This window comes from Mustela lutreola, chromosome 7, assembly GCF_030435805.1.
Source record: "Mustela lutreola isolate mMusLut2 chromosome 7, mMusLut2.pri, whole genome shotgun sequence".
NCBI classification, from domain to species: domain Eukaryota; kingdom Metazoa; phylum Chordata; class Mammalia; order Carnivora; family Mustelidae; genus Mustela; species Mustela lutreola.
In genome coordinates this window covers 17,077,633-17,149,721 of record NC_081296.1, presented here as the reverse complement: position 1 = coordinate 17,149,721, position 72,089 = coordinate 17,077,633, and the positions used below count along the sequence as shown (strand labels likewise).

The following is a 72,089-nucleotide window of genomic DNA, read 5'->3' as shown; positions in this document are numbered from 1 at the left end:
TGTGTATGGGTGGGAAGTGGCTGGTATTACAGTGAGTTCCATATCTGTGTTACACTGAGGTCCATGTCTGTAGTCAGTCTTTTTTTTTCTCTTAATTTATTTTCAGTGATCCAAAACTCATTGTTTATGCACCACACCCAGTGCTTCATGCAATAAATTCCATCCTTAATACCCACCACTGGGCTCACCCAATCACCTGCCACCCTCCTCTTCAAAACCCTCAGTTTGTTTCTCAGAGTCCACAGTCTCTCATGGTTTGCCTCTCACTCCGATTTCCCCCAGCACACTTCTCTCCATCTCCCAGTGTCCTCCACGTTATTCCTTATGTATTGAGTCTTATAAAAACTTTTATTTCTTTCCCTATTCTGCTTTGCATATGCTTACCTTAGATGTTAAAATGTTATAAACCTCTCCTGCTTGGTCCATTTTCTCTCTCTGCTCTCATGATTTCTCATGCTCTCCCTGCCAACCCCACATGCCTTATAATATCTGGTTATAACTAATTTCTTCCTGAGCTACTTTATTCTACTCTGCCATATGGTTGCCCTTCCCTCTTCTGTACTGTAACTTCTATCCCCTGCATTTGTGCTTTAACAATACCTAATTCTTCTCACTACATCTGTATCTTTGAGGTCAATACTCAGTAGTGCAATTGCTGGGTCATAGGCTAGCTCTATTTTACTGAAAAGAAGGGCCATATGCACCCCAGTGTTCATAACAGCAATGTCCACAATAGCCATTCTGTTGAAAGAGCCAAGATCCCCTTCAACAAACAAACGTATAAAGAAGATGTGATCTATGTATACAATGGAATATCACTCAGCCATCAGAAAGGATGAATACCCAACTTTTGCATCAACATGGATGGGACTGGAGGAGATTATGCTAAGTGAAATAAGTCAAGCAGAGAAAGTCAATCATCATATGGTTTCACTTATTTGTGGAACCTAAGGAATAGCATGGAGGACATTAGGAGAAGGAAAGGAAAAATGAAGTGGGAGAATTGGAGGCGGAAATGAAACGCGAAAAACTATGGACTCCAAGAAACAAACTGAGTGTTTTAAAGATGAGAAGGGTGTGGGTGAGCCTGGTGATGGGTATTAAGGAGGGCACATATTGCATGGGGCACCAGGTGTTTTACACAAACAATGAATCATGGAACACTACTTCAAAAACTAATGATGTATTGTATGGTAACTAACATAACATAATTTAAAAAAAAAAAAGGAGGGGGACAATACCTAACACTCAATCTTTGCTAGTTTCTTGTTTACCTCCTCTTAAGAGTAAGCTCATTAGTGGTTTTTTGTTTGCTTGTTTGTTTTGTCTCAACTAAAAGAAGAAAAATAATACACATTATTTTGAAAACTTTTTGAACAGTGTACAAACCTTAGTCAAGTCCACAATGTCTCATCTCTTTTTCCTCCTAACATGGCTAAGTTGAAAAACCCTTTATCTGGGAAGAGATCATTCTCCTGCTGCCTTGTGTAAGATTTTGGCTTTAGCTTAGATTGTCCTTTCTTTCCTTTTCTGAAAATAAGTTGAAAATATTAACAGCCTCAGTTTCTTCTTCCAAAATATGACTGCTTCTTTACCAAGTGCAAAAGCAACCCATTTTGACCATAGTAAACAGCTTGGACCTACTTTTTTGGCTCACTGTTTTAGTGAGACAAGTGGAGTAAAGATGACACACCATTTCCAAATGTATTAATAATTGGTAGACCATACTTCTAAATTGAAGTTTTGTTGCCATTAACTACCACCAGACTCGCTATAATTACAGAGGTAAATTCTTTATATTTACTATATTTGAAATTACCATATAATACCAAAATAAAATAATGATTATGTGAAGAGTCTGTAATATTAAGAAGATGACTTTGAAATTATTGCTTATCTAAATGAAATTTCCCATTTTATAATCTTGTATAAGCTTCCGTTGTCATTTCCTATTTAAAATCTATTAGAAGGCACTCTTATTTTCCCTTAAGTGGGAAGTCAAATGTGGAACAAATTCATCCCAAAGGAACTGATTTTATATTCCACTGAAGACCAGGTGGCTTCCATGTGGCATTTTGCCTCTTGCATATTGTTCATCTCCTACAACAAATGGGGGTATGCTCTTTAGTAAACTAATTCAACTCAATTAGAGACATTGTCTTCAAGGGATAACATCATAGAGACTAGAATCAGAATCATACTTTTGGGAAAATTGGGCCCAGGTTTTTTTTTTTTTTGTTTTGTTTTGTTTTAAGATTTTATTTATTTATTTGACAGACAGAGACCACAAGTAGGCAGAGAGGCAGAGAGAGAGGGGGAAGCAGGCTCCCTGCTGAACAGAGAGCCTGATGCGGAGCTCGATCCCAGGATCCTGAGATCATGGCCTGAGCCGAAGGCAGAGGCTTAACCCACTGAGCCACCCAGGCACCCCTGGGCCCAGGTTTTGATGGCTTCTTTCCTCAATCTTATAAAACCTATTTGAACTCTACTGGATGCCAGAACTGCTTAAAAATAATTGGTCCCTTGTAATTTTAACCTTCCAGTATTCAATGCATGTAATATCCTATAGTATTTTTGTCAAATGAAGACTCTCAAAGTGTGTTTCTTGGGAGACACTTTTCAATTGGTTGCTTACATTTCTGCATTTATTATTTGTTCTGGACCATCCTTTGAAGATGGTTGTATTGAATAGACTTTGGAGACAGAAATAGTATCTTTTTTTTTAACTTAACTTGTTGTGTTTGCAAATATTATCTGCCTCTGTTTTGATTCTTCTTGAGGGAACTGAGGCTCAGAACTGATATATAACTCCCACCCCTACACACACACTCACACACACACACACACACACACAAATACTGTTAATATTCTGGCTATCTCCATTGCTGTGAATAATAAACTATATTATTTCTGAACCATGAGTCTGTGTCTTCTATCAACACCCAAGAAACCATGGCAGACTCATATACCAGCTTTCAAATAAGGGAAAATAATCTCAGATGCTTTATATTTTTTTATAGTGTTACCTACTTCTGAACATATGACTGAACACATAAAAGCTGGAGCCATGACCATTTAGAGCTTCTTCTGTGGAAGAACTATGCATTCACTAGTAAACAAAAGTAGTTTCATCTTTTTTTTTTCCTCCTGGACACCATTTCCTCTCTCACACTGTTGCTCAAATTGGATGGAGTCTAAGGTCCTTTGAGGAAATTTTTTTTTAATGACTCAAAATAAAATAGGAAGAGTCTAAAGTGCTAAAAATAATTCTAGATAAAAGGTATAAGATCATGCCAGAAAGGATAGTAATTTTATCTAACAACTGCCTGTTCACCCCTTTATTTGTTCATTAATTAATCTCCAAATTCCTGACTAAATCCCTTTTGTAAGCCAGAATGTGAGCTAAAAACTGGGTATTTTTAAAAAGTTTTTATTTGAAATCCAGTTAGTTAACATATACGGTTGTATTAGTTTCATGTGTACAATATAACATATAACACTCAGTGCTCATCATGACAAGTGCCCTAATTAACCCCCATCACTTATTTAATCCATCACTCCTTTCAGATCCCCTCAAGTAACCATCAGTTTGTTCTTCGTAATGAAATGTCTGTTTCTTGCTTTGTTTCTCTTTCTATGTCTTATTATTTTCCCCTTTGCTTGTTTGTTTTGTTTCTTTTATTCCATATATGAGTAAAGGTATTTGTCTTTCTCTGACTGACTTACTTCACTTTTAGCATTATACTGTCTAGTTCCATCCATGTTATTGCAAATGGCAAGATTTCAGTCTTTTTTTATGGCTGAATAATATTCCATTGTATATACATACTACTTATTCTTTATTCATTCATCAATTGATGGATACTTGGGCTCTTTCCATATTTTCGCTTTATAAATAATGCTGCTATAAACATAGGGGTGCTGGTATCCCTCTGAATAAGTTTTCTTATATTCATTGGGTAAATACACACCAACAGGATTGTTGGATCACAAAGGACTTTTATTTTTAAATTTTATGGAAATTCCATACTGTTTTCCAGTATGGCTGTATCAGTTTGCATTACCACCAACAGTTCATAATTGTTACTTTTACTTTTTTTTTTTTTAAGATTTTATTCATTTGCCAGAGAGAGATCACAAGTAGAGAGAGGAGGGAGCAGGCTCCCCACCTGGCAGAGAGCCCGATGTGGGACTTGATCCCAGGACCCTGAGATCATGACCTGAGCTGAAGGCAGAGGCTTAACCCACTGAGCCACCCAGGCAGCCCCCACAAGTGTTACTTTTTCACATCCTCTCCAACACCTTTTGTTTCTTGTAGTGTTGATTTTAGCCATTCTGACAGGTGTGAGGTGGTATCTCTTTCTAGTTTTGCTTTGCAATTTCCTGATGATACATGATGATGGACATCTTTTCATGTATCTACTGAACATTTGAATGTGTTCTTTGGGGAAACACTTGTTCATGTCTTCTATCCATGTTTTTTTTTTTAATTTTTTATTTTTTATAAACATATATTTTTATCCCCAGGAGTACAGGTCTGTGAATCACCAGGTTTACACACTTCACAACACTCACCAAAGCACATACCCTCCCCAATGTCCATAATTCCACCCCCTTCTCCCTAACCCCCTCCCCCCAGCAACCCTCAGTTTGTTTTGTGAGATTAAGAGTCACTTATGGTTTGTCTCCCTCCCAATCCCATCTTGTTTCATTTATTCTTCTCCTACCCACTTAAGCCCCCATGTTGCATCACCACTTCCTCATAACAGGGAGATCATATGATAGTTGTCTTTCTCTGCTTGACTTATTTCGCTAAGCATGATACACTCTAGTTCCATCCATGTTGTCGCAAATGGCAAGATTTCATTTCTTTTGATGGCTGCATAGTATTCCATTGTGTATATATACCACATCTTCTTGATGCATTCATCTGTTGATGGACATCTAGGTTCTTTCCATAGTTTGGCTATTGTAGACATTGCTGCTATAAACATTCGGGTGCATGTGCCCCTTTTGATCACTACATTTGTATCTTTAGGGTAAATACCCAATAGTGCAATTGCTGGGTCATAGGGCAGTTCTATTTTCAACATTTTGAGGAACCTCCATGCTGTTTTCCAGAGAGGTTGCACCAGCTTGCATTCCCACCAACAGTGTAGGAGGGTTCCCCTTTCTCCGCATCCTCGCCAGCATCTGTCATTTCCTGACTTGTTGATTTTAGCCATTCTGACTGGTGTGAGGTGATATCTCATTGTGGTTTTGATTTGTATTTCCCTGATGCCGAGTGATATGGAGCACTTTTTCATGTGTCTGTTGGCTATCTGGATGTCTTCTTTGCAGAAATGTCTGTTCATGTCCTCTGTCCATTTCTTGATTGGATTATTTATTCTTTGGGTGTTGAGTTTGCTAAGTTCTTTATAGATTCTGGACACTAGTCCTTTATCTGATATGTCATTTGCAAATATCTTCTCCCATTCTGTCAGTTGTCTTTTGATTTTGTTAACTGTTTCCTTTGCTGTGCAAAAGCTTTTGATCTTGATGAAATCCCAATAGTTCATTTTTTCCTTTGCTTCCCTTGCCTTTTGCGTTGTTCCTAGGAAGATGTTGCTGCGGCAGAGGTCGAAGAGGTTGCTGGCCGTGTTCTCCTCAAGGATTTTGATGGATTCCTTTCGCACATTGAGGTCCTTCTTCCATTTTGAGTCTATTTTCGTGTGTGGTGTAAGGAAATGGTCCAATTTCATTTTTCTGCATGTGGCTGTCCAATTTTCCCAGCACCATTTATTGAAGAGGCTGTCTTTTTTCCATTGGACATTCTTTCCCGCTTTGTCGAAGATTAGTTGACCATAGAGTTGAGGGTCTATTTCTGGGCTCTCTATTCTGTTCCATTGATCTATGTATCTGTTTTTGTGCCAATACCATGCTGTCTTGATGATGACAGCTTTGTAATAGAGCTTGAAATCCGGAATTGTGATGCCACCAACGTTGGCTTTCTTTTTCAATATCCCTTTGGCTATTCGAGGTCTTTTCTGGTTCCATATAAATTTTAGCATTATTTGTTCCATTTCTTTGAAAAAGATGGATGGTACTTTGATAGGAATTGCATTAAATGTGTAAATTGCTTTAGGTAGCATAGACATTTTCACAATATTTATTCTTCCAATCCAGGAGCATGGAACATTTTTCCATTTCTTTGTGTCTTCCTCAATTTCTTTCATGAGTACTTTATAGTTTTCTGAGTATAGATTCTGTGTCTCTTTGGTTAGGTTTATTCCTAGGTATCTTATGGTTTTGGATGCAATTGTAAATGGGATTGACTCCTTAATATCTCTTTCTTCTGTCTTGCTGTTGGTGTAGAGAAATGAAACTGATTTCTGTGCATTGATTTTATATCCTGACACTTTACTGAATTCCTGCATAAGTTCTAGCAGTTTTGGAGGGGAGTCTTTTGGGTTTTCCAAATAGAGTATCATATCATCTGCGAAGAGTGATAATTTGAATTTTCTTTGCCGATTTGGATACCTTTAATTTCCTTTTGTTGTCTGATTGCTGAGGCTAGGACCTCTAGTACAATGTTGAATAGCAGTGGTGATAATGGACATCCCTGCCGTGTTCCTGACCTTAGCGGAAAAGCTTTCAGTTTTTCTCCATTGAGAATGATATTTGCGGTGGGTTTTTCATAGATGATATTGAGGTATGTGCCCTCTATCCCTACACTTTGAAGAGTTTTGATCAGGAAGGGATGCTGTACTTTGTCAAATGCTTTTTCAGCATCTATTGAGAGTATCATATGGTTCTTGTTCTTTCTTTTATTGATGTGTTGTATCACATTGACTGATTTGCGGATGTTGAACCAACCTTGCAGCCCTGGAATAAATCCCACTTGGTCGTGGTGAATGATCTTTTTAATGTACTGTTGAATCCTATTGGCTAGTATTTTGTTGAGTATTTTCGCATCTGTGTTCATCAAGGATATCGGTCTATAGCTCTCTTTTTTGGTGGGATCCTTGTCTGGTTTTGGGATCAAGGTGATGCTGGCCTCATAAAATGAGTTTGGAAGTTTTCCTTCCATTTCTATTTTTTGGAACAGTTTCAGGAGAATAGGAATTAGTTCTTCTTTAAATGTTTGGTAGAATTCCCCCGGGAAGCCGTCTGGCCCTGGGCTTTTGTTTGTTTGGACATTTTTAATGACGGTTTCAATCTCCTTACTGGTTATGGGTCTGTTCAGGCTTTCTATTTCTTCCTGGTTCAGTTGTGGTAGTTTATATGTTTCTAGGAATGCATCCATTTCTTCCAGATTGTCAAATTTATTGCCGTAGAGTTGCTCATAGTATGTTCTTATAATAGTTTGTATTTCTTTGGTGTTAGTTGTGATCTCTCCTCTTTCATTCATGATTTTATTTATTTGGGTCCTTTCTCTTTTCTTTTTGATAAGTCGGGCCAGGGGTTTATCAATTTTATTAATTCTTTCAAAGAACCAGCTCCTAGTTTCGTTGATTTGTTCTATTGTTTTTTTGGTTTCTATTTCATTGATTTCTGCTCTGATCTTTATGATTTCTCTTCTCCTGCTGGGCTTAGGGTTTCTTTCTTGTTCTTTCTCCAGCTCCTTTAGGTGTAGGGTTAGGTTGTGTACCTGAGACGTTTCTTGAGAAAGGCTTGTACCGCTATATATTTTCCTCTCAGGACTGCCTTTGTTGTATCCCACAGATTTTGAACCGTTGTATTTTCATTATCATTTGTTTCCATGATTTTTTTCAATTCTTCTTTAATTTCCCGGTTGACCCATTCATTCTTTAGAAGGATACTATTTAGTCTCCATGTATTTGGGTTCTTTCCAAACTTCCTTTTGTGGTTGAGTTCTAGCTTTAGAGCATTGTGGTCTGAAAATATGCAGGAAATGATCCCAATCTTTTGATACCGGTTGAGTCCTGATTTAGGACCCAGGATGTGATATACTCTGGAGAATGTTCCATGTGCACTAGAGAAGAATGTGTATTCTGTTGCTTTGGGATGAAATGTTCTGAATATATCTGTGATGTCCATCTGGTCCAGTGTGTCATTTAAGGCCTTTATTTCCTTGCTGATCTTTTGCTTGGATGATCTGTCCATTTCAGTGAGGGGAGTGTTAACGTCCCCTCCAATTATTGTATTATTTTTGATGTGTTTCTTTGATTTTGTTATTAATTGGTTTATATAGTTGGCTGCTCCCACGTTGGGGGCATAGATATTTAAAATTGTTAAATCTTCTTGTTGAACAGACCCTTTGAGTATGATATAGTGTCCTTCCTCATGTCTTATTATAGTCTTTGGCTTAAAATCTAATTGATCTGATATAAGGATTGCCACTCCTGCTTTCTTCTGATGTCCATTAGCATGGTAAATTCTTTTCCACCCCCTCACTTTAAATCTGGAGGTGTCTTCGGGCTTAAAATGAGTTTCTTGGAGGCAACATATAGATGGGTTTTGTTTTTTTATCCATTCTGATACTCTGTGTCTTTTGACAGGGGCATTTAGCCCATTCACATTCAGGGTAACTATTGAGAGATATGAATTTAGTGCCATTGTATTGCCTGTAAGGTGACTGTTACTGTATATGGTCTCTGTTCCTTTCTGATCTACCACTTGTAGGCTCTCTCTTTGCTTAGAGGACCCCTTTCAATATTTCCTGTAGAGCTGGTTTGGTGTTTGCAAATTCTTTCAGTTTTTGTTTGTCCTGGAAGCTTTTAATCTCTCCTTCTATTTTCAATGATAGCCTAGCTGGATATAGTATTCTTGGCTGCATGTTTTTCTCGTTTAGTGCTCTGAAAATATCATGCCAGCTCTTTCTGGCCTGCCAGGTCTCTGTGGATAAGTCAGCTGCCAATCTAATATTTTTACCATTGTATGTTACAGACCTCTTTTCCCGGGCTGCTTTCAGGATTTTCTCTTTGTCACTAAGACTTGTAAATTTTACTATTAGGTGACGGGGTGTGGGCCTATTCTTATTGATTTTGAGGGGCGTTCTCTGAACCTCCTGAATTTTGATGCTCGTTCCCTTTGCCATATTGGGGAAATTCTCCCCAATAATTCTCTCCAGTATACCTTCTGCTCCCCTCTCTCTTTCTTCTTCTTCTGAAATCCCAATTATTCTAATGTCGTTTTGTCTTATGGTGTCACTTATCTCTCGAATTCTCCCCTCGTGGTCCAGTAGCTGTTTGTCTCTCTTTTGCTCAGCTTCTTTATTCTCTGTCATTTGGTCTTCTATATCACTAATTCTTTCTTCTGCCTCATTTATCCTAGCAGTGAGAGCCTCCATTTTTGATTGCACCTCATTAATAGCTTTTTTGATTTCAACTTGGTTAGATTTTAGTTCTTTTATTTCTCCAGAAAGGGCTTTTATATCTCTCGAGAGGGTTTCTCTAATATCTTCCATGCCTTTTTCGAGCCCGGCCAAAACCTTGAGAATTGTCATTCTGAACTCTAGATCTGACATATTACCGATGTCTGTATTGATTAGGTCCCTAGCCTTTGGTACTGCCTCTTGTTCTTTTTTTTGTGTTGAATTTTTACGTCTTGTCATTTTGTCCAGATAAGAGTAAATGAAGGGGCAAGTAAAATACTAAAAGGGTGGCAACAACCCCAGGAAAATATGCTTTAACCAAATTAGAAGAGATCCAAAATCGTGAGTGGGGAGAAAGGGGATAAAAAGAGGTTCAAAAAGGAAGAAAGAAGAAAAAAAAAAGAAAAAAGAAAAAGAAAAAAAAGAAAAGAAAAGAAAAGAATTTTTTTAAAAAGAAAACACCTAAGAAAAATGTAAAAAAGAAAATATATATATATATTAGATAAACTAGTAAAAAATCGTTAAAAAAGAAAAAGGTAACAGTTAAAAAAAAATTTTACCCGAAGGCGAGAAGAAAAAGAAAAATGAAAAAGAAAAAATTAAATTAACTGCAAGACTAAAAAAAAAAAATCACAGGAAAAAAGCCATGAGTTCCGTGCTTGGCTTTCTCCTCCTCTGGAATTCTGCTGCTCTCCTTGGTATTGAAACCGCACTCCTTGGTAGGTGAACTTGGTCTCGGCTGGATTTCTTGTTGATCTTCTGGGGGAGGGGCCTGTTGTAGTGATTCTCAAGTGTTTTTGCCCCAGGCGGAATTACACCGCCTTTACCCGGGGCCGGGGTGAGTAATCCGCTCGGGTTTGCTTTCAGGAGCTTTCGTTCCCTGAGTGCTTTCCGTAGAGTTCCGGAGGACGGGAATACAAATGGCGGCCTCCTGGTCTCGGGCCGGAGGAGCCGAGAGCCCAGGGCCCCACTCCTCAGTGCGCCCTCAGAGAGCAGCGCCCAGTTACTCCCGTCTGCCTGACCTCCGGCCGCGCTCCGAGCTCACCGAGCCTATCACCGGTTCAAGGTAACACCGAGCTGTGAGCTTACTGTCGGCTCTGTCTCTGCAGCCGGCTTTCCCGTTCCAATACCCACAAGCTCTGCGACACTCAGACACCCCCGATCCTTCTGTGACCCTGCGGGACCTGAGGCCACGCTGACCCCGCGTGGGCTTCGCCCCGGTTTAGCCTCTGGAGCGATGTCCCTCAGCGGAACAGACTTTTAAAAGTCCTGATTTTGTGCGCGGTTGCTCCGCCACTTGCCGGGAGCCGGCCCCTCCCCCCGGGGTCTATCTTCCCGTCGCTTTGGATTCACTTCTCCGCCGGTCCTACCTTTCAGAAAGTGGTTGATTTTCTGTTTCCAGAATTGCTGTTCTTCTTCTCTTCGATCTGCCGATGGATTTTCAGGTGTTTGCAATCTTTAGATAAGCTATCTAGCTGATCTCTGGCTAGCTGAAGCAGTCTCAGCTTGCTACTTCTCCGCCATCTTGACTCCTCCCCGCTCTATCCATGTTTTTATTGGATTATTTGTTTTGGGGTGTTGACTAAAAACTGGATATTAAGTAACAAACAAGACAGGTTTCCTTGAGCTTAAATTTTATTTGCATGAGTATCATTAACAGGAAAAAATATGCATATGTGTATGTACAAGTGTGTTTATGTATACATCTATCTATCTATCCTCTATCCCCTAGCTTCTAATTGTGGTAAATCCTGTAAAGTGGGGAATGGGATAGTCTGAAGAAATATGCTGCTGGATATGTTGGGTAAGCAAATTTAATTGCACTCAGATGCATTGGATATAAGTGAATCACTCAAATGAGTTATTTAATATTATATAAAAACAAATTAAAATTTTATATAGTTGAAAATAATAGGTAGTTAAAATAATTTTTGTTGTTTGTTGTTTGTGTGTCTTTTTTTGTTTATATATACTATGGTGTGAATGTTTGTGTCTCCCGAAATCATATTATGAAATCTAACTCTGGAAGTGATAGTATTAAAACATAGGGGCCTTTGGGAGGTGATTAGGTCATAAGTGGGATTACAGTCCTTTTAAAGGAGACCCCAGAGAGTTCTCTTGCTTCATTCATCATGTAAGTTTACAGTGAGGAGATAGCCATCTATGAGGAAGTGGGCTCTCCCTGGATCTGCCCATTCCTTAATCTTGAACCTCTCAGTTCTAGAACTTTGAGAAATAAATTCCTGTTCTTTATAAGCTATTCAGTCTATATCATGTCTGTTATAGCAGCCTGCATGCAGAAGGACAATATGACCTAAAATGAGAGCAATAAATATAAATTTTCTGTAAAGTCAGTTGGTACAATGTTTTTTACTTAGAGAAGACCTACTGCTTCATGTTAAACCTTGATATTGTATATGTTTCTTGAAGGGCCACTTCTTACTCCTTTGTATGTTTTCCACAAAGTCCAGGATGATGCCTTACATAAAGGTAATAGTTTATAAATACTGTTGGAAATATATACTTCTCTAAAATCTTATTTTGCCTACAGATTACTTGGATCCACTTTGCCTTGTGTAGAATATTTGAAATATATTAAGAACAGAATGTCTCTCTAAATAACATTTAGAACCATCATTAGGTTATGACTCCTGACTCATTTGTTTATGAAGTGATACTTACTGCAAGAACACTGAAGTTTGTAATATAATTTTTTAATTCATCACCAAGCTAGTTTATTATAACTTATGAAAAAATAATTTCTCATACTGGCTTAATTCTGCTCTTATGTTATGGTCATGACATTTTCATTAAATAATGTAGAAAATAAAAGTAAATAATAAATAATAAATAAAAAAATAAAAGTAAAACTCTTGTGAAATGTTAGACTTTTTTTTTACTTATTTTGTTTTGCTTTCCCTCTGCCATGCTGGCAAAGCTGTATTTTGCAGATAGATACAATTTTCTAGTTGTTAGGTTTGTTACTTTTGCTAAAATTTTCAAAATATAAGAAGTTGAATAGTCATGGATTGTTTACTAAACTCCTTATCTACACATATAAAAATAAAACAATGATGGTGACCTGGCTATTTCTAAAATTGAATTGTTTTTCCATATTATGTTTTACAATGTTATTAATAAAGATTCTGCATATATTAACACCCATCCCCTTCTATCTCATCTGTATGTCCATTACAGAGCATGTATGATTTCTATTCATTGCTATGTTGTGGTGAAGAGATTGTCTGAAGTAGTCCTATATTTATGCAGGTAGATCTTAAGCTATAGTGCTCTTGTTTATTTGCTTGTTCGTGGTCAGTATGTCTGAAAGATGGTAACTATTGCATCAGGTATGACGATTAAAAAATATTATTGGTGCCTGATACACTGTGATGAAATAGGTAAGTCGATTCATAATTTGTTAATTAAATTAGAAAAGAAATTCCTTTGGATTTGTCCTTTATTAAGCGTTTTTTTTTTAAATGAATTCCTTGGGAAGGTTTTTGTGTAATATATATCACATGCCTCAACTTTAAATTTGAATATAGAAAAGAGTTATCAGAATGAGGCTAGAAAATATTGTTATGAAATATTTTTGTTCTATTATGTTAACTTAGGAAATAATGGTAGTTATTTTTATTAGCATTTCCTACTTTCCACATGCCCTTACAGATGAGATATTATGTGTTTCCTACTCTTTTTATCGTGGTTGTTATATTCTTCATGATCAATAACAATCAATGAAAATTCATAACATTAATTTTCTTTGGGAAAGTGATATTTTAGCAAGAATCCATGACCAAAAATTTTAGCTGTTGTTCATACCTACTGGTGAGACTATCAATGTTCTCGAAATTTTAAGAAATAGAACTTATTAATTGTGTTGGTTAATGTTTATTGACTCTGAAATTAGAGGTGCACAATTCAATTTAAAATTTATTTTGAATTGAAAACAAGAGCTTACTGAAGTTTAGTTATCCCATTTTATATCAGGCCTCCAGTACATTCTAATTTACTTATAGAAAATATCATAAACATGAATGTCACTTTTACTATTGCATTTGTACTGAAACTGCAGTGACTCAAAGATGTCAGATCTGGAAAGCACTACCTTTCTATAATTTCTGTTTCCTAGGAGGAATGGATATACCATTTTAGCACAATTATCCAACAGTATTCAAAACCACCATGAATTTTAATACATCGTTATTATACCCTAAAAATCAAGTATGAAAATGTATAAACAACCAAATCTCTATCTGTAAATGAAATACTCCCACACAGACTGGTTTTAAAACTTTCTAACTTAAGGAATTTGATAGCACAGACTCAGGGTAGTAGTTTCAGTGCCTACAGTATACTTTCAGGGAGAGAGTAATGTAGGCTCTGAGTCACTTTATGCCTAGAGATGACCTAATAGTGGTTCTGGCATTGTTTGTTTGTTTGTTTTTGAAAATACTTTCCTGGGCGTTATTCAGAAAATGCAGAGTTTGGCAATCTATATAAATTAATGATGATCTTTTTGAATGTTTGTCTTTCACTACATCAAATTAACATAATTGGACAGAAATTTCACTAAATTAAGCATTGTTAGGAAACATGTAAATTGGAGCTGCTCAAATTAGTTGCTTTTTGAACTATGTGCTGTTGGTTCAGGATTAGATAAGGAGTTTGAAGGAAAACCTAAATCATTGCTTCCTTTTTTTGAGAGAGTCTTAGCATATTTTCTTAAAATTAGCTGAAATAAACAATGTGTTTAGTCACAAAGTGATTTGCATTTTTGCACAAACTCCCTATCTCCTTGAGAATTATAACAAATATTTCATGAAACATCATTGATCTTTACTTTGTTATACTGCTGTCAAGTACATTCATAGTTGCCAGTTAAAAGTGTTAGTGTTGAGATGAAATGTCATGCATTTTACTTCACTTCCATGCAAATGAACACAGTAATTTATTAAGACACAATGAAGAAAAAAAAATTGACAATGAGTTCCAGATTTTAAAATTCACTTGCGATTCAGTCCAAATTGTGAGTTTGATCGGTTACCGAACACTTTATAATGCACCCCCGGTAATTTTACAGAGATTATTTTTTTCTTACCAATTCTTGATTATTCTGTCTAGCAATGCAGAGAAAGCTAACTAATTTAAAATAAACTTCCGTTAATTTTGATTGCTATAAACTTAAAATTGATTAATTTCCATATACAGAGTTTAAAATGCTCACAATTTACATTAAATATATATTCTGTGTATACCTTGGAAAAATTATACTGAAAATTGAAATTAAAATGATGTTGTATATAGCTGCAAGAAGCCGCCTGTCCCATTTCATCTTACTATATAAGTTGTGTCAGGTAATTTATAAAATCCCTACTGCATAACAAATATATTTTCTTGTTGGAATGGGTAGTAATGTTTCTTCTTATTTCTAAATAAGAGTTGGTCTATGAGTGCATCTGCAACTGTATTTTTCCTAAGTGGCTTCATGGTCTTGAACTGAAGAAGCTCAGAACATTAAACATCAAAATAATATATTTTGACATAATTAGACATAAAGGAAATGCAATTAAAATGACACTGAGATATCACTACACACTTATCAGAATGGCTAAAATAAAATATAATGACAATACCAAAAGAAAAAAATATACCATTTGATGATACACAATGGCAAGTTGTACCATAACTTAAGCATCTCAGACTAGTGTAGTGCTAAATTTGTTTTTCTAAGCAATGTATTGGATCACTTACCACTTTTCAAGGATAAAAAGTGCTATCATTTTACTTAAAATTGTGAAATTTGGTCAGATTTAAATTTAAATTTATGTTAAAACATTCTGTAAACTGTTAAACTTTGACATTTTCTTTTCCTCTTTTTTTTCCAAACACGACTTTTTATCCTATTTTTTTTATTTTGTCGACAACTGATAAAATGTTTCGCGAGACTATAAATGTTAGATCGAAAAAATGATTAATAGATGTAGGTTCAAATTATTATGTTCCATTAAAAATGATTTAGTCTTTGTTGAACATCTGTTTGGTAATATGTTGTATCCAGATATAGTAAATTAATGACATATATAAAATTATATGGAAATGACACCTTCCGTTCCATTATGAGTAGAGCTTTTAAAATACTATTTGTCACAACCTGTCATCTTGTCATTAGGTAGCATTATGTAGCATTTAAAAAATGTATACACTTCACTTCAAAGTCTTTTAGAAATCTAAAATATGACTTTCTATGGTTTGTGTTTCCATATTCCTTTATTGCCAGTTTGAACAAATCCACATGCTTTGATTCAAAGGTAATAAATTCCTCTTATTTGGAAAAATGATGTTTATTTTTATTCTCTCACCCTTAGCAGGTGGTTTCATTTTAGCACACTTCAGAGTTATAATTTCATGCTTATTAAAAACATTTATTATGATCTACATAGATGAATGAAACTTTTATTTTATTAAATTATTTGCCAAAAAATCTGTTATTTTTAAAAATGTATTTCCTTTGAAGGGTTATTTTAGAGCGTTCAGAGAGGATCTAGGAGTGTGGTATTATGCAATTTTTAAGTAGGTATGAAATGGTTATTTATATGATTTATATGATTGCTTCTTTAAGGCTTATGTATATTGTCCATTATATGCTATAAAATATTTTGAAAGTAAATTTAAGGTATGTTTTACATAGTTTATTTTTTGGAAAACATTATTGAAATGACTTATGAAATTCAGTATACTCTCAACATTAATTTATTCTGAAATTTACCAATTGTCTATTGAACCTATTATATGGCAGATATTACTTCAGACTACACTGGTAAATGAAATACTTGGCTTTGTAGAACTTTTATTTTAATGGGTGAGACAATTAAAAGCTATAAACCTTAATAAAAATTACATAGTGCATTCAAAAATGATGAGTACAATGGGGAAAAAGAAAAATTCGATCAGGGTGAGAAAAATCAAGGTTGCTAGGCAGGGGATGGGGAGTTAAAATTTTTAATAGGAATATCAGGGTAGTTACAATGAAGCTGACAATTGAACAAAGGTATGGAATGGTGATGAATTTGCCCAGAACTATCAGCAATAAGGTCACTCCAGACAAAGGAATTGGCTACCTTGAAGACCATAAGGTTGGATCATGCCTGGCATATCTGAGGAATAGCAAGGAGACCACAGTGAGTGACTGAAGAATAGCAGGGACAGAGGATAAATGAGTGGCTAGATCATGTAAAAGCTTAGAAGTCATTGTAAAACTCTGGCTTTTATATTTGGAAACTTACTGTGTGATAGGATTTCTGCTAATAACTGAGAGTTCAAATGTCCATAAAATTTCAAGGATTCTTATTCTAGTAAGACAGAATAAAGAAAAAGAGTTCATATTTTCACATGGTGTAACAAATGCTCGGAGATCCAAGTGTAGGAAGCTATGGGAGCATAGAAGAAGGCACTAAAATCTCACCAATATATTTGATGACTGTGACTATATATAAGTTTGTATTTTCTAGATTTTTTATAGTCATGGAATCACACAGTATATACTATTCATTGCCTGGCTTTTCTTTTCTCAGCATCATTGCTTTGAGAATCTCCAATTATAAATAGGTCATTTTGATGTGGAATAGTAATCTCTTTAATGAATAGATCATAATTTGTCTTTGCTCTATTGATGGACATTGATGAACATTTCCACTGTTTTCAATTCTTAAAAATAAAGCTGCTATGAAATTCATATACAAGTCCTTGTATGAACATAGGGTTTGTTTCTCTTGGTTAAATGCCTAGAAGTAAAATGGCTATTTGTGTAACTGCAACATATTTTGCATTTAAAAAATTTTTCAAACTATTTTCCAAAGTGGTTGTATCATGATATATGCCAACAACAGTTTATATTTTTTGTTGCTTCTCTCAATCTAGCTCAGACGAAGTACAATTAGCCTTTATAATTTTAGCCATTTTAATAGATATGTAAGCATGTCTCATTAAGATTTTAATTTGTATTACTTTAATGTCTAAAGGTTGAGAAATTTGTCATGTGCTTATAAGCCATCCATATACTTTTGGTGACATGTCTCTTCAATTATTTTCTTCACATGTAAAATTGGATACTCTGTTTGGTTATTAGTAAGGATTTTTATTTTTATTCATTTTTTAATAATCTGAGTAGATGTCAATTATCAGATATATAATTTGGAAATCCCTCCTCCATCTTTATGGTTTCCCAATGGAGCTTTGATAGCTGTGTCTTTCAAGAAATATGCTACTTCTTTCCTGGTACACAGAGGTATGACTAGAACATTATCAATGTTGACCTTTGCAAAGAAAATCATGGCTTAAGATATATGTAGGCTGCGGTTGTTGGAAGTGTTCTGTAATATAAAGCATATCTAGTTAGTTGATAATTTTGTTCAAGTCTTACATATCTTACCAATTTGATGACCATTTGTCTATATAATCTTAAAATAAAGGTGTTGAAATTTTTTTCCATTTCTCTTCTAAGGTAGAAGTTATCATTTTTGTTCTTAGTTTTTCCCTATATATCCCCAAACTTGTTATTAAGTATGAAAAGTCAAGAATTATTATACACCCTGATGAATTCATCCTTTTACTCTTATGTAATTTTGACTTGATCTTTATGTCTGATAATGAAATTTGCTTTAAAATCACTTTTCATTATCTTGATATAACCACAAAAGTTATAGTGTGATTACTGTTAATATAGCATATTTTTTTTTCTTTTACTTTTTAAAGCACTTCTATATTTAATCCTGACAAAGAAACAAAACAGCTTTTTAACTCTGGAAGCATCTTTCTAAATTATCTTTTTTTTTAAAATGAAGCAGTAGCAATTTTTGTTAAGGGACCTAAACTGAAAGTAGTTTTAGAACTTTATTTATTTATATATTTAGTAAAAGATTTTATTTTGTTTATTTGACAGCGAGAGAGAGAGAGAGAGAGAGAGAGAGAGAGAGAGAGCACAAGCAGGGGGAAGCACGTGCAAAGGGAGAGGTAGAAGCAAGCTCCTTGGGGTACAAGTAGTCCCATGCAGGGCTGGATCCCTGTACACTGGGATCATGACCTCAGCCAAAGGCAAACATCTGCTTAAACAACTGAGTCATCCAGGCACCCCTAGAAAATTAAAAAAAAAAGACCTTTTAAAACATTTTCTTTCTTTCTTATTTTTTTTTAATATTTTATTTATTTGACAGAGAGATAGGAAGAGGAACTAAAAGCAGGGCAGAGGGAAAGGGAGAAGCAGGTTTCCCACTGAGCAGAGAGCCTGATGTGGGGCTCCATCCCAGGACCCTGGGATCATGACCTGAAAAGAAGGGACACTTATGGAGGAAGCCACCCAGACACTTCTTTTCTTTGTTTTTAATATATGGCAACTGATGCTTCCCAGCCACGAGGAGAATATTACCCATTGATTAAATCTTTGATAACAACCTATTTAAAAAGGTGTGTAAATATATACTTACTCAGATTTATACACTTTGTGTTTTCTTCATAGTTTGGGGCTGGACCCCATGGTCACAATACTGCTTCCAGTCTTTGCCTTCCCATCTTTTGATACCAGGTATTTGGTCAGCAAAGCAAATTAGTATCAAAATTAATAAGCCCTTGGCACCATATCTCTGGAGCAGCGGTTGCTCTTAGCCAAGGCCCAGAGCAGTTGACCTCCCCTCGCTAGTGTTATAGCCCCAAGGACTAGGTCCCTGCCACCAGAACTCAGTCTTACATGTTATGCTAAGCAGACAAAACCAAAACAGGAAATCTCTGACAGCTTTCACTGGCATGCCTCATCTCCCACTCGCTCGACATCCAGGCAGTACCAGATGACAGGGAGGGGTCTCGGTCCAACATATGGGAGGGAAGGAAGTAGCCACGAGCAAGTACCTGCCTCTCTGTTCCTTTCTTTCATGAGCAGGTTGTGAGGAGGAGGAAGAGGAAGGGGAAGAGAGGTGAACTTCAAGGGGTGAAGGCCTCAGGTAGGCAGCTGGCTCCTGCCAGTAGGAAAGGGACAAAGGAGAAGGCAGTGAGTCTTGCAGGGAGGGTGGGGGCTAAGGGTTACAGCTTATGATGGAATCTGGACAGGAGTAATAGGGATACAAGTCATTTGAGTCCACCATTGGCAAGCTGGGCTGGGTGTCAGGGCAGATAGGCCTCCCTAGGCAACGGCTCATGAGAGAAGGTGTAATTCTTCTCTGAGGAGCAGGTGGAGCTTTGGGTGTTGGGAAAGCATAGACAGTATTGTTCCAGGGCCAAGGACAGGTCCTGGTACTCCTGGTTGGAGGTCATGGCCACAGGATGATCCAGGTCTTCTACCAGCAGCTTGAAGGTACCACATGCCAGCCACCCCTCATTATTGTGTATAACTCTCTGGTGCAGTTATTGTCTTATCCATCAAATGACTCCTTCAGCAGCTTTAAAACCACCTCCACAGGCACTCCAGGATATGGGAGGCTTCCATAGTGAAGATTTCACACAGGATCACCCCAAAAGACCAGAAGTCACTCTGGTGGATGTAGATCTGGTCAAACATGGCCTTAGGGACCATCCACTTCACAGTAAGTCCACTGTTGGTTGTCTTTTTATAGTAATTGATGTGGTGATATCTCTGGCAAGGCTGAAGTCTGAGCTCTTCATCGTGTTGTCCTTTGTCACCAGCACTTCCCTGGTGGCCAGGTCTTGGTGTATGCACTTCTTGGAGGCAAGGTACTCCATGCCTCAGGCTACCTGATAGGCACAGGATACCAGGTCCTTGGAGGAGAGTTGCTCTGCTGCATTGTGGCTGATATTGTAACAGTACTCCAGGTCAGGAGGCCTCTGGGCCTGCAGGTACTCCTGTATGTTGTCTTTGGAGGCATACTCCATGATAGTGTACAAAGGACCATCCTGTGTGCAGGACCCAGCAGGTTGATGGTGTCCTTATGCTTTCCAATCATCTTCATCATCTCCATTTCTGAGATTAGGTTTGACAGGTCTTTCTCTGTTGCATCTGACTTCAACATCTTCACAGACACTTTAGTCAAATGGTTGGATTTGTCTTTGTCCAGCCCAATGGCCTCCTCCAACACCACCTGCCCAAAGTAGGCCTGTCTTAGGGGTCTGCCTAAACTGCCTACAACCAGCCTGTCTCAAGAAAGTTATGAACTCTTGATTATCCTCAAAAACATTAAACCACAAGCTAAAAATTCTCTTCACTAGGTCTCTGTCACAGCTCTAATTTTCTTATCTCTCATCATTTATCCTTTTCCTAATTCTTATTTTCAGTATAGTTTATTTTGCTTCCAGGTGTTTCCCCTGTGTTCTGTATGCTGTTTCATAGGGAAGAATTATCCTGTCATAAAATTATTTCTTGAGTATTCATTACATCTCTCAGTTAAAATGGGTTCTTTTATGGTATTGATTCATTTGATTTTTCTCAAAATGGGAAGAATTTTCAAAATGGTGTTTTCCTCAAGGTTCAGAGTATGTCTTAGCCTCATCTTTCTCTTGTAAAGACAAATTCTTGTCCCTCTTTTTATCTTTTTAAATTAAAATGTTTTATTTTTATTATTTTTTTTATTTGAGTATAGTTGATATTCAGTGTTACATTGGTTTCAGGTTTTCAATATCTCCATACATTATTCTATGATCACTACAAATATAGCCACCATCTGTCACCATATAACACTATTATAATATCATTGACTATATTTTCTACACTATCCCATATCTCTTTTTAAAATCTCTGATTTTTATGTTTTCTGTTATTCCAATTTTCGACCATCACTTTACTTGGTTACTTTAATAAAATATGCCTGATTACACACTCTTCGCTGAAAACCATAGCATTGGATTTATAGTAGTCTTCTTCTTTTTTTTTAAATTAACATATAATGTATTATTAGCCTCAGGGGTACAGGTCTGTGAATTGCCAGGTTTACACACTTCACAGCACTCACCCCAGCACATACCCTCCCCAATGTTCATAACCCCACCATCCTCTCCCTACCCTCCCCACCCCCCCGGCAACTCTCAGTTTGTTTTGTGAGATTGTATCTTATAGTTTGTCTCCCTCCCAATCCCATCTTGTTTCATTTACTCTTTTCCTGTCCCCCAAGCCCCCCACATTGCACCTCCATTTCCTCATATCAGGGAGATCATATGATAGTGTCTTTCTCTGATTGACTTATTTTGCTAAGCATAATACCCTCTAGTTCCATCCATGTCATCGCAAATGGCAAGATTTCATTTCTTTTGATGGTTGCATAGTATTCCATTGTGTGTGTGTATATATATATATATATATATATATATATATATATATATATATACCATTCATTTGTTGATGGACATCTAGGTTCTTTCCATAGTTTGGCTATTGTGGACATTGCTGCTATAAACATTCGGTGCACATGCCCCTTTGGATCATATAGTAGTCTTCTTTATCTCTATCAGAACCCCAGGAAGCTTTCTTTATTTATTTACTCACATAAACAGATGATCCAACACAATGTTTTTTGATGTTCAAATGTATTAAAATGTCTTACCGCTTAACACTATGCTTACTGTTCTCTTTCACTGTCTGACTAAATCATCATCATCACTATGCCATTTAATCAGAAAGAACATTTGAAGTCAGAGTTCTCTCCATATCAGGGAATGAAGACTCCACCCTTCTGTTTGTGCAGGTAAAATAAATGTTGATATTGTCTGTCCTGCACATACCCCATCCTGTTCACCAGAATACTCACCATCAAAATATACACAAAATAAAAACCATACCTCAGCACTTCTATTACCACCCAGCATGCTAAAAACACCATCATATGTTCCTGAATTATTGACTTGATTGATAACCCTACTTTCACACATACTGCACTCCTTTCTCCCTGCAAATTTATTTTGGTACAGCAACTTAACCTAAAAATCAAGTCATATGATTTTATTCTGCTGTTGAAAATCATTTGGTATCTTCCCCTTTCATATTAAATAAAAACTGAAGGCATTTCAATGTACTAGAAGGTCATACATCAATACTTTCTTCCTCTCTCCACCACTATGAACTCCTCATTGGCCTCCTTGCTTTTCCTCAAAAGTAACAGACAAGCTGTTCACACAAAGTCTATATACTTACTTGCTCTGCCTAGAGCAATATTTTTCTTTAATATTTGTATAACACCCTCCTTCACTTCCTGGGTCTTTGTGCAAAGAACATCTCATAAATGAGATATAACCACCCAACACAAAATAAAATTAACTTTCATCCCAGCATTCTCCAATGGCTTTTACCTTTCCTGTATTTCTTTGTAACACTTATCACCATCAACCATCAATCATTATTCTATTACTGGTGTATTTTCTTATTTGAGACAGAGAGAGAGAGAATTGGGAGGGGGCACAGAGGAAGAAGAAAACACCCCACTGCCTAGAAAGCCTGCTGGGGAGTTAAATCCCAGGACCCTGAGATCATGACTCAAGCCAAAGGCAGTCACTCAATGGACTGAGCCACCGAGGTGCCCCTCTATTATTGGTTTATTTCAATATTCTATTTCAAAAGAATGTAAGCTCTTTGTGGTCAGGTATTTTATATGTTTTATTAGTTGAAGTATTCTCAGAAAGGTAGCTGGAAGATTGTAAGGGCTCACTAAACTGTATTTTGTTGTTATTATTGGGCTCCTTTATGGGCTTTACCTCTTACGCTAGAAGTCTATCCTTCAGATGTAAGCAATAAGAATAGAGCCCTGCTTCCTGTTCAAATGAGTAAAAAGCCTGTATTAAGTGGATATTTTAAAAGCTAAATGAATGGCTTAATAGTTGTATATTGGGGGAAAGGGAACATATTTTCCACACTTTAGAAGTGGAGTTCTTTTATAGAGTTCTTGTACAAGCCTACACTATTGTATGATAATGGGCAGTTGTACATTACAATTATATAAACACTTTGGTAATTTATATCCTTTTTTGTAATTCATGACTGGATCATTTAATTCCTTAGGAGCATTATAGCATTTCAACTTTTCATGTTCAATAAACTTATTGGGGTTGCTACCTTTTTTATTCAAATGTAAGTAATAGTCATGATTTAATCTAAATAAAGTGTTATTGATTGTGTTGTTTTCTAGGAATGAGTCACACACGCTAGTTTAAAAGTTTTGTTAAATTCCCAAGTCTGTCACCGATAAAAGCCTTTTGTAGATTAGTAACTTGATACAAAACAGAAAAGTTATATAACACTCAATTATTATACTATGTTTCCATCTTGCATTGTAATAACACCCATCTTAACTCTATTTAAGACAAATCATTGCCAGATGGCTTTCTGGCATTGATTGCATGATATGAAATCTAGTATAACTAAGTTTTCGGTTTTTGTAGCATATAAATCAATTTAGAAAAATATATGTATTTGAATATAAGATAAAGTTTTAAATTATTTGGCAATTGTAAACTAAATGTTTTTTTTTGTAAATTTTTATTTTCTAAAATTTCATTGAGCTCTTTTGCAATAAGAAACAAGTTACAAAAAAATTAAGATTTATTTACCCCAATTCAAAATTATTAGGAATATAATCATAGAGGTTGAAGTATTTAAAATATTGAACCCAAAATATTTTATTAGGTAAATTCATGAATGCTGAGCATTCACTGTTAAAATATACTAATACTATTGATAGATTGGTAGAAGCCTAAAATCAAATATTTATTAAATATTTATATCCATATCTTTTCATGGATTGGTAATTCATTTCTCTAGCATTAAATAATATTCAATTGTTTGCATGTACTACACTTTATTTGACCTTTCACCTATGGAAGGATATCTTGGTTGCTTCCAACCTTTTGTCAGTTATGAATAAAACTACTATAGACATCTTTGTGGGTATAGTTTTCATCTTCTTTGGATAAATACCAAGAACTGCTACTGCTGAATCATCTGGCAAGAATATTTTTAGTTTTGTAAGAAACTGCCAGGTTGTTTTCCATTCTTTATTCTCAATAGACATGGAAGAACATTCCTGTTGCTCCACATCCTCACCAACATTTAGTGTTGTGTTGTCAAAGTTCTGGATTCTGGTTATGTTCTGGTGTCTCTTTTTTCTTTTAATTTGCATTTTCCTGATGACACGTGATGTGAAGCATATTTTTATATGCTTATTTGCCATCTGTAATATTTTCTTTTGTGAGGTATCTGCTAAGGTCTTTGGCTCATTTTTAATCAGGTTTTTCCCCCATTGTTGAGTTTTAAGGGGTCTTTGTGTATTTTTGATTAACAGTCCTTTGCCAGATGTGTATTTTGCAATTTTTTTCTCATAGTCTGTGCTTTGCCTTTTCATTCTCTTGGTATTGTGTTTCACAGAGTAGACATTTTTAAATTCAGTGCTTGTGCTTTTGTAGCGAAAATTATTGCCAAAACCAGGGTCATTTAAATTTTCTTCTATATTACCTTCTACATGTTTCATGTTTAGGTTTATAATCCAATCTGAGTTTATTTTTGTGAAGAGTGTATGATATCTTCCTGGATTTATTTTATTTTATTGTTTTTTTATTTTTATTTTATATTTTTACATTTAGTGTCACCATTATTTCAGAACCATTTGTTTAAAAGATTGTATTTTGCTCTCTTGTATTGCTTTTGCTTTTATATTTAATATAAAATATAATTGATGATATATATTCTGTTCCTTTAATCTAGTCTTTTTATGGTATTACAATATCTTGCTTACAATTATCGTTATGGTAAACTTTTTTTTAAAGATTTTATTTATTTATTTGACAGAGAGAGAGATCACAAATAGGCAGAGAGACAGACAGAGGGAGAGATGAGGAGAAGGAGGCTCCCTGCTGAGCAGAGAGCCCAATGCAGGCTGGGATCATGACCTGAGCTGAAGTCAGAGGCTTAACACACTGAGCCACCCAGGTGCCCCTTCATTATGGTAAACTTTGAAGTCAGTCCTCAGACTTTGTTCTCCTTCAACACTATCTTGACTATTGTGAGTCTTTTCCTCTCCATATAAACTTTAAAATAAGTTTGTTAATATTAAAAAAAAGAACTTGCTGGAATGCATTAATTGTATAGATAAACTGGAAACCAGTGACCTCTTGAGCTTAGCAGGAGATACACCATGGACATCAGTTGTCACAGTGGTGCCTCTGGCAGAACCTATTGCAAATCCCTAGGCAAAATGAGACCTCAAGGATCTGAGAGGATGTCTAAAAAGTACTTGATACATTCCTCGGGTATGGTTTATTGAAGTGTCCACCTGTCTGAAAGCTGGGGAATCTAGCTAAGGGAGGGAAAATTAGTTATGATAAAACATATCAACAAACATCAATAAATTTTGTAAAACTAATTGTCATGGCTCATATACAATATGACCAACAGAGGGACCATCAGAAGGAAAGCATCAGTTATGTTTATTGTGAATTTTTTATTCAAAATAAAGCAATGTGAGGGGAATATACAATGAGAAAATTACCATTATTTAAGTGGTAAACTTCTTACAAAATGGAATAGGTTTTGTACTCTAAGAAGTATATTGAAAAGTAAAACATTAAAAAATAAAATTTTAATTTAAAAAAATTATGTAATTTTTAAAAAAGTTTAAAAATAGCAGAACCATTTTTCTTATAACTGGAAAATACATTGTATATATATCTATCAAAAATAACTTGTCATGGGGGCGCCTGGGTGGCTCAGTGGGTTAAAGCCTCTGCCTTCGGCTCAGGTCATGATCCCAGGATCCTGGGATCGAGTCCCACATCGGGCTCTCAGCTCAGCAGGGAGCCTGCTTCCTCTTCTCTCTCTGCCTGACTCTGCCTACTTGTGATCTCTGTCAAATAAATAAATAAAATCTTTCATAAAAAAAATTAAAAAAATAACTTGTCATGTCTGGAATCAGGAGCATATGGAAAAAAATAATATCTGAGGACAATACTTCTGCCATGTTTTGTGCCTCCATAATATTTTTAAACAGTCAGGCAACTTTTAGCTTTATTGAAATACCTGCTAAGATACCAGCAGTGCCTTTTGGAGCCCTATGACTATAAAAATTAATTGGAAATATTCAAAATGTTTACTATGGTGTCACTATTTAGGGCCACTACCAAGTATGTTTCAGAAGTAAGCATAACTGTTACTCTTCCATAAGGCATAAGGGCACGTTTTCAGGAGTTCCATCTGCTGTACCAGGAGGTGAATCAGGTAATGATTTGTCTATAAAATAATTCACTTTTCAATCTAACATTCCTCATTCCACATTATAATAATAAAAACTAGGAGGAGACTAAAACAAACAACATCAACTACAACAACCAGCTTTTCCTTCAGTCGAAAAGTAAATATAACCTTATGAGTAGCCTGAAATTTATTTTTAAATATTTTTAAGATAAACGTTTTTGTTAGAAAACCATATATTTTATATTACTGAGAAATAACAGGCGAAGTTTTATTAACTTCTAAAAAGTCTAGCTACTTTCATTTATCTATTAACTCATCTCTTTATGAAGTAGAACATGATCACACCTATTGTATCTACTCAAGTTTGTATGCTTTGGTTATTTTATGTTTGCTATTTCCTTGCTTAATTTTTACAATATTTGATACATAATAGTATCTTTAAGTCCATCTATGGTTTAACAGAATTTGTTTGAACTTCATAAAAATGTACCATACTTTTTGCACTGTCCTTGTTTTACTTTTCAATTAACTTTCCAGGATTTATTCACTTTAGAGTGTGTAGCTATCATTTATTTTTATTCCTCCATAATGCTATGTTTACAAATTTGTATTTTTCTGTACATTTAAGAATATCTTAATTATATACCATTTCTCATCTCACGTAACACTTATGTTACTTCTGCACTTATCAGATATTATGTAACTGAAAACCACAACTCAGCAACAATATAACACCATTTTTCAAAATTAAATGGCTTACCAGAATTCTTTAATTCTATCCTTTATTTGTATTAGATGACCCTTTATTCTGGTATTTGGCATTGTTCATATGGAGGAAAGCTTATAAGTTGATATTCCATAAATAGAAGGATTTATTATTATTGATTAATTATTTTCATTTAGAATGCATAGAATATGGTTAATTTAATATTTCTATCTTACTCTCTGCCTGGAATATAGTGCTATCTATGTAATAGCCACTAAAATATGAAGTTAACTACCTAGAATTTAAACTGCATATTAATAGGAATAACATACAGAACTCTTCTCGGATTGGGACACCTAGGTGGCTCAGTCAGTTAAACACCTGAGCCTTTAGCTCAGGTCATGATCTTAGGGTCATGGGACTGAGTTCTGCAACAGATTCCCTGCTTAGCCGGGAGTTTGCTTCTCCCTCACCCTGCTGCTCCCCCTGCTTGTGCTCTCTCTCACTCTCTCTCTTACAAATAAATAAAATTTAAAAAATAAATTCTTCTCAGATAGCTAATATAGAATATCGTCTTTGTATTCATCAAAGGGAAAGGGCCATATAATAATGACATTCAGACTGCTTCAAATTCATTTTTTAACCAGTAAGAAAGTACTGGAAACAAGCCAAAAATGTCTTCAATGAATTAAAGAAATAGATTGATTTTCAATATCTTAATGTTTCTAAAATAAATTGCAAGATTTTTATACTAGATCTCAGTGTAAATATTCATTATACAAGGATTTTCTAAAAATAAACCTGAGAAAACTACTTGACATATATGATGACATAAACGAGTTTGACAAAGTCAGTTTGGGTAAAACTTACAACAGCTACCACCTGAAACTCTTGTCCTATAATTTAATTATTTTAATTTACAAAAATACAAAAATAATATATCAGAGTAAGTATATTGATAGCTTTGAAGGTATGCTCTGGTTGTGCACTGTTTACTATTTAAAGGGGAATCAAATATGTGATGCTTATGGTGTGACTATATTAAAATTCAACAAGTTCAGAAGCATACGAGGAATAGAATAAAGACAAAAGATGACCATGACTTATCCTAAAGATAGACAATGGTATATATGTGCTAGTTGGGGAGAGAATCCAGTCAGTAGATGGAGGATGTGGTAGTGGAAAAGAAAAAGACACAACGTTTTGGTTGAAACTTTAGCACTATATTTAGCAAAGTGAAATTGTGTGTTAATAGCCTTGAATAAAATCCAAAAAATATTTTCAATTTATTGAAGATTATTTAGGAAAAACTTGAAAAATACAACTTGATAAGGATTCCAATAAAAGATTCATAAGCAATACAAGTTTCAGAATTTTCAGTATATTTTCCCTAAAAAGCCATTTGATTTAAATTAAAAAGAATTCTATTTTCCTGCCACTTAAATAAGAGGAAATTATTGGGTTTGTAATAAGTCAATAAAATAAAGTAACATATCTTTAGAAAACAGACATGCACACTGATTTAAAAATAATAGTGCTTAATCTGTTCAGCAAACATTTGTAAAATTCCTTGCCGACAGCTAGCTCTGGAGTTCTGCTAGGTGAGTAAGGCCATGTATGTTACTGCTCAGAGTACTGATGCAAAGCAATTGTCCCCTTCACATCCATTTTTTGCTGCTGATATGTCATGCTATGTTGTTTAGAGATCCATAGACGGCCCTACATGAACGCCTTTTTTTGTGTGTATATGGGTGACTGTGATTTAACTTTCAAATAAGATGGCGCCTGATTTACAATGATTCAACTTATGATATATTTTGCAATGATGTGAAAGTGAAAGTGATTCAGTAGAAACTGTACTTTGAATTTTGAATTTGGGTCTTTATATGGGCCAGTGACATGTGGTATTGTGCCGTCTTGTGATGCTGGGCAGGGGCAGTGAGCCACAGCTCCCAGTCAGCTAGAAGATGACAGGGGTGAACACCTGATATACTTACAACCATTCTCTATATAACCATTCTTCTTTTTTTTAGTGTAATATTTAATAAATTGCATGTGATATTTGATACTTTGTTATAAAATAGGCTTTGCTTAAGATGATTTTGCCCAAATGCAGGCAAATGTAAGTGTTCTGAGTATGTTTAAATAAGCTTAAGGTAAGCTATGATATTTGATAGTTTAGGGGTATTAAATGCATTTTCAATTTTTATGTGTTTCTCTGTACATAGCCCCCTTGTAAGCTGAGGAACATCTCTATATGAATATGTAGACTTGGTATGGCTTACATATTATTGGAATGAAACATCTAGAACAGTACGTGTGCCATATAATTGTCTACAACATCAAACAAGTTTCTTGAAAACTTGTGACAAAGGAGTTATAACTTTAAGGATTCTTATTTCAGAAGGGTTCTCTCTTTTCAGAAGTTAAGTGAAAATCTGACCAAACTAAACATTTTTCCATTTTCCTTAGTGAGCAAAGAGAGCTAAAATCTATCTGCCATTTTCAACACTGTACTCAACGATTGTAATTCTAATTTAAGAACAGATTATTTATATCAAAACCACATATTGGCCTATCTTATACAATATTCATAAATCTCACTCAGACTCTTGGATACTTTTATTTGTTGAGTCTATATGGTACTATGGACATTCATCTTTTTTGACCTCATAGCTTCATGTATGTCTATACTTTTGAAAATATATGCATCATAGTTCCATTGTAAAATGTCTGGGTTATAAAATGTGCTATGTTACCAAAATGGTAATAAGAACATACAAATGACCTGATGTAATGAACTGGACCAGATTGCCAGATATCACATTTCATACCAGAAAGATTCAGTAGAAAGTTTTAAAATGGCCAGCTATACTTTGACTGAATTATAACTCATTTAACTTCTTTCTTTGTGTACAGTATTATACATGAGTCAGTGTTATAGTAAATAAGTATTTTGGACAGATGTAAATATGCTGTAATAAAAAATGTTTCTGTTCTTTCTTTTAGTCCTCTTAACTTGTAAAACTAGCCACAAATACCATGCCTCCCCCCAAATAATTTGCAATACAAATTTATCTCTAAATGAATTTATTGCACAGAAAAAAAAAATATATATATACACTTACAGTATATATGTTCAAAAATAGTTACACAACAGCAGGGCCATTAATGTAAGCAGTATAGTTGTTTTGTTTTGTTTTGTTTTTTTCTTAAAAAAAAAAAGAGGTTATGTGAAATATTGGAATTTTATTTCCAGGCCTAGTATTTCAACACAGTTAACTACACTTACTGTGTCAACAGCCTCTTGTTGGCAGTATGATTTTATTGGCTCCATGGAATAATAGCAACAATTTACTATTGCTTCTTTCTTTTATGACACGCACAGAAAAAAAAATTGACGCATTTACTCAAGACCAACCAGAATCATTTTAACCTATCAAAATTTATGGGAGGCCTTCACTGTCAAAGTCACTGCTGGGTTTTCACAATTCATTGCAGACAATCTGCTACTCCCATTATGATAAAGGAGAGAAGAGTCATAATCAGGGAAAAAAGCTAGATTAATACTTGTAATTATCATTGAATTATTTAGCCTGCTATAGGATTATTATTATTAGTGTCATTTGATAATTTTCTCTCATTTTATTAAACACAACTGTGAGTAATTACTCTACCTAATATTTCTCTGTATTGGCTGACTAGCTAGCAAACATTCATGGAAATATCCATTAGCCACACATATAAAATGCTGCATTATGATGCTGTTGAATCAGAACATACCACTACCTGATCCTGTAGCTCTTTGATTATATGTTTATTGGGTTCTTCTCATACAATTAGAAAATTTATAATAGAGTCCATGAACATTATTGGTTTTACCATTTTAAACCAGCAATCACACTTTGATTTTTACAACAAACGCAGGAATATAAACACACACATTTGGATCAGTTTTCTGTTAGTCTGTCCGGACTTCAAAATCCTATTCCTCAAGATAATGCACACCAAAGTTCTGGATTAAACAAGAAATTAGATGGCACCTGAACACTTGGTTTAATATTCTCAAAAGGACTATGCAACTTATTTCTTACATTATGACATTGTTTTACGAAGATCCACACTTTTATAATGTTAATGTTTTTAATAATCAATAAAGTCAATTAATCATGATTAAAAATCAAACATAAAAATTTCTACTTTTTGCTTTTGCCCCCTCCATTTGGAACTTATTTATAGCCTGATAATTCAAAGGTCCCTATGTTTATGAAAATCTGGACAGAAATAGCTCTAAGATCCCATTCAGAACTTGATATTAATCTAAGTCTTTTGGCTCCATTTATCCTGAGAGCAAAGAGTAGGAAAAAGGATTTGAGTACTGTTAGTTTATCTGGGAGATTATCCAAAGGTAGAAAAGAATGGGAAAGTAAGACAGTGAAGAAGCAACTTTGTCAAAAAGGTACATTGCTGATGTAATTGTTGTGGATAGAAATGAAAGCTTGCTTTTACTGAAAGTTCCTGAGAAACTTCTTTAAGTTGTCCTCATGAAGACCTGGAAACTGACAATTTTATCTATGGTTCTTATTTCCACTTCACTGAGAGGTGTCCTCAGAGGACATTAACTCTCCTACACTTTTGGATTGTATTGGAGACATTCTAAAATGAGAGATAGAACATGAGATGCTATCAGTGTTAAGTAACTGTGATTTCCCATGGAACTATCCACCACAGGTGTGGCTATAATCAGGTTTTTGGCCTTGATATCAGAGGTATTTGAGGCAGTATCATTTTAGGTTAATCACTATATCTGAAATTTCCAAAAACTTCAACTGATGAAACTTTGATTATAAATCTATAAATATAACAATAAATCTACTGTATTCAAATTATTTTCATAGAAATTCACAGACTAAGCATCACTTGATTAATATTTAAATGTTACAAAATATTGAACTGAAAGAATTTGGTCATATAACAACGTGTAAGAAGTAGAACTTAGGTTTAGGTTAGAACTCAGGATGCATTTGAGACTCAGTTAAGAAATTGAATGGAGGGACGCCTGGGTGGCTCAGTGGGTTAAGCCGCTGTCTTCCGCTCAGGTCATGATCCCAGGGTCCTGGGATCGAGCCCCGAATTGGGCTCTCTGCTCATCAGGGAGCCTGCTTCCTCCTCCCTCTCTGCCTGCCTCTCTGCCTGCTTGTCATCTCTCTCTGTCAAATAAATAAAAAAAAATCTTTAAAAAAAAAGAAATTGAATGGATGTCTGACTATCTTATAGGTTTGCTAAAAATCAGTGACTTTGTGTTCACGTGTGGCTATGCAGGAATTTTTAACTTTCTCTAAAAAGTTATTAGATTTGATTATATAATAGCAGTAAAGGATGGGGAAAAGCAAAGTACAAACCCCATAAAGACAAAGACACAGAGTATGAGAAAAGAGTAATAGATGAGAAGAATCAATGCATTTGAGGAAAATGGGAATTGAAATACACAATGATTGTTGATTTTTTTAGATGGAGAAAACAAAACTAGCTTGCAAGAAGGAAATAACAGAAGACATGTTGTGATGTGATACAGAATCCTGGAAAAGGCAGTAACATGGAATAAAGGAGTAGGGAGAGCATCTCGGGTAATTTGGATAGTAAGGAGTTAGGAGATAATTGCTTGATAAATTTTATATGGCCCACTTAAATGAACAGATTTCTCTTCTTTAATTTATATGGAGAACAGGGTGTCCTTTCTCTTCCCTTTCAGAGCACCAGAGGTGTACTCTTTCAGACTGAAAACCTGAAAAGCTCAGGACTCAGTTGCTTAAGCACAGCTGAGAGAACATATTTCAATTAAGATTTACATTTTGCTGTATGTAGTAGACTGTCGAAAGTGGTTTAACCATATTTTTTCATTTAAGAAGACTACAGAGAGTGTTTTCTGGTGTTGGTTCAGAGTCTTAAGAAAGTCAAGTGAACTATCTTAGAGGTTTTCATGGCTTTTTATTCACGGTTGCAAAAATTGCTGTTGGAGTTCTCACTATTAAACCCACATTTCTGGCAGAAAGATAGAGGTAAAAGAGAATGATATCTTGTAAGACTGATATTTTGTCATATGGTTACAATGTAACTAGGAAAGAGACAATTAAATATTTGATGTTGTTTTAAATTTCCTTATTGTCAATCCCTCAATGCTTTCTGATTTTAAAGGAAAAAGTAGATGGATATTAACCTGGCAACTATCAACACCTGTCAGTCTCTCTTGGATAACCAATATCTCTATAATCTCTTCTTCCCAGTAAAAAAAATATATATATTCATAACCCACACTGTGCCATCTCAAGTTACTGCACCAAGATAAAATTACAATGATTTTCAGTCATTCCAAATGGACAGAATACCTTCCTTATAATATCATGTCTTATAAGATAGATAATTGCCTTGCTACCAATATACCCAGATGTGACTGTGGAAGAGACAGGAAAAAAATAATAATATTTATACATTCCTTGGGTTGACCCTGTTTACACAGATGCATTACTATTAGGAAAGGTTGGTTTGGGACATTGGAATGAATTTACTTAAACGGTCTGTATGTAATTGGGTTGGAGGAAATTTTTAATTTCTATAAAAATTATTAGAATTCTATCTTATTCTCTTTTGTTAATTTTCACATGTTAACAAAACCAACGTTTTTGTCTAGCAGCCACGATCTTAAACCCTAACAAAACTCAATTTTTTCCTTTTTTTTTTTAAGTTTCAGAGCCTCATGTTCTCTCATGCTGCTTTAAATACAACTCAAAAAAAGGGAGCTAAATGGGGCAGTAAGACCAGACTTCTTATTTTATTTATCTTATTTTTAATTAAAAAATTAAAGATTGTATTTATGTATTTGAGAGAGAGAGAGCATGAGTGGGGCAGGGGGAGGTAGCTGCAGAGAGAGACTGAGAAGTATACTCCCTAATGAGCAGGAAGCCCGATATGGGGCTCCATCCCAGGATCCTGACTGAGATCATGACCAGAGACAAAGGCAGGTACATGTGCAAAATCCCTTTTTTCTGGGAAACAATACTTTACAAGAGATGTTTGAAAAAGTACTGGGGAATCAACTTTAATTGGAGATACAAAAATTTAATTGACTTTTGTAAAGCTACAGGGATCCAAATGATGGGAATCCCAGCCCATTTAGGTTGTGGACCACAGAGTATTCTCTGTAATATTTTATTTTCTTCCATGTCTCCTAACTCCAGTCCAAGTTCACTGATCTCTTTTTAGATAGTGCAAAACATGGCAAAGAATTCCAAACAAGTGCCCAATATTCTACATTTATTATATCATTTCTAACATATAGAAGTGTGTTATCAAGGTTGGTTCTGTGAAGGAACATAGTTATGCTAAAGTGTGTTTTGTTCTCCAAGAAATTAAATGCATGATTAGCACACAATTATAAAATACTTGTGTCAAGAATTTTTATTCAAAAATTAATGAGAAGCAGATATCAAAACTAGTTCACATGGTAATTTGGGATATAAGCAGAGTTGAGCAGCAGAAGTGCTCTGGGCCCATAATTTGGGTTATAGATTTTATGTTTTCTAATGAAAAATCATTAACTTGCATTTTTGTTAACAAGAATCTTGTGCATTACCATCAGTTTTCTACATTATAACCTCTTGCTCTACAGTTTGTAAATAACTTTGTCAATAGCAAGATAATAAAAGGTGTGACTCCAGTGGGTTGAGATAATCTCCAGAGTTTCTGATACATAATGCCCAGGACTCCATTGAAAGGACACCTAAGAATTTATTTTGCCCAAAAATTTGATCATTTTTTTCACTGTCCTTACCTATTTTCCAAACCTAGTCCTTTTGCTTCACCTTTCAGTCTACGGACAACCCTGTATCTGACTGATTGTTAATTCTGGAAATGTTTTGCAGATTAATTTGCTTGCCAGAGGTGGTTCCTCTAATTGATGTCTAAGAACCCTAATTAGTTAAGAATACTTTTTTTTTAACATTTTCATTGCTATTTATTATTATTATTATTATTGCTAATATCACTATTATAAATAATTCACAAGGCCATCTATCTTACAAAAGACAAAGAGCTGGCTACTAGTAGAAAAAGTACATTTGACTCTGTCAGAGAATATGGTAAAGGGATTTGAGAAAATAAGGCAAAGCACTGGAATTATGTGTTAAAACTTTAAATATTACAGACACATTTACTTAATTTCTAATACTGTTGTTGCTTATAATTAAATAAGATGTTTTCCATGAACCACGCTTTACAGCAAATATATTGTTTATACAGATTAAATTTTCATCAAAAGGGACGCCTGGGTGGCACAGTTGGTTAAGCAGCTGCCTTTGGCTGAGGTCATGATCCCAGCGTCCTGGGATCGAGTCCCGCATCAGGCTGCTTGCTCGGACGGGAGCCTGCTTCTCCCTCTGCTTCTGCCTGCCATTCTGTCTGCCTGTGCTTGCTCTTTCACCCACTCTCTCTGATAAATAAATAAAATCTTAAAATAATTAAATAAATAAATTTTCATCAAAAAATTGTAAGTGTATTTTTTAGTAGGATCATGATCAGCATTTTGCAGATGAAAAAAGTGAAATTTAGAAAAGTATGTTTCTTCAAATCCCTCATACAATATCTGGCCTAGATAGAAGGATATATTATCACAATTGATGAAGATAATTGAGATTACTTAAAATGATAAACTTTACTGTTTAGGGTTTTTTAAAAGTTTGCCACAGATTCAGATTCTTTTAAAATATATATCTATTTTGTGTAAGGAGAATGCACTGAGAATTAAAAAGAAAATGATATATCAGTGCTACCAACTAATGGCTATAATATCATCACCTTATTTATGAACAATGAAACAGCATGCAATATTTAAATCAATTTAACTAAATTCCTATTTATTTTATATATTTATAAATTTAAATAAATTCCTATTTATTTATTATTAAGGAAATTCCTCTAACAAACAGTATGTTTTGAAGGTTGCTAGCAGAAAAGTGTTGTACTACGTGGAAGTAATCAGAAAATATGATCTAAACTTCTGCTTTCAAGGGCTCCTGGGTGGCTCAGTGGGTTAAAATTATGCTTTCAAGAAGCTATAACAGTAAGTACTGAGCATTAGCTATTATGTGCTATGGATGAATAACTGAAATCTACATTTGAAACTAATGGTACACTATATGTTAACTAATTGAATTTTAAAAAGTTAGTAAAAATATACCACTATTTTATAAAACAATATTCCCAACAGGCTCTTTTGCTTTAAAATACTCAGTTTGTAATGAGAGTCATTACTTTTGTCTAGCCAATTCTTACATCACTGTTTATCCCTTCCCTGCTTTATCCCTTCCCAGTATCAATAAAGGCTCACTTGGGTTACCTAGAAGCCATGAGAAAGCTTGTAATAGATCTGGCTGGTTTTCTCCAGCAATTTGACCACCATGTGCACAGGGAAGTCTATTGATAAAGGCTTTATTGCAATAAATTGCAAATACATGGATGATTTTGAATTCTCTTTCTTGAGGTCTTGTTTCATGATAATAAATTTAGGCTGGCTTATTGGAATGGATGTTATTAACATATTTTCATAGTTCTAAGTACATGGAATTGTAAAATAGATTAATGAATGTTACTGACTACTGTCCTCATTTTGAAATCAATTTACAGTGTACTGAGCTGAGGAGGCAAAGCAGATTTGGGATTATGAGTGAACTAGTTTAAAAAAGTCTTAGGGGTATGATCAGACTATTGGGTAATTCAGTAGAAAAATGTCAACTGATTGAGATTCTGTGTTCCCTGATTTCAGAGAGAAGTTAAGATAAATAAGTAACATGAGGAGACTAGGAAGCCAAACATAAGTGATAATTTTGTGCCAGGGTGTGTATACATCTGTTTATCTTCTTGCTTTACCACTAAGGTTGCTCCTAGAGGAGAGTTTAAATATGTGTTGGAGCTAATCTCTGTGGATTACACAAGAAACCACATCCTACAGCTCTCCCTGAAACACCCCTTATGATTTCAATGTAAGTTGGTTTTTGCATTTTTAGAAATAACAAAATACTTTGCAAACTCATCTACTTTATTATTTATACAAGTTACCACCACAAGTGAGTCACCTGGCTCCACATTTTAACACAGTGACAGTCACAGAGGAATGGAGAAATGAGTAGAGTTATCAATATATGTGCTTTTAAGAAGTATGACAGGGTAGCAGCTATTTCCAGGAACCAAAACATGGGTCAGCAGCTGTGCAGGAAAAGTGATGGAATAAATGTCTCATTTCAGAGGTGTTCTATAACATATTAGTTCTATAATGTATCTTCAGCACCCAATTACCCGCTTTGATCTAAAGATAAGGATTTACAGTTAAGGTCCCATTTATGATTTGACTGGTAGGGTCTGAATCATTTTTACTATTGTTTTGACTATTACTTGAAACCTATAGTAGTACTCAGGATATGAGTTGTGTATTCTGTGAACATGTGCTATTTTTAGATTAGATAATTCTTGTCTCGAACCCCTGTTAATTTGTTTGTTTTTGTTTATTTGTTAGTGGTTTCAGTAAATGGATATATCTGAAAAATTGCAAAGCCACTATTAAAATAAGTTATTATTATATAGAGCATGGAATTGCACATTCCTCCTTTGAATCTGACAGAGTTTCACCATATCCTTAACAATTTGGGAAAAGCATGCTATTATTTTTCTTTATAAAATTTCTCCTGTTAGGCTTTGATGGTTGTCATCAGCAGTAACTCCTCTGAAGGCTTTGTCAAAAGAGTTGAAAAAATTGGAAAGGTGTGAATGAAGCTGTTTGCTGAATATAAAGAAAAGAGCATTGAAGTACAATTCACACTCTTACTTCTCCTTCTATGCTTTCAGATGTTTGACATTTGAAAATCATGCTTCCAGAAGAGATGCCCTATATAATTCTTACTTTAAGGAACAAGTTGCTTTTATAATTTTTTATTATTCTACCATTCAAGTATTTCCATTTAAATTAAATTCAATATCATTTAAAAATTAATCAAAAGTGCAGCCAGTATTCAATTCCTGTGCTAAATAATTATAGAAAGCTTTGTGTTATTGAACCTACAGGGATTTTCTGTAGTTTTAACTCTTTCTTTTGTGATTTTCCCATTAGTCACATAAGTGACTGCAACATAACAGACATTGAGGATAAAGAAGGACTGAATAGAACAATCCTTGGCCTCATGAAGTTGAGAATCTAGCAAGGGAGTCAAACAATTCAATCATTCAGAGACAATTGATTGAGTGCCTGGCCTAAGATGAGCACAACAAAACCCCAGCCCAGAGGAATCATTTTAATGGGAGAGATAGATAATAAGTAAGCCAACTTAAAAAAAAATTGTACTGGTTTTTCTTCAATAGTGATGCATATTTGAACTAAATAAGCACATTTTTAAAAGAGCAGTGATTGAGAAGAGGTTTTTTAACTGAGTGGTCCAAAAAGGCCTCCCTGAAAAAGTCTGTTTTGAACAGATTTCTGAACAATATCAGCTATGAAGCTGTGTAAAGATCTCAGGGGTGGGTGATTTTTCCAGTCAAAAAACTGTAGAGGCTCCAAAGTCACAATACAGCTGTAAGTTTCTCTAATAAAGTAACTCTTGACAACAAATGAGAAGAAATAACTAACCAAGGTTTGAAAGAAAAGGGACAGACTTTCTATGGAATTAATATTTAATTAAATCTCTAAAGGACAAAAATACACTAGAGCAAAATCCTTGTGATGCTGATATACCTAATGAACGATCATAAACAAGGTGTGGTTAGCAAAGAGTGTGTGGGAATGTTGGTAAGAACAGTGGGGAAGAGTCATCCCTGAACATGTTCTTAAATGAAGCAATTCTTGTGTTGTTTTAAAGGGTAAGTTGGAGTTTGCCTAAGTGATTAGAGAAGGATGCCTCAGCTTATGGAAGTTCAAAGCCATAAAGATGTGATAAACTACTGCAGATATTTTCATGTATATTTGTTGTTGCTTCTAGTAATGGTGATCTAAAAACTCCTACTTAAGACAACTAAAAATCCAGACAAAATAGCTTTTAAAGTTAAAAATATCAGAATGATTATAAAAATAGGTGAGGGATTCCTGGGCCAAAATACGAAATACAATGAGAGCCTAGAGATATATGCCCTGAAGCCATTTTAGCTATGAGAGCATTTGAATCTGCTAAAATACACTGAGCTGTGTTTTTAATAGACTCTTGATACTAGAGAAACAAAATTCAAAATCCAGCATCAATCAAGTTTGAGGACTTTGGTACAACCCAAATTTAAGTTGAGATCCCCAAAGCACAAGGAGAAGGAGAAATAAGACTAGATAGAGCCTACCTTGCCTTCTGTGTAAACTGAGATAGTCAATCACTGAATTTGGAGTATGTTTGTCTTGTAGAGACTCAGATATAAGAGAAAATCCTGGGCGCCTGGGTGGCTCAGTGGGTTAAGCCGCTGCCTTCGGTTCAGGTCATGATCTCAGGGTCCTGGGATCGAGCCCCGCGTCGGGCTCTCTGCTCAGCCGGGAGCCTGCTTCCCTCTCTCTCTCTGCCTGCCTCTCCATCTACTTGTGATTTCTCTCTGTCAAATAAATAAATAAAATCTTTAAAAAAATAAAAAATTTAAAAAAAAAGAGAAAATCCTGCCAAGGAGGACCATACCATTATTATAGCTCTTAATTATCCCTACTCAATAAGAGTTTCAAAGATAATGTCTTGAACATAGCAAAATGTAAGAAAGCACACAAAGAAAAACCATTAACAAGATTTGATAGACAAAATGGGATTAAGTATGATATTAAAATGATCAATAAAGATTGTAAAATGGCTTGAGTACCCTGCTCAAACAAATGAGAAGGGAAGCAAACTGAACAAAAAACTGAAACTAAAAATGATATTGAGAAAGATTTTATAAATGAACCAAATAAGTACTCTAGAACTTTAAAGATATGACAGCTAATTTAAGATACCACAGGGGTGCCTGGGTGGCTCACTTAATTAAACCTCCAATTCTTTTTGCTTTTTTTTAACACCTTAATTTTATTTTATTTCTTTCATTTTGGCTCAGGTCATGATGTCAGGGTTGTGAAATAGAGCCCAGAGTTGGGCTCTGTGCTGAGCCTGGAGCCTGCTTAAGATTCTTTTCCCTTCTTTTTCTATCCCTCCCTGTGCTCTCGCTCGCTCGCTCTCTCTTGCTTGCTAATAAATAAATAAATAAATAAATACATACATACATAGTAGACAAAGCAAAATAAAAGCAGATTATGAAAATAAATATAAAGATTTTGAAATGAAAACAAGTTCAAAATAAAATAGAGAAGACCTACACAGCTAAAAGTTCATTCAGAAAATCTACTATTAAAGAAGTCAGTATGACACAATGTTAAGATATCAAAAGATTTGAGAATGTACTTTACAGAAAGGGTAATCCAAATGCCACTCATATATAAAAACTGTTTATCTTTATTATGAATCTGTACTTAAATTAAATTAAATTAAAACCTAGAATGCCATACTATTACACACTTACTATATTGGGCAACAGTAAAAATGTCTTGCAAGAATGTGAAAGAATGACAGTGCCCATAATAAAAACATTTGAGGTAAGTTGGACAATATATAGAAAACTTAAAAATAAAAAAAAAAAAAATTTGGTCCATTCCTAGAAATACAACATGGAACTAAATGAGTATTTTCACCAGGATATGCAAACAGATGATTATAGTTATTTCATTCATAATGGCAGATCAGTAGTGGTATATTATACCACTGGTATATTATACAATGTTAACATTAAATAAGAGCGAATATTAACAAACTGGGAGGAGGGGCTAGGTTGTTATCATAAAGAGATCTTCTATGTTGCTGATTATGTTCTATTTCTCAAAATCTTTAAGTTAAAAAGTTTTCAAATTTATATCTAGATAGATAGATAGATATATGATATATAGATATCCCAGAAGCTGCAATGCTAGGCTAAAACCAGGCTTTAAAGGGCTTTGCAAGTTTGTACCCTTTGACCACCATACTCCACCCCAGGTTCACCCCTTGTCAACTCAACTCTAAGTTTCTATTAGTTTGCCTTTTCTTCAGATTCTGTATGTAAGGGATATCATAATACATAAATTTTAAAAATATATAAAATCTTTGAAATATTTCACTTAGTATAATACCTTCAAGATCCATCCATGCTGTTGTAAATGGTAGTATTTCTCAATTTTTCATGATTAAGTCGTATTCCATAGTATATGTTTACCATACTTATTTTATTCATTCATCCATTAATGGGTACTGAAGTTATTTCCATCTCTTGCTTAGAGTTAATAATTTTATAATGAACATAAGAGTGCAGATATGTCTTCGAATAGTGACTTCGTTTCCTTTAAATATATACCTAGAAGTGGGATTACTGAATCACATGGTAATTTTACTTTTAATAATATGAATAATCTCCATACTGTTTTCCATACAAATTTATATTCCTGTCACAGTGCATAAGTTCCCCATTTTCCCCAATATTTACCAAAATTTGTTACTTTTAATTTTTTGGTAGTATATATTCTAATAGGTAGTAATATCTTGCTGTGTTTTTCAGAGGTAAACAACAGCAACAACATAATGACTTTGCCCTGAGTTTTTACGTTGAGTACTTTTTATTGCTCCTGTTGGTCATTTATATAACTTTTTTGAAAAAAAAGTCTATTGAGATCATTTTGCTATTTTTTAAATTATATATTTTTTTCTATTTGTATCTGTTGGTTATTAACCTCTTTTCAGATATGAGATTTCTAAGTATTTTCTTCCATTCTGTGGATTGTGTTTTAAACCTCAAAAGCTGTGCAATCTTGGACAAGTCACCTACAAGAACAAAAACCCCTGTCTTCTATTAATCACAGCTGGGAAGAGAGAATCTATTTCAGAAGGAAAGGGGACACAGGACGGCTGTGTACGACACTTATATTGTGGTCAAGATGGCCGTGTAAATTCACTTCATGGGGTCCCACACCATCATCCCCCACTACCATTTGAAATACATGGTAATGATAGATGAAATATATATATGTATTTTTTTTTCTTTCAGTGTAACAGTATTCGTTGTTTTTGCACCACACCCAGGGCTCCATGCAATCCGTGCCCTCTCTAATACCCACCACCTGGTTCCCCCAACCTCCCACCCCCTACCCCTTCAAAACCCTCAGATTATTTTTCAGAGTCCATAGTCTGTCATGGTTCACCTCCCCTTCCAGTTTCCCTCAACTCCCTTCTCTCCATCTCCCCTTGTCCGCCATGCTATTTGTAATGCTCCACAAATAAGTGAAACCATATGATAATTGACTCTCTCTGCTTGACTTATTTCACTCAGCATAATCTCTTCCTGGAAGAGATTATATATATATTTTTAAAAGATTTATTTACTTACTTATTTATTTGACAGAGAGAGATCACAAGTAGGCAGAGAGGCAGAGAGAGAGAGAGAGAGGAGAGGAGGAGGAAGAAGGCTCCCTACCAATGCAGGACTCAATCCCAGGACCCTGAGATCATAATCTGAGCTGAAGAGACAGGCTTAACCCACCCACTTAGTCACCCAGGTGCCCCTAGATTAAACACATATTTTTTTTAAAGATTTTATTTATTTATTTGGCAGACAGAGATCACAAATAGGCAGAGAGGCAGGCAGAGAGAGAGGAAGGGAAGCAGGCTCCCTGCTGAGCAGAGAGCCTGATGTGAGGCTCAATCCCAGGACCCTGGGATCATGCCTTTGACCCGAGCCAAAGGCAGAGGCTTTAACCCACTGAGCCACCCAGGCACCCCTAGATTAAATATATTTTTAAAAGAAGAGAAAAGTTAGCAAGTGAACCTCGGTAAAAAACAAAACAAAACAAACAAAACCCAAAACTGACAAACATCTCCATGAAGCAACAACCACAGAAATTCTCAGTGATGCACAGATGTGTAGCGACAGGAAAAGATGTCTGGAGGCTGACTTCAAGGAGGACAAGTCGCTCCCACTGGAGATAAAGGCAGACAGAAAGGCCTTCTTGCTTGCTGCCTGAAGCCACAACTTCAACTGGGTTGGCGGACTTGATTGCACACCACTTGCTTCACCAGAACACTGTGAGGTTTCCAGTAGCTCATTACATCTAAACACTACTGCCTCCTTTAACAAGGTTTCCCTTCCGGATTGCCCCTGACTTACAGGGATAGGCAGTAGGTGTCCCTACATGTGCTCCTTCCAAATTCTCTCCTCTCTCTGCTTTCTTCTGATCCACTTTTTATTTATGGGCTAGCTTTACAGGATATCCCTTCTGTGATTAAACAGGTCTTAATAATTCTACCTTTTGTAAAGGAAGCCTTACCCAATTATTTATATGTTGATAAATATTTACCTCTGAATCTCCATAAATCATCACTTTATATGGCACCAACATGTAGAAAATAAGAATGAAGTTACCCAATTTTCAGAATGAACCATACAAATTATAACCTAACATCTAAAGCCAGAGACAGAAAGAGAACATCTGCATAAACTAAAGTAATGCGGGTTCCTTATTCATTCATATTTAATATGCAAAATGGAAGTTTTAGGACGATTAGAATAATGCATACTTGTTCTATTATATAGGCAACTAATCCTCTGTAGATGGTAATGTATCCATAACTCCATCTCCAATCTAGAATTTCTGAACATGAGGAGAGGGTATTAAAATCTCCTCTGTGGGAGGTAGAGCATTACAGTGTCTGGCTCTGGCCTTCCTGCTACAGGATGAGACTTGCAATTAGTGATGGCAAATGGAATTCACAAAACATTTCTGGGCTTTAGAGGACATCGGAAAACTAACAAAGGACTTAGAAAACAGTAGGAAAGGAAGAAGGGAGGTGGCAGAAACAAGTGAGCCAAAACCTGATCTGTAAGCAACAAGCTCAAGAGAAACAAATCAGGGTGCCAGAGAACAAATGCCATTTTCACTGCAGGATCTCTACAGGCCTGTGCCCTCCAGACCCCATTCCCACCACATGGTAAGTTGGGGGAACTGAACCTGAGATTTCCTTAATAAACTAGGACCCTCAAATGGAACCAAAGTGATCCCAACCAAGAACACTCCCAGCCTCCTGGCAAAGGAAAGACAAACCCTCCAGGAAAAAACAAACAAACAAACAAAAAAACCACAAAAAAACAGAATTAAAAGAGGGGCGCCTGGGTGGCTCAGTGGGTTAAGCCGCTGCCTTCGGCTAAGATCATGATCTCAGGGTCCTGGGATTGAGTCCCTCATCGGGCTCTCTGCTCAGCAGGGAGCCTGCTTCCCTCTCTCTCTCTGCCTGCCTCTCTGCCTACTTGTGATTTCTCTCTGTCAAATAAATAAATGGAAAGTCTTTAAAAAAAACAGAATTAAAAGAGATTACATCTATGTTCCAATAAATCTGGTCTCAAAATCCCTTCACAAGAGCATGCAAGAAATGAGGCCACTGTGAGAGACAGAAGACTGAGGGAAAATGAAAACTTCAGACACTGGAATGATCAGATACAGAATAGAAAATATTACATGTTAATTGTTTAAGAACACAAAAGAGGTTTAAAAATGAAGAAGGATCAAGAGCCTATCAAAAGCAACAGGCCAAGTGTGAACAGGGAACTGAAGGAAGTTAAACAGGGACCAAAAATCACTGAGACGTAAAACACAACAGAAAACACACCAGAATGGTGGGGCAGTAGATGAGCCCCGAATGAAGGAATTCACAACACTGCACCAAGAAGTGAAGACATTCCCCAGAATGCAACACAAGGAGGCAGGAGAAGAGGATGAACGCCAGCTTGAGATACATGAACAACAGATGGCAGGTTTAAATAAGAATCCTGGGAAGTACAGCAGAAGGACAGAGTCAACATTTCAGAATAAAACAGCTGAGGATATTACGGAAATGATAAATCCAGAAATACAGGAAATGCACAGATACCAAGCAAGATGAGAAATCTTCAATTAGACATTTTGTGGTAAAGCTATAGAACACCAAAAACTAAGAAAAAGGTTTTAAGGAAAGCCAGAGAGAAAAGGCATTTAAAGGAATGAACAGGGTGGAAACAGGGTTTAAAGCTGCTACAGTGGAAAGGAGATGCTAGTAAAATGGTACCTGTAAAGGGTGACAGGAGTATTTTTACTGCCACTACTGCTAATACTGTGTCTAATGCACATAACAACTGAAGACTGCGAAGGTTAAGCTGGAGCAGAAAAAAAATTAAATGAATTATGACCCTCAAAAGAAGGATCATGTCGGGGCGCCTGGGTGGCTCAGTGGGTTAAGCCTCTGCCTTCAGCTCAGGTCATGATCCCAGGGTCCTGGGATCGAGCCCCGTATCGGGCTTTCCGCTCTGCAGGGAGTTTGCTTCCTCCTCTCTCTGCCTGCCTCTCTGCCTACTTGTGATCTCTGTCTGTCAAATAAATACATAAAATCTTAAAAAAAAAAAAAAAAGAAGGATCATGCCAATGAATTTCACAACTCTGGTGATCACTTTAAAAGCATCTCCTCTTTTTATCATAGCATTTGTATCATGTCCAGGATGAGATATTACAGCACACATGATAGAATATTTTAAAACAATAGTCCATTTTGCTCAAACTCCATGTTGAAAGCAAACGACTCTGTTAAAAACTTTGAAGAATGTAAAAGTAGTGGAACCATGTTTTGTCAAGAAAGCCCAAGGAGAAAAGCAGGTAGTAAAACCAAGTAGCAGTACGGAGGAAGGGCAGCCCCAGGAAGAAAATGAACACCGTTTTCTTCTGCTTTGTTCTCTTTTTTGTTTTCTTGTTGTTGGTATCTTTTTTTTTTTTTTTTTTTTTTGGTCTTTCCCAGAAATCACTTCATATATATACATTTATCTGTTCAACTTCAGTGAGAGTTGGGAGGAAAAGGTGCCAGAACTTTTGAATGGTTGTCTTCAGCTGAGTGCTTATTTTCTTCCTTCAGTTTCTCTGGGGTTTCCCACTATTCTTCAATAAAAATGTGTTGCTTTCTGGCAGGGTAAAGCCAAATGCATTTTTAAAAGAAGTAATGGCAGGTCATCCGTCCATCCAGATCAGGAGAGAGCCCATACCAGGGAAGGCAGAGAGGGAGAGACTCCCCTCTGTGAGTTCCTGCCCTCTTGGTATTTCCTCAGCCCTTGCTCTCTGCTCTGTCTCTCCAGTCACACCCCAAACCCAGAGCAACAAAAGGACTGTTCAAAACTTAAACCCTGTGAGAAGGGCCATGCAGAGGCAAGGAGAGCCCTGTAAGACTCTGAGCCATGTGGTCTGTATCTGAGACTGCACATCTCCTTGAGCCACATACCATTCCCTCCATGCCTAATGTTGGCCTCACGTTCTACAGAAGCAGTCAGGGCATCCATACACTCCTCTCTGTGTGCTTTTCTGTATACCTAATCCCATCTCAACCCACAACACCCAGCACCATGCACCATCTGTCATCTCCCTTCAATCAACCTGCAAATAGGTAAACACAGCCTGTAAAACCCACCCTGTCCAAGCTATGTCTGGAGTTATGATCGTCTGTGTCTTTACCATCAAACTTTCTAAAAGGCTATTCTTGTGTGTGACCTCCATGGTCTCACGCCCAGTCACTCTATCTCTCTGTCTGGCTTAGGACTCCACTACTCACCTCCCATTTTCTTTCAGTACTCAGTGACAACCTCCTCGATCTACCCCCCACCCCCTAATCAAGCTGCTTTGCAACTTTTCACATCATCGAATATTGCTGACATTTCATTCCTTGAAATCTCTCTTCTCTAGACATCTGTGCAAAAATGCCTTCCTGGCATCAAAGCCACGTCCCTCCCCTTCCATCCACTACTCCTTTATTCTTCCCCTTTATCTGCCCAAGAAAAGAAGGAATTACCCTAAATCCTTAACTGTCACTCTCTCTACAAGGAATATATCCCTTGGCAACAGCATGATTGCATCTCTTTTCCCCCAAGCACCCATCCCTACATTTTGACTGTCCAACCAGAACCTACACCTGCGGGTCCCACAGACACATCAACTCAGATTGCCTAAAGCTGCACTCCTCCTCTTACCTCCTGGACCCGGCTCCCTTCCTGAGTTGCCACGACTGTTGTGGCAGTTGACACATCAGACTCAACATTCTGAAAGCACAGAGGCACCCCTAAGCCTACTGCAGCATTTTTTTTTTCCATAGCCGAGATATGGAAGCAGCCCACGTGTCCAGCAACAGAAGACGAAGTGGTACATACACACAATGGTATATTACTCAGCCATCAGAAAGGATGAGATCCTGATATTTACAACAGTATGGATGTACCTAGAGGGTATTGTGCTAAGCAAAATAAGTCAGACAGAGAAAAACAAATACTGTATCTCCAGGGATGAATCCTTGAAAAATGCCCTACATATTCAAGTTTTAATGCAGGACCAGAAGCATCAGTTTTAGCATATATCACCATGATATAAAATAAAATCTTAAAAAAAAAAAGGGAAATAATAGGACAACAGCAATTAGGGTAAAAAGACTTAACAATTGTCTTGCTCATCATCACCAGCACCACACCAGTTACACGTCTGACCCCCAGGCCAGCATAGCAGGTGTGAGGACAGGTCCAGGCAGAGAAAGTGTTACTTGTCACATTTTTTGAAAAATGATAAACAGAAGGGATGCCTGGGTGACTGGGCTGATTGAACGGCCAACTCTTGATCTCAGCTCAGGTCTTGATCTCACGGTGGTGAGTTTGAGTTCCACACTGGGCTCTGTACTGGGTGTGGAGCCTGCTTTAAACTAAACTAAAATAACTAAACTAAACTAAACTAACACCTCTGTCAAAAGTACGTGAATTCACAACTTACATGTAAGTCAAGTTCTACTTGTTCTAAGGCAGCTTGAAAACCAAGATGTCGTTATCAAGACAGGAAGCAAGATAAATTGTGTATTCCATGTGCCGTGAGATGACCCCTACTGCATCCAAGTCAGCCATGGCCCTCCACACATCTGCAAGAGAGGGTATATTATCCACATTAGCACAGAGGAAACCAAGGCTCAGAGAGGTTAAAAAAAAAAAAAGAGTCCAAGATCATAGCATCATTTAGCAGCATAGCCAGAATGTATAGGAATTACCTCAAAACAGGCCACACTGGTGGAAGAATACCTTAGTGTGGAGTTATGAAAACCCAGGTAGAACACTGCCTCAGAAAGGCAGATAATCAATAAAGGAAAAATAAAGAGGTGCCTGGGTGGCTCAGTCAGTTAAGCATCTGCACTGGGCTCAGGTCATAATCCTGGGATCTTGCCCTATGTCAGACTTACTGCTCAGCAGGGAGTCTGCTTCTCCCTCTGCCTCTGCTCCCCATTCATTCTCATAAACAAACAAATCAATAAAATCTTACCCAAAAAAAGAAAAAAATAAAGATTATAAGCTTACAATAAAGATATGAATGATGAGTCAAAGCTTTCAGTGACACACACACACCTGCCTACAGTTCTCTGGTGAAAACATGGGTAGAATTGATGGGGTTAGAAGAACAGGAGGCACATAGGCCCGGACAGCACAGCCCCAGCAGATGCAGAATCCTGGTGTAGGTTTAGCTAGCTTTCATTGTCCTTTAAAATGTCAAAGCTAAAGAAATCTGGTAGGGTTATTGAAGTCTGATCCTGGGGGATGCCTAGTTGGCTCAGTCTGTTAGGCAGCAGCCTAACATGACTCAGGTCATGATCACAGGGTCCTGGGATCAAGTCTGGCATCAGACTCCTTACCCAACCAGGAGCCTGCATCTCCCTCTGCCTGTTGCTCCCCCTGCTTGTGCTCTCTCACTGACAAATAAATAATCTTTAAAAAGAAAGAAGAAAGAAAAAAAGAAAAGAAAAATAAAATCTGAACCACAGTATAGAACAACACAAAGGATGGTACTTTCTTGGGCTGATTTCTGTTTGTTTGATTTTAAGTAGGCTCCACAGCCAGCACGGACACTAGTGCAGGGTTTGATCTCAGGACCCTAAGACCATGAACTGAGCCAAAGGCAGACAATCAATTAAGCCACCCAGGCACCCCACTTTCTTGGGTTCTAATGGGACTTTTCCTAGGTTCTAATCCTAGCTGTACTGGCTGCCAGGGGGAATGAAGTCCAGCACCACAAGAAAAGCATCCCAAGGCAGCAGTCCTCTGCAGAAGATTTGCTGGTGGCTGCCATCATCAAAGAGTCAGTGGGTGAAGTTGTTGAAGCACAGTGGGAACAATGATAGCCACTGCCTTTTGGGTGTCACTGAATCATCCTACTCATCTTCAGGAAGCCTGGCCCTTCTCCAGTCAACGCAGCAAAAGCAAACTTGTTAGAAGAACAGGGAAGGGGGTCATCTCCCTCCCTCCCAGAAACTGAAGCAACCAGCCAAACAGTGCAGCACTGGAGTAAAAATGAAAATATGAAGGAATGTGGGGGCACCTGGGTAGCTCAGTCTGTTAAGCATCTGCCTTTGGGTCAGGTCCTGATCTCAGAGACCTGGGATCTGAGACCCACATCAGGCTCCCTGCTCAGTGAGGAGTCTCCATTTCCTTCCCCCTCTGCCCCTGCTCCTAGCTTTCTCTCTCTCTCTCAAATAAATAAAATCTTTAAAATAAGAAATTTAAAAATGAAGAAATGAATCAAAATGCAGAATTCAGAAACAGAACTACAGATATAAAAACTACATATAAAAACCTGAAATATGACCCGGTGAGTGAGGAAGGATTATTAAATCATGATACTGTATGAATTGATTGCCAATTTTTTCTTAGAACATAGAGCACACTGCACTACATGAAAAGAAAAACAAAAAATTAGGATTGAATACAAAAACAAAATTATCAGTGTTATTCCATCAGGTGTTTCTCTAACCTACTGATCAAAACCTCAGTTCATCCTCCAAAAGAATCTGGGCACCACCTCAGCACACACGAACACATTTTCAGGCCACAGTTCACACTGCTCCAGTCCCCACTCTAAGTCCTGAGCCATGGGCTCCTCCAGGCAAAGCCACCACCGACTATGTCAGGGCCCCTGCCCTAGAAATCCCCAAACCCAACCACTTCACAACAGGGAGACTCAGGGAGATTCAAATGGGCAGAAACGTGGGACTTTGACTTTTTTTTTTTTAATTAAAAGAAAAATACAGCAAGAAACATTTCTAGCACAAAGTGAAGAGCTAATCTCTCACAATGTCGAAAGTATTATAATTATCAATACACCATCAATAGTTTGGTAGGTCAAACAGGCCAAAAGCTGGAAACACAAGAGGAAATGCTCACAGCAAACAGACCTGAAAGCCAGGGCCTGGACCGGCTGACATGGCTCTGCCACTTACCACAGCGAGAAAGTGTAACTTTCCTGGGCCCCAACTTCCCTCCTGGCCAGCAGGAAAGTGGCAACACCACAAAACTCATGTCTGGTTGGGGATTACGTGAAAGGAGAATGCTCGGTGAGAGCCCCGCCACACCGCCCGTCCAGCCACAGTCTGTGCCCAGTGAATGGGAATTTCCTCTACTGCAGCCACACGAAGAGCTGAAGGATCTGCACAAGATGCCTGTTTATTTACCAGTCACAAAACCACATTCTTCCATAAGCAGAGAGGGCAAGAGACCCCAAGAGATGGGAAGATCCCTCACCCTGCCTGGACCAGGCTTTCAAGACAAGTTGGAAAGCCCACAGCAGCTCTGCCACTGACTCTGAATGAGCCTTTGGAAGACAACACCATCCCAAACAACAGTTTAATTTACTTCTCTTTAAAAAGCAGTGAGACATTGGGACGCCTGGGTGGCTCAGTTGGTTAAGCAGCTGCCTTCGGCTCAGGTCATGATCCCAGCATCCTGGGATCGAGTCCCACATCTGGCTCCTTGCTCCGCAGGGAGCCTGCTTCTGCCTCTGACTCTGCCTTCCACTTTGTCTGCCTGCGCTCGCTCTCATTCTCTCTCTCTCTTACAAATAAATAAATAAAATCTTTAAAAAAAATAAAAAGCAGTGAGACAAGGTCTTGGCTACATCTTCATAAATTAACAGCTTAGGAGGCTAAACCCCAATGATTTAGTTATGTCCCCAGCAGGCACACCTCCACTCGTGGGCAGCTTCAGGGTGAAAGGGTGCCTCCCCATCTATGAGGACACCCTCGGACATTCATCTGCCTGAAGATGCTTCCTACCCATGGGCATTTACTCCCTGGAACCCTCCCCATCTAAGTTCCTCTCTGGATGCTGCACGAGGCAACTTCCTCACACCCCCATCACCACTGGCGACACCGCAGCTACCCCTGAGCCTTCAAGCAGGGTGCACCTGTCTTTGCTGCCAAGCGTCCCATCAGCCCAGTTCCATCACTGTTTTCTGTACCCATAATTAATTAACTTATGCATGTATGTATTTATTTATTTTTACAGATTCATTTATTTTAGGGAGAGATAGAGACAGAGATACAGAGAGAGCACACACACACAAATACAGGGAGATAGAACCTCCAGCAGATTCTACACTGAGAGCAGAGCACACCTCAGGGCTCAATCCCACCACCCTGAGATCATGACCTTAGCTGAAACCAAGAGTTGGATGCTTCAACGACTGAGCCACCAGGCACCCCTCTGTACCCTTAATCTTAAGAAAAGACAGACACCGCTTCTTTCTGTCAGCCACGGCCTCATAAGCCATCTGTCACACAGTCAAAGCTTCCAGAGGGTAGGACCAGGTCTGCAACACCAGTGATGCCAGAGTATCACCATAAAACTACAATCTAGTGAGTACCAGGCTTTGCTCTAAGCTCCTAATATGGCCTTCTATTTTGTACCCCTCACAGACCTACATGCTAGGTATTATCCCCAGTGCACAGAGGAGGACACTGAGGTCCATGGCTTACCCAAGTGATCTACTTTTATGTGGCAGCAGCAGGGGCCTGAACCCGTCTGTGACTCCAAGACCCCTCTGTCAACTCTGCTACTCATGCAGCCCCAACACAGTCATCAAATACCTCCCTAAACCCTCATACCTCCTGTGAAAAAGCATGGTCTTCTGCCATTTCCCAGACGGGAAGAAAGCTAGCTTGAGCCAGATATAGTGACCTGCCCATGATGGTACAGGCGATGTCCCCCCTGTTCTCCCTCCAACACCCATGTCATTCTGCACGAGGCCCCATGGGGTCCTTCATGCTTCCAGTGGAAAACTCTGGTGAGACCACCAGTCTCCTGGCAGGCCTTCATCTTGACCCTGGAGGACAGGACCAGTTAGGAGAAACCGGCTAGTTAAGCCTCTGAAATGGGGTCCTACCACCCAGGAAAACCCCCTTATCTCCAGGGCATTGCCCGTGTGAATTAGCTGGCTTTGTAGAGGGCTCCACAAGCACCAGCCTTGCTGAGTCACTTTCTCTAAGGTGGTGGCTGAGACAAAAAGGACCCAGGAAAGAAAGGCATAGGCTGTTGTGGAACTCCAGTGCCTTGGCATCAACAATTAATGTGAGAAGCTGCCTCTGCTCACCAGATCTGCACTTTATGTGGGGCACACTGTTCAAAGTTTACACCCCTCATCTCTGTAACCTTCACGACAACCCCTGGAGCTCCCTGCACCATCATTACCACCTCACAGACAAGGAGACAAGGCATGAGGGGTGTGTAGAATGATGCAGCTCTGTGCTGGGGCCAACCTGGGGAGGACTCCCACAGGCTTGCTCTTCCCACTGCTGCAGAAGCAGCTGAAAACAACGAGTTTTGTTTGTATTATGTAGAGTGGAAAAGTCAACCATAAAGGTCATTCAATTTTTAAATGGATTATTCCTCAGGATAAAAACAGTTCCAAAAAATAATTTCCAAGAAGTTCAACATATTCCTCCTTCCAGGTGCCTGAAATGTGATGGAATGTTGTTAAAATAAGTTCTGGCCCATCAGCATGCCAGACAGAAACTGGAAGTAAGCTGTTGCAGGTCCCCAAAGGCTCCGTCACAACCCTAAGGAGAAGACATATAACTTTCACTGTCCCAAAGTGGTTATGTTAAAAAAAAAAAATAGGCACAGGTGGAACATTTTAAATTACAGACTTTCAATGCAGGGGCAGTGGGGGCAGGGGGGGTGTCCCCCCACTACCCCCAAATGTTTCAGCTATATATAGTGACTCATCACAAGTACCTACAAGGCGACTGACAGGCAACTGACCGATGAGGAAGGTATTCGGACCGCTTAACAAAACCAACACAACTTAGAATCTTCATTATTGAGAAGAGAAAACCATTTATTAAACACTCGCCATGCACCAAACCCGCTAGGCACTGTCACACGCTCTACTCATCACAAGGCTGCCAAACTCAGTGCAGAAACTGAGTCTGAGTAAGTCACCTAAGGTCATGTAGCACCAGAAACTGGATTCCAACCAGGTCTGACATCAAAGCCCACCCCAGCTTGCTGCAATGCTTCAGCACCTAAGCTTTGTGATGATCAATAAACTACATTCTTACCAATGTTTACACATCTCTGTTAGAATTCAGGGAAAGGTTTTTAAAAATTACATACACAAGGGGAAAAAATAATGCAGGTTCTGGAGGCAGGCTTCCCAGTGTTCAAATCTTGGCTCCTCCACTTGCAAGCTGTGAGACCTTGGACTCCTTTAGCTCCCCTGTGCCCATATATCCATGCATTAAAATGGTAGCCATAACAGACCCTATCTCCTAAGGCAAATAAAGCATTTTGGTGTTGGTGTTGGTGTTGTTGTTGTTTTAAGATTTTATTATTTATTTGACAGAGAAAGAGAGACAGGGTGAGAGGGAACACACACAGGAGGAGTGTGAAAGGGAGAAGCAGGATTCCCACTGAGCAGGAAGCCTGGTGAGGATTAGATACCAGCACCCTGGGAGCATAACCTCAGCTGAACAACTGAGCCACCCAGGTGCCCACAAATAAAACATTGAGAATCATTCCTGGCATGAGTTAAAACTCAGAAGGTGTGGGCTGGTGTTACTTCTTGCTGGGCACTAGATAGGGTCAGCAGCCTCGGGCCCACTGTTTTAGCAACTCATTTGCATAAACAAAGCCCAGGCTCAGCCACTTTGTGCTTACCCTATGGTTTCTTCCTGTCACTAACATCTCCCCTCACTCCTGCTCTGTGGCACTAAGCTCTGGGCCTCAACTTCCCATCTGTCAAATGAGGTGAGGAGCCCAGCTGATCTACCTGAGGTCCTTCCAGCTGGACAACCTAGGATTCTTGGTAACTCAGGGCCCAGAAATTTCAGAACCATCCTAACACAAACATTACCAGATGACACCCACTCATTTTCCTCAAATCTTCTCTTCCGTATTATGTATAAATGCTTATTTTCATGGCAAATCTTCTCCAAGATCCCAGAGCTCCATGAGCACCCAGAATAGGCTGGGCAGGCATCCCCAGTGCTGAGGCTGGGGACATGATGGTTAGAAGCTCTGACCCCCAGGGGAGACGGATTCCAAATCAAGCTGCTCTGATAAGCAGGTCCTCCCCGTTAGAGAGGATTTCAACAGAGCACAGTTAAGAGGAAGTGCAGGCAAGAAACTCAGAACTTGGCCCACTGGACAGAGGGCAGTAGGACAGTGGGCCGGAGGGGTGACAGAGGGATGGAGAGGAACGGCACGATCAACAGAGGCCACCCAAGGCAGCACTGATGCTCAATGTGAGAGGGTGGGCTGGGGACACACTGTGAAAATGGCTTCACAGGCAGGAAGCAAGCCCAGCTCAGCACAAAGTCCTGAGCAGTAACCTTCTGGGACCAGGTTGGACACTAAGGTGAGCTGAAAATGGCTGTGGGACCCAGTGCAGTCTGAATCTCACCCATGCTTCTCATAGGCTGGGTGACCCCGGACCAGTTATGCTACATCCTTTAATATTTCCTAAAGAGTATATTCACTCCATAACCCTGAGCCATGTTCTCATTTCGGTGAGTGTGGGAGGCCGCAATAAGGCTTGAGACAAGAACCAAACCAGACTCTGACTTGTGCCTCCTTTAAAGTCCAAATAACCTAACAAAAGGTTTAGGAAGGGAAAAGTTGAGTAGCACTGGGAAAGGGTCTGTGCTATGTGTTGTGCGCTCGCCTACGTGACTTCCCACATGCTTGCTAAACAAATGAGAACAATTCGGTTGGGCTAAAAAGTTCGTTGCTGGTCCTTGCTGCCTTAGTACAGCCCATAAATTACTTTCAGGTTTGCTGTATTTGTACTGGCATCAGCCATTTGGCGTCATGAGGAACCGTGGTTGCTTAACTAGACACAGATGTAATGTCACTATATATATGGCCTTAATGCTTTGAATAAACTTAGCACTGTTGGACATCCTCCTCAGTGCTCCTCCTGCCCCCCCCCATCTCTTTGCTTCTTGAGTTCTTTTCTTCATCCTCTTACTCTCATGTTCCTGGTTGATTTGTTGCGCTGGCCATGATAGGTGAGGATCTGATGGTGCCCACAATCTACAGGGATCCAATATATATAACTAGGACAGCCTGGAGGGGGGTGGGCAACGCAGGCTGGACAGGGAGTTAAGAAGGAGTCAGGAAGGGCGCCTGGGTGGCTCAGTGGGTTAAGCCACTGCCTTCAGCTCAGGTCATGATCTCAGGGTCCTGGGATCGAGTCCCGCATCGGGCTCTCTGCTCAGCGGGGAGCCTGCTTCCTCCTCTCTCTCTCTCTCTGCCTGCCTCTCTGCCTGTCTCTCTGCCTACTTGTGATCTCTCTCTGTCAAATAAATAAAATAAAATAAAAAATCTTAAAAAAAAAAAAGGAGTCAGGAAGAAGTCATTCCCACACTTGAGGCATGGGTTGGTACTGACCAGAGACACTGGGTGACAGACGGTGTCCTAAGACTGCTGTAAGACTAGCCGGGTCCAGGCAAAGCACCTAACAGTGTGTAGATGTAACCCATATGTAAAAGGGGGGTGCGGGGTGGTGGTTGCAGCTGGTTGAGCATCTGACTCTTTGTTTTGGCACAGGTCCATTCACCTGGCCCATTCACCTGTGCCTGCATGTGTTCTGTGGTGTACTCTTTATCTCTCTCTCTCTCTCAAATAAATAAATCTAAAAAAAATTAAAAAAAAAAAAGGAAGTCCGGAAGAATCAGGAGACCTGCTGTTAAGGTCCCAAAGACTCCACCCTCATCAACTAGCCTCCGGAAATAAAGTAAGTGGATGCCCAGGAGCCTCATGGACACAAAACTTTCCAAAGCAAAGCTTTCAATTTCATACTGGAGAAAAGGTTGCTGTGCAAATTCAAGACAAAAACGCCGGCCAGGGTGGGGTGGGTTTGGACGGGGTTGGCGCTGTAGGGCTCTAGCCACTAAATGCCCACTGCCCAAGCCAGGAGCCTGGAGTCTATGCAGCCAGTGCTTCCTGAGGCTTCCACATCATGGCCTCACCCTGAAGTTTCCTCCTGGAAGCTCCTTACCCAGGGAGGCCACCTGTGAGCACCCCCTCACACACACCCCAGCTTCTGCCCCTCCATCCAGCTGGAGTGAAGGATCCCCAAGCCTGCTCTCTCTGGTCTCTCCTGCACAGAGAGGAGTATGTGCCCCGGAAAGGAGGGTCCCTGAGGATATCTGAGTCCCTGGGCCGAAGACAGCTGGCTTGAGAATGTGGGGTTTCTGCGCTCTAGGCACAGAAGTTCCTAGAGGAAACAGGGTAGGGAGCTCCAAGGTGGAGGGGAGTCCCGGGAGTCTTGGATCGCAGATGCCAGTGGCCCCCTAGTGGAAGGGTTTCAGTGACTCCAGAGGTGAGAGGGGCCAGGGGTCAGGCCTGGAGGTGGACAAGGACCTGTGGGGTAGGGGGCCGGAGATGGAAGTGATCCCAGGGTGGTCGCAGCCCCAAAGTAGAGGTGTGGGGATGGGGGTGGGGGGAAGGGGTCCATGGGCCAGAAAGGAATGGTATCCTGGGGCTCCTGGGTAAAAGGCACTTGAGGTGGAGGGGGCCCAGTGGGGTCCAGGCTGCGTGGGCAGAGCCAGCTCCTCTCGGGCTGGGGAGCCTGGCAATTCTGAGGGACAAAATTTTCCATCAAGTTCTGGAAAAGAAGCCTGTCAGCACAGGCGTCTCTCCAGGGGTCAGACGAGCCCAGTGGTGCTGGGCCGCTTGATGTCAGTAGGGCCCCACGGGTTCCCTGGATACCGAGAAGTGGAGCGAGGGCTGTGGGGCAAGGGCTGTGGGGTGTAGGAGCACCAGGCCACCAGGAACCTGTCCGCCAGGCCCCCCTCCTGCTCCCGCGGACGAAGCAGCAGGTGGCAGCGAGCAGGAGGGCCCCAGCCTCCCTCTCTCCCTAGCACCCCTACCCATCCCCAGCCCCTCAGTACCTGAGTCAGCGGGGCTCTGATGCAATCCCCCCGCGCCCTGCCTGGCCAGCCCAGAACCCCTGCCTCCCCGGGAGGCACTACTTGCGCAGTGAGTTCCCTGGGCCTGCAGAAGGCAGTGGGTGGGGCAGGCAGGTGCGGGCGCGCTGTGGCGGGTGGGGGGCGGCAAACATCAGTGCATGCCTCTGCAGGCCCAAACACCCTCGCCCAGCCTCCTGTTCTGTCCTGTCAGGTGAGGGGGCTGGCTGCGCCCCCTGCCGGCTCCCGCTGCTCTTCTGCTGATGCCAGGACCCCAGTCCCCCGCCCAGTCCAGGCCTCCCTGCCACTGCTTGAGCTCCAGGCTAGGGCCGCTGCCGCTCCTGGGTGGCCGAGCTGGGGCCCCGGTGCGGTGTGGCCGGCACTTTTCTCTCCCCAGGGCACAGTGGAGCCGCGAGGGAAGGCCTGAGGGGATCTTCCGTTTGCTCAGTGCCAGTGGACACTCTCCAGGGGTCTCTCTACCTGGTGGGCTCCACACATGGCCATCTTGGAACCCCCGGAATCCCCTTCAGAGACCAGGTGAAGCCCTCCTTGGGGAATCCAGGCTCCTGGGGCCAAAGCAAGTTGATCTTGTGTACTGCTGTGTTTGTTCCCTGGCCTGGCGTGGATTGACAGTTGCTGAATTGATCTATTCTGGGGTCATCAAGGGCAGAGGAAAGAGTTCAGGGCTGGGATCCCCAGGCCTGGGGTCCACACAAGGCTTGGAGCCCTCTTGGCTGTCCCTGACAGAATGACCAAAGAGGAACCCTCAGAAACATGGATCTGCCTTGAACTGGCAGAGCATTCAGGGACAGGAAGGGGAAAGTCTCCTTCGCAGAGTATCTGGAAGCCTACAGTGGAAGATGGAATTGTCTGAGCCATGGTCATTAGTGTTGGGCCAAGGAACCACTGGCTTGCTTCTCCTACCTGCATCCTAGGTCTAAAAGGGTGTCTGGGTGGCTCCCTCAGTGCAGCATCTGTCCAGGGTCCTGGGATCCAGCCCTGCATCTGGCTCCTTGCTCAGTGCAGATCTTGCTTCTCTTTCATCCTCTCCCTCTACTTGTGCTGTCAAATAAAATTAAAAAAAAAAAAAGTTAAGAGGGGGGACAAAATGGCACAGAATAGGAGGAGGCGTCTTTTCAACTTGTACCCCCAAATGATCTGATTACCTACCAATCACCCATGAACTCCAATCACCCATGAAATCAGCCTGAGATCAGAATTATACACGTCTGGATCTCTACAGGGGGAGAAGATGCCAGTGGGCAGGTAAAGCGGAGTGGGAACTGAGAACTGATATCAGAAGATAAACAAAAGGGGGAGGGAGCTACCAGAGGTGACCAGTTGGAAAGTAATACCCCAATATGAGCGAGAGTGCCCTGTGTCTGGGGATCAGCATTAACTCGGAGACAGGTTGAAAGCACTCCCAAAGAGCAAAGGATCTAGGGGGAAATTGTGGGAATCGGGGCGGCTAGGGACAGGGGCTTAAGTCCCCAGGCCCAGGACAGCCTCCCCTGGCGCTGAGGCAGAGAGAGTGCAGCAGAGAAACAAGCTCTTGGTCCCTAAGCTGCCAGCGCACCCGAGAATGCATGGGTCCCTTTCCTGTGAGGGGATGGGAGCCACACCAGGCGGCAGAATGCCACAGTCCTGCTATAGAGCCTGAGATACTCCCCTGAGAGAGGTATAAAGGCCCAGCCTGTGCCCTTTGATACACGCCCTTGTTTCAGAGCCTGGAACAAACTCTTCCCCCAGAGAGGTGCGCGAAGGCCCAGCCTGGTGCTCTCGGACCTGTGTCCCATTCTCAGAGCCTGAGACCCGCGCATGAACCTCTGCCTTCCCTGAAATTGGTGCGTGCAAGGTGGGTGCTCTTAGACCCAGAAAAACCAGGCACTCCCAGCCCGGGCCAGCAGGAAAATCTCAGTGTGCGATTGCTGCTTAGAACCTCTCTAGCGGTCTGGAGGTGCCCAAAGCTGCTGCTGCTGCCGTGGTTTTGGGTACAAGCAAAAGATCCTCCATCCCCAGGGACAGCGACTTGGAACCTGCTCTGCCAGTGGCCAAGGGGGAACTTATTTGGGCTCTGCAGCCAGACTGAGGCTTCTCTCTGAGAAGGAGATCAGGGTGCGGTTTGTTTTCCTCTAAAACTACAAAAACCATCAAAAGCGGTCAAAGTGAGGGGAAAAAAAAGTGAATAAACAAAAAACTGCCAGAGAACAAAAGCCTGAAAAAAAAAAATTTTCCTCAGAGCCCACCCCCTTGAGGGGGGCGGGAGGACTTAAGTCAGGGAACATCATTGACTGAAAACCCACATGGCAGGCCCCTTCCCCAGAAAACAAACCAAGAAAGAAAAAAAAGAGAGAGAAAAAAAGTACTACAAGAGAACCACCACTACTTCATAGGAAAACTTTTATTTTTCATTCATTCCCACTATTCTGGTTCATTTTTTTATATATATAGGTAATTTTTTTTACCCCAGCAGGATTGTGGAAGGGGTTCATGGCTGAGTGCCTCCCAGGTCTGACCCAGTGTGACACCACCCGGTGCCTGCAGCTGCCCTCTGGAAGGTGTTGCTTTAGTGGCAGAGCCAGAGGGCACCAAGCGTGTGTCTGTCTCCAAAGTCCTAGGCACCACATCACAATGCCTTCCTGAGAAGCAGAATCAAGGACAGTTGCTGATCTTCATTCCTTCCCACCAAAGGTATCTCATACACCATCTTTGGAAGTTGGAGCCAGGGGGCGCCTGGGTGGCTCAGTCGCTTAAGTGTCTGCCTTCAACTCAGGTCATGATCCCAGGGTCCTGGGATCGAGTCCCACACATTTGCCTCCCTGCTCAGTGGGGAGCCTGCTTCTCCTTCTCCCTCTGCCATTCCCCCCACTTGTGCTTTCTGGCTCTCTGTGTGTCAAATAAATGAATAAAATGTTTTTTAAAAGTTTGGGCCATACTCTTTCACCATTCTACTTTCCCTTGGGTAATTTGCCACCTCCCTGAATTTACCTGCATCTTTCCCAAAATCTACTTATCTTCCAGCCTTCTTGACCATAATGAGTCTATAAATTTTCAATAGACAGTGTGAACTTACACTTGCTAATATTTGCATAATATGCACCTATTTCGATCTAAAAGAAAAGCTTCACACCGCAATGGTCTCTAATCTCCAATTAGGTTCTGTTCCGGGATCCCACTGGAATTCTACGCACCTGTCCCCTAAGATGCCATAAATTGTGGTCCAGTTTCCCAGCCAGTCAAGGAAAACACATGGGAAATCTTGCTGAAGTATGAGTAAGAGCCAACGAAAGGGAACATATTTATCTGCCTCGAATGCTGGGACCTGGGGAAAGCAAGTTTCATTACAGACAAATCAGGAAGGAGGTGCAGATTGCTTTTTATGTCACTCTGGAGTGGAGGTCTGCTCACTCACAGAAGCTCAAAATCTTCACAAAGGACAATGCCCCCCCACCCCCAAAGTCAGCTGGGGATTCTCAGGAAAATGTTAATTGAAAGTATTATGGATTCTCCAACTTCCCAAAATGCAGGAGGAACATCTACAAGCAAGACTGTCACCACTTTTAGACAATTACACTTATTTACATTTTTTCTTCCTACAAAATCATCCTCTCTCCCAATCCATGATCTTCTTTTTGTAACAGATTCCTAAAGAAGGAAACAGGTGTCCTCCCATTCCAGTTCCATCCAAAATAATAAAATAAAAATCTTTAAAATTAAAAAAAATTGTGATTTGTTGAGACAGAGCACATAAGCAGAGGGACAAGCAGACTCTCCCACTGAGCAGGAAGCCCGATTTGGGGCTCGATCCCAGGACCCTGAGACCATGACCTGAACCGAAGGCAGGCAGATGCTTAACCAACTGAGGCACCCAGGAAGCCCCAAAATAATTCAATTTTTAATCACTTTACCATAGACACTTTTGGGTGGCTTTGAAACACCAGAATCTCATTGACTTATCAGTGTCCTCTTCACCATCTCAGAAAAGGACTGGGTGCCTCTCAGAGGCCTCTCTCCCCTCCTGACCCAGGTCCTAGCCAAAGGTCCTTCACATTAGAGTATGATGAACTGAGGTGCTGCCGGGAAGCGGGATGGGGTGTGGAAGCACCCTGGGGTGGGGTGGGGGGCTCTGGGGCCCTCCCACTCCCAACCTCAAAGACAGCGCCTGCTTTCCCCTGGGTTTGCCCTCTTTAAGGTTCCTGGTTGCTGCAAAGTTCTGAAAATCTCCTAAGTATAGGTACCCTGGGTTTGCCCTCTTTAAGGTTCCTGGTTGCTGCAAAGGTCTGAAAATCTCCTAAGTAGCACAAAAGCCATCATGTGCATTTTGGCCACATGGGACAGAGGGAGTTTAAAGGAAGAAAGATAAAGCTCCCCAGAATGAGCCAACAGCTCTGGGCTTCCCCGCACATCTTTCCTGACCCTCAGAACCCTGGGAAGGAGCCCCTTAGTGCAAAGTCACAGGGGGAGCCCACGCACAGCCCAGGCCTCCTGCCCCAGGTCCTCTCCAGCCATAAACTGACCCCTAGCCCCTTCCAAACCATCTACAGCCTCAAACCACCGACGTGCGGTTCAGCACCCATCTCCAGAGCGCCGGATGCACCACGTGGCTTCCCGGCACCCTTCCCTGGCCGCTCCCAAAATCACCGTGGGAACGTCGCAGCAAGGAGACAGGGAATCGATTTTTATCCTCTGGGTTGTCTTCCCTCGTAGCCCCTCAGGAGTCACCACGCAGCAATGCCGCATGGGCCCTACTGCTCTGAATCCACTTCCCCCGAGGAATCCGCTTTTCTTCAGCGTCTGTGTCTGCAAACCCGGCTCCTCTAACACCCCCCACCAAACGTACCATGAACCAACTGGGGAAGAAGTTCATTTCTGGCCGACAAGCCTTTAATCCCTGAGAGCTGTGGCTGATGCGGGAGCAGCTTTTCTCCAAATGGTGATTTCGATACGAGGTCCTTTTGCCTGCTGGCCCCCAACATCCCTGACGTGTGGCTCCGAGGGGCCTCCCTGCGGCCAGGCCTGAGAGTGGAGCCCACCCTTGGGCTCATTTTCCACCACCCTGAATCCAGGCAGCGGCCCCATCTCACTACAAAGGGTGCTGAGTAACGAGGTGCCGCCACCAGGAAGAGAGGCAGCAGGTCAGACAGATCTGGAGAATGACACTGGCCTTCAAGGGCCCCTCACAAGGGAAATACCATTAATTAGCAGATCTGACCAGATATACTGTGTTCCACATTCACGCCGTAAGGATGGGGTTTCCTCGAGCCCTAATCAAAGGAACTCTTTCACCCGAGATCACTTGACCAATCAGTGACTCAGTTTCCTTATACTAAAAATGAGGATAATAATAGCTCACAAGATTGTTTTGAGGAGCACACACATTACAAAGTGTTTAGAGGCACCTGGGTGGCTCAGTGGATAAGCATCTGACTTCAGCTCAGGTCACGAGCTCAGGGTCCTGGGATAGGGCTGTGTCAGGCTCCTTGCTCAGCGAGGAGTCTGTATGTCCCTCCCCCTCCCTCTTCACTTCCTGCCCTCTCTCTCTCTCTCAAATATATAAATAAAATCTTAAAAAAAATGAAGTTCTTAGAACACTATCTGCACATAGTACAAAACACACAAGCACTTGTTAAACAGATAAAAGGGTACAAGAGGCTGGCTTCCCTTCAGATTTCTAATAGGCTCCTGTCTGGGGGTCTCTAGCTCTTAGGAAGTGGGCAGGCCACAGAAGCCCAAGGTTGTAGAGTTCCTCTGAGGCCAAGTTCAGTTTTCTATGCAGGACAGAAAACCTGTAAAATACATCCCGGACTTGCTTCGCTGCCTTCCTAGTAGGGAATCCGTTCCCTCAAGAGTGGTCCAACCTCTCTTCCACTATTGGGGATGTAGAAAACGTTTAGACATTTCTCCATTGGTGCTGATTCCATCCTCATTTTTAACAATCTAGCTGTGTGTTCATCTGGTCTTCTGTTAGTTCCTTTATTCAACAAATACAGAGAACTCACCGTGTCCTAACTGTGACCAAGACATCCAGCATCTCATCCCACAAGAGAAACATATTAGCAAATGTGGCAGCAAAGAGGGATGGAGTAAGGCAATGACATCTGAATCAAGACCAAACTAACAAGCAGAGCCTGCCATGAAGAACATTCCAGGTATGGGCCCCATAGGCATGAAGGCGGAAATGAATAGATTATGTGCAGACGGCAGAACAGGGGACTAAGGGGACACTGGAAAGGAAGGCTGCGGAGCAGCTGACGGCATTGGAGGCCTTGCGAAGGACTCTGTAATTCCCTTTGGTTTCAGCCGGAAGCTACATGAAGGTTTAAGCGGGGAATCATCAGATTAGCCTATATTTGTAAAAGATCGCTCCTCTTCCACAGAAGACATGGGGATGGGGTGGGGGTGTCCACGAGCCTAAAAGCTGGAAATGGAAGCAGATGAAGTTTCCAATATCCTGGCCAAGGAGTGAGTCTGTCGCAGTGAGAGTGTCAAGATTTGCAGTTCTAAACTTTTTAGTAAAGTGGCTTATTAAACACACAGCTAACTATGGCCCGGGGTTCCTACTTTTGTAATAAGTTTTTTCTGAAACTCAAAAAGGGGAAAGGAGCTCTCTGCACCACGTGCCAGTCGGGGCGGAACATCGTCGTCACATTACAGGGTGTTTTTGGAGCCTGTTATCCTTTTAGTACGACATCCCTCCCACCCCGAGACAACACCGGGCCTCTTTCTGCCAACAGAAGTTGAGTTTTTCCCTTTCCCTCTTCCTTCTTTCGAGGGCAGAGCTCAGGGCTTCTCCAGAGATTCCATCCTAAGTTCGTAGATCTCACCGAGCCAACCACATTCCCCTCCCCGTGGGCGCCAGGAAACGCCAGAAACATCTGTATCTGCACCTGGACATGGGACCTTGGATCCCAGCTACAGTTACTTGTGCTTTGGTAACAATGCCATCATGTCGCGTTTCAGGACATTTTCATAAATAAGGCCTCGGGTCGGGATGCTCAGGGTAGGAAAGGGGTGGGTCCGCCCCTGGGCAGAGTGGCATACCTTCTCTCTCCTCCTGGCCTTTGCCCGTGTTGGAGATGCCCTGTTCCTTCCTCTTCACCTGAGTAATCATCATCTCTGCTTCCAGAAGCAGCTCAGGGGGCCACCTCCATCAGAGGGGCCACCTCCTCCCCAAACCCGCTGGACCAGGTGACCCTCCCCAGAATTCCATATAAATCCCTGTGAACATTGATCCCACTGCTTCCCAGAGGCTCTTTCTCCTTGTCTTTACTTTGTCTCTCCTGCTGGACCCCAGGAGACAGGTCTCACTCATCATTTTATCCCAGCAGGGTTCAATATGTTGCTGAATTAACACATGGCATGTCCCGCACATCGCTGGCAGCTGGATGAACTGGAACACAGTGTGGCAGCATGTACTGAAGCAGGGGTTCTCAGAGCACCAGGGGGCTCAGTTGTGAAGCATCTGCCTTCGGCTCTGGTCATGATCCTAAGGTCATGGGATCCAGCCCTGCGCCGGGCTCCCTACTCAACAGGGAGTTGGCTTCTCCCTCTCCCTCTGCCTCTCCCCTCCCTCTCAAATAAATAAATAAAATCTTTTCAAAAAATAAATTTTAAATACATTTTTAAAAAATTAAGCAGTTGTTCTCAGCTGCAGGTGATTTGGCTCCCCAGGGGACATATGGCAATGCCTGGAGAAACGTTTGGTTGATGTAATTGGAGGAAAGGGTGCCACTGGGCATGTGGTGGGGAGAGGCCGAATGGAGGTGGCCAACATCCTGCCATGTACAAGACAGGCCTCAGCAAAACATCACCCAGTCCACGAGGTCGACAGTGCAGAGGGGAGACCCGCATCTAATCTAGGACCTGGCAAACCTTTTCCTAGGTTTACATGCTCAAGGGAAATGTATCTGTCCGTCAAAACCACAAGAATGTATCTGTCCGTCAAAACCACAAGGGAAATGTATCTGTCCGTCAAAACCACAAGCTTATCCTCAGAAGCCCCAAATTGGATGCCATGTAAAAGACCATTAACAGGAGAACGGATAACTGACTACCGTACCTAGGTGATGGAAAACAAAACACGATAACGAAATTTAAGATGCCACATACACGACAACAAGAAGGAATCCACAGATGTCCTGAGGAACCGAACCACCAGAGCAGTAACAGGCAAACTTGATCGCTGGTGATGGAAGAGAAGCAGGGGGCAGGGAGTGACTGACTGGGAAGGAGCAGGAGGGAACTTCTGGTGTGCTCAGAATGTTCCTGATCCTCATCTGGGTAGTAGTTACACACAGCGTGCTGCATGCTAGGACTCACGTGCTGTGTGTGTATATTACACCTCAGCAATCTTTACCAAAGGCAACGGTCCTCTAAGAGCCCCAGCGGGCAGGAATCACACACTGGAGCAGGTCCTCCGAGCATGAATTTCTAAGGATTTCAGTGCACAGCCGGCAGGAGCATTGTAGATATGTTTCTGGAGACCTATTTCACCACAGACACCAAAAACCTTACAGTGGGTCCTTGATTCAATTCTGCTTCGGTCATTTTCTGCTAAGGATTGTGCTACAGATGTGCACACAGACTTAGGTTTCAAGAATATTTATCACAGCAGAACAAATACAAGAGGGAGGCAGCAACAACACCGACCCAGAGGAAACTGTGTGACACCGCAGACTCATTAAAATCGACATATAAAAATGTAAATGGAAAACGACTACAATATATTAATTACAATTAAAGAGCAGGTCACCCAAAAGGTGACACCTAAGATATATGAAGAATATACTCAATATGATTAACTATGATTAGCTAAGGTCATGAGGGGTTATGGGATTTCTTAAAATTTTATCATTTTTCCATAAAATGTACATATATTACTTATTAATAAGAAAAAATACACAATCACACTTCCTTAAAAATAAAGGTGAGTTTTCAACTCTAAAACTGAGTACCAGGGGCTCCTGGGTGGTTCAGTGGGTTAAAGCCTCTGCCTTCGGCTCAGGTCATGATCCCAGGGTCCTGGGATTGAGCCCCACATCAGGCTCTCTGCTCAGCAGGGAGTCTGCTTCCTCGTCCCTCTCTCTGCCTGCCTCTCTGCCTACTTGTGATCTCTATCTGTCAAATAAAATAAATAAAATATTTTAAAAAAATAAAATAAATAAAATAAAACTGAGTACCAGACCCCACACAACCCCCAAATTCCCCATGGATTCAGAGCCCTGCTGCCTGCAGAAGCGCTCTATCAACACTCATCACAGTGGCTGAGACAGATTAAATAAAGAGATAACATTCCAGATTTCCTGTCTCTTATCCGACTGTGCAGATTGGTTACACAAATCCAAATCCTTACATGCATTAGACCTCACTGAACTGCGTACGCCCTGAGAAAAAGTTACAAGCAATTCCCTGTAAAAATACAAAATTATTTCTGACAGCAAAAGTTTTCAGATGCTGTAAAGAAAAAAAAAAACAAAAAAGGCACGACCTTTCCTGATTAATCAAGTCTCCCTCAAGAGAAGGCTACCACTTCCCCAGGTAATCTCATCGCCTCAGAGGATACCATGTTTCTCTGTGAACTGGAGGTGATCGCGGCTCTCTCAGAGTACTCGCAAAGGTTTGGCGTGGTTATGAAACGGAACGCTATGACTGGGGCCCACTGGTTGTGGTCACCGTCATGCCCACAGCCTGAACACCACCTCCCTCCAGGAAGCTCCCTTCTCTGAGTTCTGTGTGGTAGGGGCACGTGGCTGACTATTAGGGAGCACTGCATAAGGCGTACCCTGTCGCTCGCCCAGACACCCAGCTCCTCCCGGAGCCACCGAATGCCATAAAGAGCTAAAGCTGGGAGCAGGGGCTCACCGTGGACACCAATGACGAGGGCCCAGGTACCTCAGCTCACAAACCCATTACGAGAGTATACATTTAGCTCTAGCTTTAAGATGTTTCTCCTCTTACTTCTCAGTCAAAAAAGACTTTAAGCCGAGTAAACCAACAACAAACCCTAAGATAAAACATTTAACCCTGTTAATTTCCAAAGCCCTACGGTTGTCTTCAGCTTCTCAAGGTCACACCTCCCTGCTGAATGATTACCGAGGGTTGCTGACATGGTACACAGAGAAAACACTCTTAGGATGTCCAGCCTCTAAGAGAAAAAGCAAACAGCTCAGAATCCAGCCAGCCACAGCAAAGGAACCACCGACAAAGTCAAACACAGAGGGGGCCCTGAGCATCTGGGAATCTGCCTGTTCCTTTGCCCCCTCAGAGGGAACGAGTCACAAGACTGCTCAGAATGGGAAATGAAAAGGGCAGAATCCCGGAAAGCAGCAGGTCCTGAATTTCATGCTGCTTCCAAGGAGTGAGCCCACCTGCTTTGTCAGTTATTTACACAGTGGGCAGGTGAGGCTGACAGCTTGAGGGGGTTATTTTAGAGGGAGAGCTGTAAATCTGATCAGGAGAAGTTTCTGGACACTGGGGTCCCAGCACACACCTCCAGCTTCCAGGCTGACCCTCCCTTCAGACAGGGTTTAAGAGGTAGCCGGGCAAGCATGGTCTTTGTATTTAAATCACCTCAAGGGGGCCCATATCTCCAGGCACAACCAGAACCCAGGGAGGAGAGGGAAGGGGAAGAGGGAGAGGGTACCTCCACTCCTATCTGCTGACTGCACTTCTGGAGCGCCTGGTCCAGGAAGCTAAATGCGTGGACAGAACAGAAGGAAGAATCTGGGAAGACTGGAAGACTAGAAGAGCTGCTCGCGGACTAGTCTCAATCTGAACCACAGAAACACCTCTGCCTCCCCGCCCTCCTCCCCTCGGCTGGGCACCAGGTGCCTCCCTACTGCACTCCAGATGCAGATCCAAGCTCAGGGGTGCCCAGTGCCAATGCCTCTCTCCAGTACAGGGACTCTAGGGCATCAGCAGGACTCCCAGACAGCACCTGTGATCTCTAATTTAAAACCAAAACCAAAATCCCCAACCAGCCCAAGCCAGCACAAGCAATACATATTTATGTGTAAGACACCTATGCACACATACACATTCACTTATCTACACACACACACACACACACACACACACGCTTTTGCAGCAGAAGGCAGGCAGGAAACCTGTTCCCTAAGTCCTTTGCTTTCCTCATCTGCTTCTAGCAGCAACAGCCATTTCTGCTACGGATTTTCCTATTCGAGGGTTGATCACAAATCCAAAAGCCACCGTCCTGTTTGCCACCCTTTCCTACCCCACCGGCCCGCTGACGTCTGTCAGTGAACCAGGGAACAAAGATGGAAGACAGGCCCAAGCTGCCTTCCTTGAAAGTGGGGTTATATTTGACACTTTAATAAACCTCAGAGCCTGAGCCTCTCTGCTCTCAGACTGGCCAGGGTGCAGCTCTCACTCTTAACAAACCCGTCCATCTCTTTCCCCCCACCACAGGGCACAAGGGTTTTCTCTGCCTGGCATCTATTTCCAGGCCCCATAAATCATATCCCATTGTTCCAGGCCATCTGAACTCATGCTTAATAAGCCATCCACCTCACCCTTCTGCCACCACCCCGAATTTCCCACAGGGAAAGACTGTTTCAAGAAGAAAAGGAAATTCTTCATTAGGGCTGGATTTTAAAAGCAAGCTTCCACAAAAAACTGGAAAACAAAATTGGGAAATACCATCCAATAACCACTAAATGTCTTTGGTTAAAGCACCTGCCTGCCTGTGATTCTTGGGTCCAGGTCTGAGCTCAGTGCACATCCAAAGGAAGCAGAATTTGAACCTGATGCTAAATGACAAATGATCCTGATCTTCATGACCATTTAAGTGCCGCAGTGGCTAGATTAAATTGCTCTGATGCAGAATTTCTCCCAAGTATAGGTTACTGAGAAACATAATATTGCTTGAAAATGTATTTAGGTGCGCTCATCCTTCTCAGACCAACACTCATGGCTCTTAGTCATAACCAGGCTTAAGCTAACACGATTCCCTTATTTTCCCCAGAGAGGGAGGGAAACAAGAGGACATGATCAAAGATCAAAAACTGGATCACAGCACTCACAGCATCAAGTCTGCCAAACCAGAGCTCTGGGTACGTACAATTCTTAAAGAGCTAATTGAATGGAAAACAGCCATCTGGGGCTGGAAACCCTTATGACATCCTGGCAAATGTATGGGGTTTAAAAGGATTATGCAGGGTGATGTGACTTTCAAAATTCCCAAACGCTGAACTGAAGCCTAAATGAGAATATGTTAAATTCACCCATTCCAAAACACAGCACACTTGACTCGGACCCTACGAGCCCAGCTATAGCCCAGGGTGTCCACACTGCAGCCTTTCCATGGGAGGTCTGCAGACCACTCCCTGCTGAGAGAGTCCAGCCAACCCAATCAGCCTACCAGCAGGCTGTGGCACAAGGTCCAGATCCAAGCCCAGGCACCAGCCAGCGTTCCCTTTGGCCTGCCCTCCTATAGTTGAACAACAATCATAGAGAGCCACAGGGAGAGCGGCATTGGGTCCAGTAGGGCCACTCTGGTCCTCCACAACACTGGTTGCACACTCTTCAACACAAGAAAATGGTGTGCAGAAACAAGGGCCTGCCACAGTAGGCTGTCGAGCAAGGAACAGAAAGCATCAGGGGACAGGTGGGACTGCTGGCTGGTCTCCACCTCTCCCAGAGGCCAGAGGCCACAGAGCTTCTGCAGGCTAAGCAGAGACGTGTCAGAATTACCTTCCCAAAATGAAGGCAGTAAAGGAGGACTTCAAGCAGACACAACTGCCAGCAGGCCTGCAACCCCCAGATATCAGGGGCTTGACCATGACCGTGTCAGTAAGCAGAACACACAAGTGCCTTCCGGAGCGAGAGCAGACAGCTTAACGCTGCTAACTGGTCCTCTCACTCCTCTCTGCTCTGAGCAAGTGATCCTGAAAGGCATGGACAAAGTTGGTCAGATTCACTGGAGAAAACACGAGCCAGTGAAGACGTCCCGGCTCGCACTGGGCCTCCCTCCAAAGGCTGACTGCCCCACCCTGGCACCTGGGTAACGCTGCTCTGGGGCCATCCACACAAAACGATTTACGCACCCCCCACCCGCAACACACACACGCAGACACACACACACAAGCTGCATCGGGCTTTAGGAACCTAACTCAAACGCACCCCTAACAAGCAACCCCACAGGTGTGACTGGGTTGGACACTCCCAGCAGAGAGGGAAGCCCCCCCCCGCCCCGTCCTTGCCAGCGGCAGGGTGCCGCCTGGGCCTCCGCCTCATCCTCTCCATCCGAGGAGAAGTCGGAGCGGCCCCCACCAACCACCACCACGCAACCAGATTGATTCTTGCACTTCAAATCCCCGCTGCCTGGGCCCCATCTGTGTGCTGACGCGAAAAGCCGCCCTCGAGCAGCCAGCCCGCGGAGCGTCTGGAGTTCTCCCGGCCCCGCGCTCACGCCTCCCCAGGCCGCCCCCGTCCCCGCGGGCCGCGCCTTACCGCCAGTGTCCTCGAAGCGCGTGGGCGGGCGGTCCCGCAGCGTGGCACTCCAACCCGCGTTGGCCTCGTCCTCGTCGGACTCCTGCGCTTCGGGGGCGCCGGGAGGCGGCGGGGTGCCGGGGCGCTCCTGTTCGTCGTCCGAGGCGGCGGCCGAAGAGGAGCACGAGGCGGCGGACGTGCTGTAGAAGGGGTCCCCGCCGATGTCCGGGCTGGACTCGCCGAACACGTCGTCCCAGATGTGCGGGCTCTCGCAGCGCGCGCGGGCCCCCTCCAGCAGCGCCGGCGCCCTCCTCCGCGCGCTCCGGCCGACCTCGGCCATGGCCCCGGCCGCCGCACACGCGCCCGCCCCCCACAGCGCCTCCCAGCCGCACGCGCCGCGGCCCGCCGCCCCCAACCAGCGCAGCCCGCACGCAGCACGGCGCCCGCCGCCCCGCGCCCGGCCGGCTCGCAGTCTTGGCCGCCTCGGGCCCAGCGCCCGAGGAAGCGCCCTCGGAGCTCGGGCGCCGCAGGCTGCAGGCCGCGGCGGGACGCAGGGAGCGCGGGCGGGAGGCAGGGGCTGCGGCCGGGCCCAGGCGCCGCCGCTACCGCCGCCGCTGCGTCTCCTCGGCGCCCGCTGCGTCCCCGCGCGCCCTCCCGAGGCACCCCGCGCTCCCTGGCCAACCTTCCCGGGCGCGAGCAGCCAGAGACGGACCCCGCCTACTCGCACCTCCGGCCCGCCGGCCAATGGGGAGCAGGCAGGGGCGGGGCTTGCGCGGGGCACGCCCCACACCCCTCGTCGGATAGGAGCGAGGAGAGCAGCAGTGGCGGCGCCGGCGGGGGCGACAAGGGGGAGGGCGGCCGGTGGCGTCCTCGCCTGCGGGACGTGTGGCCCGGGACGGCCACCCGCAGGCACCGCGCGGCCCCGCAGGGGGAAGGGAGGAACCGAGTGGGTGTCGGGGGTTGGGGGGGACGCAGCCGGTCTTCCCGCCGCCGGAGCCGGCTCACGGAGCGTGAAGCCCCCGCTCTGGGTCCCCTTCCGTAGTCAGCGCCGCGGCGTCGGCGGCGGGGAGCTGTCCGCCCCAGTGGTTCTGAACCAGGCGCTGCGGAAATTCCAGGTAG

General features: G+C 41.0%; 1 protein-coding gene across 1 annotated transcript; it reads right to left on the bottom strand.

Annotated features, from left to right (window-relative positions):
* Positions 1-48,090: 48,090 nt before the first annotated feature.
* Positions 48,091-71,310, bottom strand: LOC131835451 (piggyBac transposable element-derived protein 5-like). Its single transcript, XM_059179743.1, has 2 exons — positions 70,992-71,310; positions 48,091-48,209 (listed from the first exon to the last, which is right to left on the bottom strand). Exons 1-2 carry the CDS (start codon positions 71,308-71,310, stop codon positions 48,091-48,093), a joined length of 438 nt encoding a protein of 145 aa, XP_059035726.1.
* Positions 71,311-72,089: the final 779 nt, after the last annotated feature.

Bases quoted from the DNA above. Each gene is read 5' to 3' on its own strand.
- LOC131835451 (XM_059179743.1), bottom strand. From the start codon at position 71,310: ATGGCCGAGGTCGGCCGGAGCGCGCGGAGGAGGGCGCCGGCGCTGCTG. The intron at 48,210-70,991 runs GTAAGGCGCGGC...CCTCTCTTGCAG, and splicing joins GCGCTTCGAGGACACTGGCG to ATGTGTGGAGGGCCATGGCT.